We start from the raw sequence: 72,089 nt of genomic DNA on the forward strand, positions 1-72,089 counted from the left end.
GTTTGGGGAAAAAAACATAAGAGTTTGGCTCCTTTCACAGGTATTATCTATGAATATTTGCCAAAATAAGTATAGCATGTGAAGCTCTGACCTCTAGAAGGCTTTTTTTACTTAATTTTCAATCTTTCTGAATTCACTGTTTTCAAATTGAGACCAATTGCTGAGTAGTTTACATTTTAAAATGTGGCATTGTGTTTTAATGAATATTTATAAATAAATACAGATGCTGGACACCAGAAAGACAACTAGGTTAATAAGAAGTGAATAGAGCGAGAGTGAGAACCAGGTTAAAATCATAGATTCCTGTATAAATTCAGGGTGAAGTCTATTCTTTAATACCTGTCACAGTACAGATATCCTGACTCTCCCACTGATACAGTGAAGTATGATCTACCTCAACCTACAATAGAAATTAATTGAGATTGTATTCTGTTTTTGGTATAATGATTAGGATATATTTATGTTAATCTTTAATTTTTTCTCATATTTCTTAATGTATATTTCCTTTGAGAATACATCCGACTTAGGTATAAGTATTCTGCTTATGACCAGCTTTACACTGTTTCACACAATAAATGATAATAATAGAAAATTGGATTATTTAATCTCTCTAAACAAAGAAGTTTCTTATCCTAAGGAATGAATTTATAAGTTCATTCAAAATGGTACATATTGTTTTATAATGGAGTAGAACATTATAGAAAGGGTTTCTTAGCCATTTTTAACATAAGTCCATAATTCTTAGAGACTTTTTCAAGGATAAAATTTAAAAATTTACTGCAATAGAAGAAACACAGGACTATTGGGGCAGGAGAACCTTACTAACTATGGGCTCCTGAGAATTATCAAATGACTTTAATAAAGTATTTTGACTCTTTGTATTTTCAAATGAAATTAATAATAATATATGCATTAACATTATTATTCTTAGCATATCTCAGTTTATAATATCCTTTCTCATCATTTCTCAAGATGATGTACATTTATACCTTTGTTACACACACACAAGTGCACATACACACAAATATGTACACAATCCATAGAAAGAATGTGTGAATATACATATCTACTTTCTGCTATATCATCATCCCTTCCTCACCTATTGTTCATTTTATATATTTGTCTTTATTTTATAATATATAGGATGAATTCATGTTCCAGGTGTTCATCCCACCTGTCAGTTTTAAGCTGCTTTCCAGAGATCGTCATGCCTTGTATTTCTATCTAGATTCATGACAATCTCTCACACATCATATGTGCTCAGTATATGTTTGCTGACTGACTGATACAGAATACTTCCCAGTGTACTATTTTTCTTTGAGATTCAGTTTGCTGACGACCCTCATATGCGTGGACTGATTGGAAATGTGTAAAGTCCATAAAGAACTGGAAACTAAGGAAAGTGTGCTGTTGAAGTCTCAGAACCAGAGTAGTGGAGGACGGTTATGCCTAATGTGTTATTTATAAGGAGGCAGGCCATAGCCTAGGCGCTCTGATTTCTACAGAGAAGGATGTTCTCTGCTAGTTGTTGTTTATGATCACACATTTAGAGCTTAATCCCTTCCATTTAAAGTATTAGCATTGTTGAAAGCTAAACTAAATAAAGCCACTGTAAGAACTTGATTTTAACTGACACAACTGATAGTTGGAGAAATTAGAGGTATAATTTCACTGCAAAAAATAAACCACACTTCTACAGTTTCACTCACCTTTGTATCCAGGTTTTGCATTAAACATTTTTATTACCAGAATTTAGCAAATGTTTTCTATGATGGTTATGATGAGGTATCAAATATACTATGTTGTGATTAAAGAAAATCATGTATAATGTTATTGAGTTACTCGCAGTTAAGTCACTGTGTTGCCAGCCTGTCCAGATAATTCAGTAGGTAGCATGTTATGGAGGGAAAGGGCACTGGCTAGACATCAGGGAGCCCAGGCTCTACTGCCACCCTCCAGTTACTTCTTGTAAAATGTGGGGAAACTCAATCTGCCTGTCAAAGTATTTCTCATCAATGAAGCAAAAGGAATGAACTAGGTTTGGGCTCTTCACCTGGTATCATACAGTACAGAAATTTTATGCAAACTCATGTATGAGGTCTGCCCAGGAGGTTTACAGCCATGTGATGTGAAAAAGAGAGACATTTACTGAAGAAGATACAAGATACAAGAAACATTGTACATAAGACAATGATGCCTCAGTCCCCTTCAAAGTAGGCACCTTGGGACCACACACAGTTCTCCCAATTACCACCAGCTGCCCCCTTGAATTTTCCTTAATCTCATTGACAATCTGAAATGTCTTCCCTTTCAAAGCTGATTTTAGTTTTGGGAAAATCCAGAAGTCACAAGGTGCTAAATCTGGGTTATAAGGGGACTTGAGTCACCTGAGTGATTTGATGTTTTGCCAAAAGACTCTGCACGAGATGTGATGCATAAGTAGGTGTGTTGTCATGATGAAGCTGCCAATCACCAGTTGCCCATAGCTGTGGCCTTCAGAATCATCCAAGTAGTCATTTTGAATGTGACAGCCACACAGTACACATGCTCACTCAAGGGCATCTATGACCCCTCCACTGGCTACTACAGTGAAGTCATCATTGTTCACACATGCACATTCCAGTCCACTCTCTTTGGCTGCCAAGTTACACTGATGTTGCACGAACCATTATCATTATATTAACAATGGTCGGACTTCTTCCGGACAGACCTCATCACATACGTTTTCCAGAAAGAGGATCATAGCTTAGGATTTTCACAAGGATTTTCACTATGGATTTGAATGACTTCTAAGGACCTTTCGTATACATTAGGAGAAAATTATGTGGTTGTAGAAACTTCGTGTTTATAATTGGTAGATAACATAAAACTAAAGTGTATTTCTCTCAAATACCATCATTAGGAAGAATGACAAAAAATAAGAGAATTATTTACAACATATCTGAGAAAAAACCTGGTAAAAACTACATAAATAATTCTTACAAATGAAAAAAATGACCTTAACAAAAAAAAATCATCCAAGTACTAAAGAAAAAATTAATAAGAGAAAATATAAACAATAAGAAGAAAAGTTAAATCACAAGTAATTAAAGAAATGCAAATAAAAACACGTAATTAAAGAATGCAAATTAAAACAAGAATAACTTTTGTCATGTGAATAAAGTTGGTAAAATATTATGCACCTCATAGGATCAAGGTAACTATTAAATAAGTATATTAAAGGGTATCAGAAAAGAATGCAGAGAGAATCAGCTATATTACAAATGTATGAAACACTCTCGCCGAAAGGGTGGATGCCATGTCCTTACCCCTCTCACTTTGGAAATGAGTGGGGCTTGTAAAATTGAAGGCAGAAATGCACAGAGCACTGTTCTCTGGCTGATCATGTTGTTCCCAGAGGATACAGGCTATCAATTCTGATACTGCCCTACATGTGTACTAGAACTGAACAATTAAGTAAATGGATGGTGGTTGGTGGGGGCCAGATTTCTTACTGTCACAGGAACTGGTTCAAGATCAACAAGGGAGAAAACCAGAATGATCCATATGGTCACAGACTAGAGGTGGAACATGAGTAAGAACTCATGTTTAACTTAATACAGATTGAGACGCTTACATATAGAAATATTTATATGTATATGCATGTAGGAGACCATTCTGCATGCCATGGGCCCAGCTGCCACTCGGAGATGCACAGGACCCATGCCCATGGATAGGTTCTCCTTTGGGGAATCAGGCCTGCAATGTACCTAGCCCACTTTGGGTCTTGCTTTTTGCTAAAAATTCTCTCACCCTGAATTGAAGCAGCAAACATTTATTGCAAAGTAACTTCCTAAAATCCATGCTAAACCTTCCAAGGACAAGTGTAACCAGTTCAACCACTTTTCCCTTTTCATTTGCAAATATCCCTCTTCTGTGATGTGATTAACAGCATTCCTCCTTTATTTTCTGTAAAGGGTATCCACCTAAAGCCAACCTGTGCATAGTAAATGAGGACCATAATGTAATGTGCCGAGAAACCTAATAAAGGCCAGTCACGGCAAGGGCCATGGCTTTTTCTCCCCTTGAGAGAAAAGCCATGTCATCCCTTTTCCTCCACGGAACTCAGTAGTTCGTGTGAATTTGTCTCATGTCTCATCCACAATGTGGCGGACCTCATGAGCCGAGGTCCGCATCATATGCATGGGTTAGTATACACACATCTATTTCCTTGCTCCAAGCTCTCCAAGCACCCAGATCCTATTTCTAACATGATTCTCCAATAAAAAGGAAACAAGGCTCCTTAGAGAAATGGCTGGTTCTAGGACTGGGGCAGGGAACATCCAGAAAGTAAGGAAACAACTGAAAAACAAAAACAAAAACAAAACCCACCCCACATTGATAGAGTTATGTTAAAGGGGCAAACTGAAACAGTTCCCAATGGCCAAATCCAAGACATTTTGAGAAAAAAAAATGTGTGTGTGCATGTGTATCTGCAGCCTTGGGAGAAAAGGAAATGGCAGGAGTGGGGTGCCCTGTATTTGTGCACTGGGGGGTCTGGGCACACCACTCTGTGTACTTCTCCACCTACAACAGCAGGACTGGTGATTTAAGTCATGACTTCAGAAGGAAGAGACTGAGAGGAACAGGGAAGCAGCTGAAATTTTTGAATGTCAAAGAAACAGAATTAAGAGTAATTTTAATTTTCTCTGTTTTTCCCAAGTATTCAACAATTAACATGAACTATTTTTATAATCAAAAGAAAAGAGGAGACATTGCAAAGTAAAGCAAGTGGTAGTATTAACGGAAGCCAGTATTTTGGAGCAACTCTAGTCTGTGGCATCTGCACGTGGCAGCAGGGCAAGTCGCTTCTCAGCACACAGCCCTGGGTTTCTCAACAAATTGCTCTTCACCTTTTTGCCTAAGTTTGAAGGACTATTAAGATCAAGGAAAATATTTGAGTGTAACTTATTATTTTTTATTCAAAATAATCTATTCTAAATTTTTAAATGATCAGCTCCTTCATTTAAATGACTTGCTAGAAACATGTCTCCAAATGAAAACCCCATTATGCTTTCTCTTAACTTCTGCCTTGAGTGAGTTCAGCACTGGGCTCGGAAAGATATTAATTTAAAAGGGAAAAAAAAGATAGGATGTAATGAGCTGTGAAAAGACTTACGTCTGGAAAGAATAACACTGAAAGACACTTAATATAAGGCCAATTATTTGACTGGCACTTGGGTCTTGCCATTTGTAATAACCTCAACAGAAGAAAATTTCAACCTAGAGATTTTCTCTAAAATATATACAACATATATGAGCATATAGGACACTGATCTTCATGCTAAAGATAGCTCCAAGCACACATAGAATCTTTAGAGTCTTTAGGCAAGTTACAATCTCATTTGTTTCCTCCAAAAAATGGTGCTGCAGGAGCACAATTACATTTATGTGTCAGGGTCTTACAAACACTAAACTGGCTAACACATGCAAAGTACTTCAAACAGTAATTTCACCAATGAACATTAACTGCTATTATCATTAATGGTATTAATATAACAGTTATTACATTAGACATCAGAAAGATATTATCAGTGTTGTCTACTATATTAAATAAATCAAGAACTACATTATAACATTACCTATAATATACTTCTTTTACTTATAAAAAGGAGTTTTATATAGTTATATACAAAAGATATTATTTGAAGAATTTTAACTATACATAACAAAGAGAATGCCTCTTCTTAAGGGCAATCCTAAGGATGTAATACAGATATCCTAGGGATAATGACAAAATCTCTTGAAAGTACCTGAAAAAGAAAGGGTTATATTCTGTTTCAATGAAACTAGATGCATTATTATTGACAGAAAAAATACTGCCAACAAAAGCATGGAATGGCTAGGTGTGGCACTTACCAGCTAGAAGCAGGTGGATATGAGTATCATAATGTGGCAAGGTAGGGGTACCTGGTTGGCAGAGTTACAGAGCTGGTTAACTGGATATGGCATTCCTGGAGCAACACAGATGGACAGCTAATGAAGAGCAACTCCATTTGTACCAACAGAAGAAAGCAAGATGGATGGTGAGCAGCAGACGAAAAGCAGACACCCCAATTAAGTCTACATTCCTTACCCAGTTTTCTGGCCAGAGCCAGTTTTGAGACCAAGACCCCAGTGGTGGGGGAAGATCTCCTTTGAAATCTCATAGATCCTGGACAAACAGAGAGGGCAGATGGCTGCAAACTCAGACAATTGATCATCCAGATTGTTGTCCCATACTATCGGTGGTTCTGGATGGAGCTTATTTTTATGGTTTCTGTGACATGGTATATGGCTGTTGATCTGTCAAGCATCTTGTTTTTCATACTTTTCAGATAAGAGGATAAGAAACACTGAACATGAAACAGTGGAAGGTAAAATAGCAGACAACTTGTCTCAAGGTGACAGAATATCCTTGACCTTTTTCATAATATTGTTCAGGAGACCTGGGCCATCTGAATAGCCTTCCACATTATAACGACAACCCATGATATGGGTGACTTTACACAAATTGAACTGGATGATCAAGAAGGACCTAACACCTCAGAGCCCTTGATAGACTTGTGTGCTTCAGAGGTGGCCACTAAACCCCACTAAGATGCAGGGGATTGTCACATCAGTAAGATACTTAGAGGTCTAGTCATGAGGTACTTATGGGGATTCCCTGGCTAAATAAAGGGTAAATCATTGCATCACAAAGAAGGGACCGTGTGCCTATGAAGTCTCTTTTTTGGTCTGGAAGCAGCATATTTCACAGCTGGAAGCACTACTCAGAGTCACACTCTGGGTGACTCAAAAGGCTGCTGTCACCTTTGAGTGGGGCTCAGAGCAGGAAAAAGCACTGCAGCAGGTTTAGGCTGTTCCACACTACCCACACGACCCTCACACCCCATGGGTATCAGAATGGTATAGAAAGGAAAAATGTCATATGGGGGTTTTGGCAGAACTCAATGGCAGATAACAAAACAAATCCCTAGAGTTCTGGGGCTAAGCCATGCCAAGAGCAAAGAATTATACAACTCTCACAAAACAACTGATGGGATGCTAGCGGACCCTGAAAGAAATGGCACACACAGTGACCAGGATCCCAGAATTGCCTATCACAAGCTAAGAGCTAGCTGTCAACCCACCAGGTCAGGGGGTTGGTTGCACCCAGCACAAGCCATTATAAGACAGAAGATTTCACCAGAAAGCTGCACGTCCAGGCTCACAGACTCCACTGCTGTTGTTCCAGGGGTATTTCACCCTCAGCTTCCACCAGGTGCCATGAGGGGGAAAAATTTTGACCTTGGTTCATGGATATTTTACCCCCATATTTCTCTAGCATTGAACCTCAGCCTACCCTAATTTGTATCCAATTATTGCTTTATTTTGGGACTTGCATCTACTGTAATTCACCAAGGTATTCAAATGCCAAATGTGAATAGATACTCATAGAAAAGGAGGCTGAAATGGGAGCGCACACTAAATAGCAGGAACTGTGGCTTGCTTGTTTATAAAGCAACTTTATCTCTAAAACTTCCAGAGCTGAAAAGAAAATGACCACCCAAACAAAAAAACAAAAACGAAAAAAAAAAAAACCCTTCTTACATAAGATGCTGATCAATAGTGACTGCTGTGCAGAGGACAAGGATCACCGGAAAACTTTGCATTGAAAGCTCTTAATTTAGATAGCACCCTGTCTTTAAAACTGTCTTCACTTGACCTCAACACTATAATAGTTAAAAAAAAGTCAAACATGAAAGGAAAGTTCAGAATAACCCAGAGAGCATTTTAAATATAAAAAATATCCTGGCTGTCTTAACAGCTTTTCTCTTTCAAATGTCAGGAGCAAACATTCCTGTTCAGAAGACCAATTTCTAGTTAGCCTTCAGAATGGATGGAAAGATGATCACAAATTAAACTGAGGGCAAAAGAAAAAAGAGAGACCCTCAAATTCCCTTTGCATCAGCATGAGTAGAACAACAACAAAATTGTCCCCATGCTGTCAAACGAAGAACTGGAGACAAAATGTCTGTGAACTACAGCCAAGGCGAGCACACATTTTTCAGACTTTTCCCAGCAACTTCCAAGGAAAGATAAAAAGTGCAGTAACTCATCATAGAGAAGTAGGGATGATTTATCTACTCAATTACACTTGATGTCAAGAGGCACCAAAGCAGAAGATGGGTCTCAAGGAGTGACCACGTGTGACATGCAGTGCAGTTCAGAGCTGAGTACTGCATGGTCCAGCATAGCTCAAATTAGACAGTCTCTCTTCTGTGCTATGATTAGGGCTTCAGAAGTTCTGAAAAGGGCAAGCCAAGGGACAAAATTACTAGCTACCATCCACAATATCAGCAAATGGTCAGAATCATGTAGAGAATGGCTGCTGGGGCATATTTGGGGGGAGGAAGAAGTTATTTACTCTGACCTATGAGCAGTTTTCCTGTGGATCTGGTCACCTCCCAGTCCTCCTCATGAGACCTAATAACTGAACCAGGTATGCAAGTGAGAGATGGAGTGGTGGCTTCAGCACAAAGGTCTCAGCTCACCCAATGCTCTCTCACACCTCAGTCCTGTTCCATGTGTTCTTGAATATTAAAAAAATGATAACAAATGTGGGTGCAATATACACAATGAACACATTCAAATTTTAGTGTTTCTGCTGTTAAATGAACAGTCTTATCTGCTTCGGATAAGGGTTGGGGAAAATTTTGTGTCTTCCTTCATAACTTGCCTTTAGAAAGCTTTAAGATTATAAGGAAAATGCAAAGTATCAACTCCACAAACTCAGTTTCAGCCCCACAAAGACATCATCACCAGCCCTGCACAGTGTAATTAATCCCTTCACACTTTCCTATTTACACAGTACAGCATAACTACGGGTTGTCCATCACCTCCTGCCTCCCCAGGTGAGTAATTACTATAATAATGAACAGTTAGGGAAATTACCTGCACAGAACTATACTGCTACAAAAAGAAAAGTTGCTATTTTGCTTGTGAATTTAGTTTCATGTGTATATGTGTGCATACAAGTGCGTGTCCATGGATGTGTAGCATGTGACACATGTATGTATGTCACATATTAAAGAAACTGATTGTGGTTGCTTTCTTTCAAATCTGAGGTCCTCCTGAGCATCCTGTGTATTCAGAGAGGGGACTGTATCTATTTGAATCTCCGTCAGATAAACAAATATTTAAATATAAGCAATATTAGAGAGATTGCTTTAAGCACTGAAGCAGAGCTTGGCATTTAGAAGGAAAAACAACTGGGCCGCTTCCAGTGAGACTGGCTGCAGATTCCTGGAGCAGCAGGCTGGCTGGGGAGCATGCGGCAGACAAATCCCGAGACTTCCCTAGGCTGAGGCTCATTGACTTGGAGAACTCACCTGTAAAATAATTTAGGGAAGGTGATTTCCCAAGTACCCACCAGAGTGCAGGAGCTGATGATGCTAAAAGGCAAAAGTTTGGCCAGTTTGCAAACCATCCCATTGGATCTCCCAGGAGCACTTTCCTGCACAATCAACTTTGTTGGTGACGTGGGTTTATTTTCTGTTTAAAGTAGAAGTTGTTGGCCTACAACTTTTTCCACATTAATAGTTCCAGTTCATTTATTTTCAGACTTCATGACACAAAGATGAGATGAATAGTTGAAAAATAGGATAAATAGGACAGAATCTTATTTTTAAAGTTTTTAATGAGAACTCAAAGTAGATAAATGGAAACAATGTTGTGTCTTTATTCAGAAGATTAGTTTCACATTTGGCATAAGAGAGAGTTGCCTGAAACATGTTTCATGTCAAATAGACTAAAGGGTTATAGGTGACTGCCAAGGCATTAAAGCCTGAGGAAGCATCCACTGTATCCCAGTCTGTCACCTTATGAAGAAACTACTCCTCCCATAGGTTCCCCTGAATCCATGGCACCCACACTCCACTGAACAAATAGGTTTACAATTTTTGCTGTCTCCAGGACAACAGACAATGTCTGATCCATATGCCCCATGAAGAAGGAAAAGCCTCTCTCTCTCCATTGCTCCTCCTCATACTTTCCATCCCTGAACACTGTACCCACAGTGGGAATAACACAGGCTGGCCTTGCAGGTGAAGACAGGAAGTGACCCTTTATTCCACTACTCCAGCCCATAGACAGCCAAGCTCACACTTCAGTGGGGCATGCCATCGCCAGCAGTACCTGAGCAAGTACCTGAGCTGGACCACCTATGTAAATATCAGGAGTCCAGTGCAGAATGAAAATATGAGGCCTCCACTTTAAACATGATTAAGAATTTCAAGATGGTGACAATGGGGAGACTGAGATGTCTCAAAATATTTTCTATTTTTTTCTTGGGATTTCTTCTTTGACTCACTGTTTCCTTATGAGTGTGTTGTTTAGTTTTTACATGCTCTTTAAAATTTTCTAGTTTTCCATCTTCTGTTGATTTCTACTTTTATTCCATTGTGATTAAAAAGATATATAAAATGATTTGAAACCTTAAAAGTCTTTGTTAATGCTTGTTTTGTAACCTATTGTCATCAATCCTGGAGAAAGTTCCGTGAATGTGCACTTGAGAAAACATGTGTATCCCACTGTTGTTGGGAGGAAGGGTTAGGTATATTTTTGTTAGGTCCAAGTAGTCTGTAGTGTTGTTCAAGTTCTCTATTTCATTATTGATCTCCATCTGGTTGTTTTATCATTATTGAAAGTGGGGTATTAAAGTTTCTTATAATCATTGTAGAACTATATGCTTCTCCTTACGATTATTTCATTGTTGCTTCATATATTTTGAAACTTTGGTGCTTGGTGCATGTATGTTTATAATTATTATAATGTTGGTTGAATTTACTCTTTATCATTATATCTTTCTTTGTCTTTTGTAACAGTTTTGACTTAAAGTCTATTTTGCATGATATTAGTATAGCCACCTATGCTCTCTTTTTGTTACTATTTTCATAAAAATATCTGTTTTATTTTTCACTTTTAAACTATGTATGTTTTTAGACCTAAAGTGAGTCTCTTGTAGACAGCATAATGAAATCCTGGGTTTCTTAATCCACTTAATGAATTTATATCTTTTGAATGGGGAGTGTAATATACTTACATTTAAAGCAATTACTGATAAGAAAAGACTTACTTATGAAATGTTATTATTTATGTATTTTGTATAACTTTTTTGTCCTTATTTACTCCCTTACTGCCTTCTGTTTAGTTTTTTTAAAATAATGACAAGTTTTGTTTCATTTCTCACTTTCTTTTGTGTGTATCACAAAGAGAATGTGTATAGAGCAAATAATTCTGATTTTAGCTACCCAGGACAGAGTTAGTCTGAAGTCTATGAACTGCAATGTTAAAATAAATCAGAAGTAGCTGTGAAGAGGTTGACTATGGTGCTCTGTTAACCGTGTCTGGCAGGAAACCCACACATGCATTGACAGTGGGCTCTGTCTAATAGCACAGTGCCTTCACTCCTTATAAGCAAGCATTTCCAGTTTTTTGCTATTCTGGCTTTCACTGCCTTTGACTAGAAATTTTTCAGTCCTAGGAAACCCCCTTCCCAGGGTAGAGTTTTCTTTCCCTTGTAATTAACTAATCCAGGCTCCACTGGGGGCCATATGATGGGAAGTGACTATTAAACACCTGAATCTAACCGTAAACCTTCCACTCATCCTTCCTTAGTTCTGAATTCAGAACTGAATTTGTCACAGCCCATCTGTCACTCACTAGCTAGACCTTGCCTTAACTATTGAAAGAAAAAGTCATTTAGGGGAATTGCAGTTGTCTTGCAATTTAAAACAAGCAAATACTCTTTTGTTCTTGAAATCTAAAAGCCCTATTGTTGTAAAGAATGCTCTTCCCCTATGATCACATTTTTGGCTCAGTTACTCTGCTTAGGAAAAGATGAGTCTGTGTCATGCAAACTGGACACTGTAATCCCCCATCCACATTTTGGCCTAAGGCTACCAAGAACCACTCATCTGTGGTCAAAGATGTCCTAAACAACAATATTGCCCAAGGCAAAAATACTTACTGCCCAACACCTACAGTCTAACACCACAATTAGGAACCATGTAATATGTAAAATGCTGGTCACTGTGAACTAGAGTCAAAATGCCTTGGCCCTAAAAAAGCCGTAGTCTTAACATTTTAATTTGCTTCCCAAACATGTAATTCTCCATGTTTCATAATGTTCTTGTCCAATGTGTAAGGGAGAAAATATCAGGAATGGGGGAGAAGCTGTCCCTCCTAACACAGAGGGCATCACATAAGCTGGAATTTCCCAGGAGCAGGGAGGACATGGCAGTGGTAGTGACCTGGGGGACACCTGCACAAGTACAAGCTCTCAGAGTTCATCAGGAAATAAACAGAGTGTGCCTACCATTCAGAAGCCAGGTCTACCTAGTGGGAAAGACTAATCTATTTCTCAGCATATTGGTGGCACTCAATAATCATTTTCATTGCAATAACGAGCTTGGAGAAGCAATCTCGAAACAACCAGCTCCTGGAATGCCATGGCAGCTTCAGGAGTGATGGGGAGCTAAACTGAGTGGTATTTCTGAGTTGACAAAGGAAAAATTTAATTAAAACTCCAAGTGACCTTCAAATGTCAGAAGTAAATCAAAGGATAACAACCACGTTTTTGACAGCTGTCACCAACTAATAGGAATGCCATAAAAACTCCTGATCAGGGAGCATTGGTATATCCAGTGTGTACCAGACTCATCACCATAAATTTTGTCAGATAAGTGCTCAGCTTGATAATAATCTTACATCAGTGCCCTGAATTAGCTTCAGCTACACTGATGGAAAGACAGGTAAAGAATCATCTCCATAACAATGAGAACCTCCCCTGCTGACACACAGCTGAAAGATCGGACACTATTTGCATAAAAGGAAAATCAAAAAATTTCTAAGGAGATTATGGTAGAGCCTCCCCTCAGGTATAGTCTATGACCTACCTTCTTATTTAATTTGGGGTATTTGCCTCTGATGCCTTTGTATGATTTCACACATACACACACATATGTATGTGCATAAAATAAAAAGAAAATTGTATAGCTTCTCCCTCGAGAAGATGTGTTTGTCCCACTATGCACAAGTTAGTTCGTCTAAAAGGTGCTGGCATCTGGAGAGGCAGAAATTTTAACATTCAAGTAGATCCAGCTGGTCAGTGGCTGGCTTTGCTGAGGTGGCACTGAGAAATGCAACAGAGTTGAGGGCTGTCAACTGATTTTGATGTTTTGTTGAATGCAGCAAATCCTGCCTGCTAACAGTGTCTCTATTTCAAATATTTTCTGTACATAATAATGAAACAATACTATAATTAATGCTAAAAACATAATAATACACACTGCCCATAGTTGCACCTATTTTATAAATATTTTATAAGAATGGATGAAATGTTACATATTTTCTACCAATAGGGGAAGATTAATGTTTCCTAAATAATTCCTAAAATCATTGCAATTAAATAGAGTGCATTATTTTACATTGTTATTGATATTTTAAAGCTGATACTTAAAGAACATTGTACCAATATAAATAATGTGCATTATAATAATCTAGAGAGGTAACATTTCAAGGGCCAGATCCAATGTGCTGCCTATTTTTTTAAGACATGCAAGCTAAAAATGTATTTTTACAATTTCAAATAGTTCTATATCTTCCAGCATAGCATCCAAGCTTTTGCCCCTGGCCCTTAAAGCCTAAAATATTTGCCATCTAGCTCCTTACTGAATAATATTGCTGACACTACCCTAGTTAAGAACAGAGAATTGCATACAGACACAAATGAAATCTTATGTACAAATGACTTTAAATATCTGAAAATGTGTCTGTCCACTATGTATTGATGTATGTGATGGTTTCTGATGTCTGTGCACATACATTTCTTAGAAAACTGTCAACTCAGTCCTACTTCAATGCATAAAAGGTGTGAAGGGTCTCTTAGATATGTATAAATATCAGTTTTTGATGAAAAACTCTATTAATAGTAGAAATATGAAGTTAGCTTGTGATAAGTGCAATAAACAGGCAGTTACTTTTGTAATCATTACTATTGCTATTATCATTGGTATTATTTCCCACCATGGCATATAGTTTCTATAATCAAGATCTGCTATTCAATTCCTTTGGCATATCAAGAACAGAATTATATAGAAGTGAAACAGTATGCAGCCAAGAGGGGGGCCCCAAATAGGGACTTGGAATGGGGTCCAGAACTCAAGGTTATTATTATCCAGGAAATATTAGACAGATATGAAGGATGTCCTCACCCATTCCCCACACAGGTGTGAGTTGGGGGAAGGAACACATGGGGCAGGAACATGCAGAGCTATTTTGTACAGCAACAGCTTTGCAGCTAACTTCTGGCATGGTCATTTAACATATTTATAACTTTTAACTACTTGTATAGATATGTTAAATAGCTGTGGCCATGCTCTGAGCCGGGGGATGGAAGGGACTTCCACCCAAGATGTAATTGGGGGGCAGGTCCCCCAGGTTACAGTGCCTGCATGAGAACTTGGACAAGATTGGCTCTATGACATGGGGCCACACCTGCCCAGACTCACCATGGCAGCCCAGTAAACTTGGAATAACACAGAAATGCTGGCAGGTGTAACTGATTGTAGGAGGAGTCAGAAATGGGGGTACAGAGGAAGATTGGTGTGGGGATTTAAACCCAGACATGGCAGTCATTGGGAGGAGAACCATGTGGCTTTGCCAGAGTGCGGATCCCTGCGGCTTTGGTAGAAGAGGACCATGCGCTCTCTTCTTTGGGGTGCTCTCTTTGGCCATGTGGTCTAGGGAACAGGAGAGACTTCTTTTCCTGAGATATGGTACCCCACTTTAGGGCAGAGGGAGAAAGAAGCATTGTGTGCATCTGTGGCTATACTAAAGGACTTTGATATTTTAATGAAGATATTAGGTCACTACTTTAAGTCTGTATAGCTTTAAATAAACATTTCCTTTCCTTTTCACATATCTTTGGCATTGAGAGATGTCTTTCCTCTGGTGGCAGACAAGCGAACCTAGTAGGGGGTCCTTTTGGTAATAGTATATAGTACCCCCCTTGGCCCTGTGTTCTGTAACAGAAGCAAAGACATATTTTAGCTTGCTTTAAGACAAGAGAAAGGAAGGATGATTCTTCTGTGCATGTCTCCAAGGCAAAAAATATCCAAGCTCAAAATTTTCTAAGAAGCCATTGTGGACAAGAAACCTTGCTATAAGTCCAATTTGATTAGAGCTGACACTAGCCAGAGGTAAGAACAAGGTGTCACTAGAGAGTGTAATACACATTTGGTTAAGTCATATCCAGTCAGTAGTTAGGCTCTGTGAAAATCATTAAGGAAGGCTTAGCTAAAAATACTTTCAGATAGCCATTTTCTTGCACTAAGGAGACAAAAAAAGATAACAGCAAAATAACAAAAAAAAAACCTTTAGTTTTATTGCAGATAGGTTCTACTAACTCCAAGACAGTGTATGTGACTGGATTCACTTGGAAATTTAATCTTGGATGATGTATAATAAAACAAGTGGAAAACCTAGATTTATGCTCAACTTAGAAAGAGTGAACACTGTTTGTTAGAATTAGAGTATAAGCCCAGTAATCTTTTTTTAATTTAAAACATGGAAATGAGCAAGCTGTTCCTATTGGGTGCCAAATGTACCTGCAAGAAGATACTAAGTAGTTATAAAATTGGAAGAAAGGAAGTTAAAAAATAGCACATTTTATATAATCCATGCATAAACAAGTGCTTTATTGTAACTCCAGGATGAAACTGGTGACTAAGACATTAGTTTAACTGTACTGATTAGATGCAGAAGTCCAGCTAAAGTTCCCTCTGGCTCTACCTGTGCATTCCATATTTCCAAAAAGAACCTTCATCTGGACAATTCAATGAATCAGACCATTCATGGCTGTGCTACTTAACACCTAGCCTAACATATGTTTTATAAGACACATAGAGGCTCAGAGGAGTTAAGTAACTAACCTAAGATCATACAGCTAATGGGTGACAAAGCCTGAATTCATGTCTCACATGGTCTTGTCACACACCCTAAACAGATAACTTCATGAAAATGACATTGAAGTTGGTTGCATGGATAACTGAATGGGTAATTTTTAAAAAGTGTCTTCTCATAGTTTGTGGCTGAGTCTCACTCAATTTTGAGCTGAGATAAAAAATCAACCAATTTTCTAAAGAGCCCTGAAGCATTTATAGCTCTCAGCAAAACTAAGGGTATCAAGAATTTTTGTGTTGGAAGATCTTTTCTCAACCTAATAAGGTAGATTTATACAGTTAATGTATAGTAACCACTTGCCATTTTATTTACCTCTTCCTGCCCTTCAAACTGCTGTTTTATAAATGAAGAGGATTGTCTTCCTAATGTTATCCCCGTGATAGGCACCAATATCAGCAAACTTTATTGCTGTGATAGCCACCAATAGCTGTACATCTGAGAGAGTAAGACTAAGAGAGAAAGCTGGGATGCCATTCAGTTGTTTAGAATAGATGATTGCTTTACATTTGAATGTTTTCATGCTCTTTTCACACACGTCTACAAGGTGGCATATATTTTTTTATTTCAGAGTTTTATTTTATTTTGCTCTGTGAGTACTTAGAGGAATTGGGCATGGAATACATGTTTTGTTGGTGATACTAAAAGAAGGATATTGTAAATAGAAATTGGCAGATTTGAGTTAACCCATATCTGTTGGGCAGCTGAGTTCTTACATGTAGGCATCACATGATATGGAGATACAGCAAATGACATACTTCCCTGCTCTCAAAATGCATACAATACAGTGAAGTTAGAAGTACTTTGACAGATACCTTCACTATAATATTGCAAGCGCTCTGTTATATGTCTACACACAGTGCTATTTATACATAGAGTTACACCTGCATCCAATGAAGGATGGGGGTTCTGAGTGAGAGGTGGGTCAGGTAAAGACTGATATGAGGTGGGGCATGGAGTAGAGCCAATTAAACTCTTTTATTTCAGTTTGTTCTGGTGCACTGTCATTCTCAGGCCATAGGATTACCAAACCAATGGCAATGAACAGATTACTAGGACACCTGTCTCAAAAAAATTGCAGAGCAACTGTCAATAAATCAGTTAATTAGCACCATAAAGCAGGGTTGAGAAAAAGGAAAAGTATATTTGTTGTACAGTCCTATTATGCATCCAGATGGGGTCCTTGATAGCATGAATTCTACGTCCATGAGGCAGAACTAGAACTCAGCACCAGGGTCCCTGACTCAATATCCTATGATGACTCATCCACACCATATTATTATACACACATGAGACTGCACTGAATGTGTATGGTATCAAAAAAATTCTCCAGAAACTACTTTCTGACTTGCTAATTCATGCAACAATAGGCTTACTCTATGTCAGCAGCTGACATAGAACTTGGAGATGTGGTGGTAAGCAAACAAACAAGGCTCCCTCCTTTCCAGAGTTCCTATGCCATGGGGGAAGCAGAAAACCAGTCAGAGACATAAGCAATGCCTGAGTCATGTTAGATATTGTACCTGCTGAGGAAACAGTGTGATGCTGGGGTTTCTATAGTCATGTGTAGCTTTGCCCTAGTCATGCAGAGTGTGCCTGTGAATGTGTTCTGTAGACAAATGTGTACACATATTGGGGTACTGCACACACTCCAGTAACCCAGGGATCCTGACCAAGGGAATTTTAGTTCAGGAAATTTTGTGGTATTTTAAATACTAGTGTACTACAGAGTTGACATAAAAACCAACAACTTAGACACATCTGAACAACTATTTTCTGAAGATTTTCTACCCTGCAAGAAGAAGCACATGTAAAGTTTAGGTTGTTTTTGATGTAACCATGGCCAGTACTCAGTTAAGATAGGCCCATCATTAAATATTCATCAGCATGAAGTACTTATTTCCTACAAAACCCTCTGCAATCAAGCCAACCACTTACTGATATGTTTCTATTTCCACTTGAATAGGCTAAAAAGGGAGTCCTTCTACAGGATCTAGACAAAGTTTGGCAATTCAAATTCTTATGAAAAGCTGTATTACTGAGAAGCAACCAAATGTCTCTATAGCAGAGCAGCTAAATCATTCATAAAACATAGCAAGCACCTGTAACCTCAAAAACAAAAAGGCAGAGACCATCCAGAAATTCTGTTGTGGGCAGAAAGAATTTCGGTTAAGTCAACCTTATCTTTCCTTTTTTTCTTTTTTTTTTCTTTTCTTTTTAGTTAGGTGTTTATGGTGCTGAATTTATTAAGAGTATTGAGCATTTTCAAGAGACAGCATTCTGTGTTTACTCTGCATAAAATACCAATTCTGAACCTGGACTACACTTGAGAACAATTTGGGCAGGCTTTAAAACTGCCAGGTGGCTAGGCTTGGGCCCGCAGGCTCTGGCTGAGAATGAAGTGAGAGTATGAGTCTTACATGTGCTCCAGGACATCCTAACTCTCAGGCAGGGTTGGGAAACCCTGACTTGCACTAGGAGAAATAACAACTATGTTCAGTGGCACAAAACAGTTGGCATTGGCCACAAGGTGAGCAAATGATCCAGATTTTTTGCATTCTTACTCTTAAGTGTATTCAGTTCTAATTCTCCCAAAGGAACAGAATTTGTGAGGCTGGAATTTGCTAGAGTAGCTAGAATAGAACATCTTTAATAACCTTGGTAACCCCAGGGGTAAAGTGAAATATGTTGTAGGTACATAGAATATTTATATCTAATGTTCATAAAAGGTTCCCTATATGTATCATTTTCTAAAACAGCTTTGAATTTAATATTATGCTCCATTAGCCCCTTAGACAACCATTTCTCTGTATTTAACATTTATTTCTAGGTTATTTGAGAGATTATATTGAGAGATCTGGAGATGTTTAGCCTAGAAAAGAAAAGTCAAATATTTGCAACTGTGTTATATTTTAAATATATATATATTCTAAGCAATGCTAAAAGATACTAGGATTAACTGGCAGGAGTTAAAGAATTAGAGTTGGACCCATAAAAACACAAAGCATTTTGAAAATACCAGCTTTGACACATTTCTAAAGGAGCAGGATGCTGTCCCATCAGTAGTTCCTGAGGTGGTGTCCTTGCAGGGAAGGAGGAGGGACAGACAGATGCATCTGAGGGTCCTCCCAGTTTTAAGGTTTTTAACTGGACTTTACCACAAATATTAAGAGGACCTCATGGGCATAGATCTCTCCTCTTAGCAAGTTAATCTTTCTACAAACTGACAGCACACCTATCAGCACAACCTTCCTGAGCTGAGGAAGTTCCCTTCCTCAGTGTTGTTTCTCCAAAGCAGCCAATGTTACAGCGGATGCCAGGGGACTTCTTTTCCTAGGGTTTTAATCATATGACAGATGAGGATGAATTTGCATCTACACAGCATTGTGTGACGTCTGCTTCTTAACACTCTGCACTCTGGCACCACAGAGAATTGTGTTATCCCTAAGGGCTCATCAGGTCTGAAACTTAGGATTTGATCCTGTTTTATCATTTTCTCCAGCTATATTCTATACCTAATTTTCCCCTGAAAGGAACATTATTGATTTCCTTATTAAATATTGTGTGCCTACTGTGAATTTTTCACATGAGCCATATGACGAATCCTTCTTTAAAAATAATGATTATCTACGACACAATGCCTGAGATACTGGTTTTATAAGGAGAGTTTGAATGGAACTGAACTAAATACTAACTATTAGAACTGCCCTGGACTTTCTTGGATAAAAGCTTACACACTGATTCTATCTCCTTGAGAGAAAGAGTAATCAATAAGTGATTATATTCTTAAAGTAAATTACATTTCAGGTTTTGTTCTGTCCAGAGCAGTTAAGAAGTAATGATCACAGCAAGTTAAATCTAAAGGGGCGGGGGAAGGAACTTGTTACGTTGTCTGCAATGGCTGAGGAAACACATCAGAACAACTTTTAAAGTTAATAGTAGAATTAGCATACCTTTATGAAACAGTATGTTCCTTTCTAAAATATACCTCTAGCTGAATCAAACTCTGTGTGGAACTGGAAAGGAGACTGTTTCAGTACTCTGCCTTCTCCACATGGCACAGTTTCTTCCAGTTTGGGCCCTCCAGGGGTCTCACGCTATCCCCCAGGTCTCATGCTGAAGCCCTATCCCATTCTCAGCCCAAGATACACCTGCCTCCTCCTTCCATCTGTCCCCTCCAACTGCTGGTGCCCAGTAGCTGTTTCAGCCTCGAAGACCACTCTCAAATGAAGACCATCACTATTTCCTGTTCTCATGAGTCTGTATGCTGGCTGCTGCGGGATTGCACGACTTAAATTTCAGGTGCTTCCTTGACCTCTTTGACATTTCCAGAAAATAGAAAAGCCAAGCTCATTTTAGAACAGTCATAGAAGCTTGATATTAATTCCTGGAAAATGGAATAAAAAAGAAAACCATGCATGTGTGTTTACCGCTCTCACTACTGACTAACTACATGCCCCAGAAGGAATGCAGAGAATGCCTAGGGCTGTGGGAGATATTGTTGCATATACTTCTGACCCCATTTGAAATGGAGTGCAGAGCGAGGGATCCCCAAAGTCCCCACAACCCTTGGTTGGAGGAGGGGAAAGTGGGTAATATGGCTTCAGATACTTTTTATAACAATGGCAAGGGAATAGCTGTGTCCTTCCTGAAGGGAAGTGTACCGCCACCTAGATTAAAGGTCTACAAGACTTTTAGAAAGTATAGTGCCAAATACGAGGGCATGTGGGAAACTCTGGGTCAGCATTTTAAAATAAGGGTGGGCAGCCATAAGGGAGTGACCATACAGCTTGAACGGGTGTAGAAGGGCCTCCGCTGGTCTGCCACGAGGCCTGGTATGTGAGGAGGTGCCACGTGCTTTTGGATTAAGGGCTGAAGTAAGAGGAGACCTGCTGGGAAACCCGCCTGGAGAACATGGCAGGGCTGGGAATTGCAGGGACCTGCCTAACCAAGTACAGGTTAGTGGGAGATGCCTGGAATGCTGAACTGTGATGGGAAAAGCTGAGCCACAGTCTTCTGCTTTTCTAAGAGATGTTACCTTTGACTGGGGTATTCTTAACCTGGCCTGGGTTGGCAAAGGAGGGCAAGATTATGTGTTTTGGGGTGTTTTAAAGGGAGTGAGATTTAATGGTAAAAATCTGCCATCATTCTGAATTTGTATAACCTTTAAATAAACAACCCCTTTCCTTTTTCACCAGACTCTTGCATTGGGAGTCACACTTCTTGGCGGTGAGCAGTCAAACCCCACAGCTGTTCCAGAAGAGCATAGGTGGGGTTCTGTAACACTATTGCTAGTTCATTCCGGGTAAAGTTTGTATTTACAGCAGTGTGTGTGTGTGTGTGTGTGTGTGTGTGTGTGTGTGTTACAGGGTACAGCCAAGAGGGGGGACCCCAAGTGGGCATTTGAAATGGGGTCCAGAACTTAAGGTATCCAGGAGATTTTAAGATGTCTTCACCCCCATCCCTCAGGTGTGGGTTGGGGGAAGGGACAAATGGAGCAGGGCCTTTGAGAGCTGTTTCACATAGCAATAGCCTTGTAGCTAACCTCTGGTATGGTCATTTAACATGTCTATAACCTTTGGCTGGTCACTTAGATATGCTAAATAGCTATGGCCATGCTCTAGGCCAGGGGGATGGAAAGGGACCTCCCCGAAAGATGGCACTGGGAGGCAGGTCCCCCAAGTTACAGCACCTGCATGGGAGCTTGGAGAAGATTGGCTCCATGACATGGGGTCACACCTACCCAGACTCATGATGGCAGCCCAGTAAAGCTGGAAGGATATGAGTTCTGGCATGTGAAGCCAAGTGTGGGAGGAGTTGGAAATGGGGCTGCAAAGGAAGATTGGTGCGGGGATTTAAACCCAGAGGCAGCAGCCATGGAGAGAGAACCACGCAGCTTTAGCAGAGTGAGGACTCCCACAGCCCTGCAAGAGAGAATCACCGTTTGGCTTTAGCAGAGAATCGCCATTCGGCTTTGTTCAAGTGGCGAGCCCCCCACAACCCTTGCAGCCATTGTGCAGGGGGAGAAGCACGCAGTTTTGGCTGAGTGGGGACTTGCATGGCCCTGGAAGAGAGGACCATATGCCTTTGCCAGAGTGGGGACTCTGACATGAGCAGCTTTAGAAGGGGGAACCACCACCCGGTTTTAGCAGAGACCCCGACGACACAGCTGAGGGTGCCAGGAACCCAGGGAGGTCTCCCAGTTGAGATAGAGTGCTAACTGGGAATAACCAGAGGGCTGCCTGAGCCATGGACTTCTATTTCCTTTTCTGAAATATGGTACTCTGTACTGGGCAAAGGGGGAAGGAAGGACTGTATCTGTTTGTGGGTGTTTTTAGGGACTTTAGGATTTTTGATAAAGACATTAGGTCACTACTTTAAGTTTGTATAGCATTAAATAAACATTTCCTTTCCTTTTCACGAATCTCTGGCATTGAGACGCGTCTTTCCTCTGGTGACAGACATAATGGACCTGGGGGCTTCTTTCAATAATAGTATATTGTCCCAGGCCCTCCTTGTTTGTTCTGTAACATGTGTATGTTCCCACCAATTAGAAACCAAACTAAGGTGCTACAATTTTATTAACAATAACAAAAAGCAAACTGAGAGGCAAGTAACACAGATTGGGAGAGATGATTTGCAGCAAATCCGTACAAAAAGCAGTAATAATCAGAATATTTAAAGAGCTCCCACAAAAGGAAAGGAAAAGTGACAAAAGGAGAAAGAAAAATAGTCAAAGGCTACTAGAATAAACACAATTAGAAGAAGAAATACAAATGTCCAGTAAACGTGTGAATGGTGAGCAACTTCACAGTACAAAGAGAAATGCAAAATACAAGTAAAATAAAGTCTTTGGGTTCTTGTCGGAAATTGTAAAGATTAATATATTTTGGTCACATAGAAGTTGAAAACAGGCAAAGGATATCATGATGAAGTTTTTGTGAGAGGCAATTTAAAAATATTTGTCAATGTTTGGTAATTGTATATTTTCCCTGTACAATTCTATGTCAGTGGATCTATCTAGTAGAACTGTGACTGTTCAAAAAATGTCTTCACTGCAGCATTTTTTATAATACTCAAAGAATAAAAACCATTCAATGTCCACCAGTGCTGGATGAAATGACCCAAACCTCTGGTCCCCGTGCATTTACATTCTCACATCTGAATATTATACAAGAACGGAACTGAATAAATTGCTAACAGCACTAAGAAGGGGAGGAGGAACTTACATACTTCTGAAGCAGAGAAATCACATGAGATGAATCGGAGCAGAGCAGGCTACGCACTGCCCTTGAGGAGGCAGGAGCAAAGAAATCTGCATAAGTGGAGGTGTTGCCCTAGACAGCCCCTGGATAGTGGTCTGGACAGTGCTCACAGAATCACAGAGGGAAATCAGAGAGTAGGGGCTGAAATGCAGGGACTTGCTGAGGCCTGATGCCAGGAGCTTGAGAGATTTCTTCCCTTCTGAGTGTCGGTTTTCCCAGTGAAACAGGAACAAATTATCTGAAAAGGGGAGGTGAGGGCAGTCTCCTGGGAAAGTGGGGAGGTGCCTGAGGGTGGGTCGGGAAGTAACTCTGGTGGATGGGGCCTTTGGCCTCAGCACTCAAGATTTTAATGACACCTGTGTGCTCAGGTGAGCATTCTTCTCCAGGCTCATCCACTGAAGGTGGGGATGTGCGCACAGGTGTGATGTCGGTGTTGGCCTGGTACAGAAGGGAGGAAAACGTGATTGTTGCGTGGGATGCTGAAAGGGTAAATGAACTGATGGCGTTTAGAAGTCAGTACATTAGAGAAAGCAAGCGAGGGGCGTGATTGTTGCGTGGGATGCTGAAAGGGTAAATGAACTGATGGCGTTTAGAAGTCAGTACATTAGAGAAAGCAAGCGAGGGGCGCTAATGCTGAGGACCTTCAGTTACTGCTCAGAACATGAGAACAGAACCATAGGGCTGTTCTGAGATGATATAGTCAATATCATAGGCAAAACCAACTGATTCCTTTGGGTACTTTTCTCAGCAACATCCTACCGCATATCCCTATTATCATTCAGGATTGCTGGGTTATGCATTAGAAACAAATTAAACCTGACTTAGTGATTTGCATGAAAGACTATTTCCTGTTCACAGGCATCTGCAGCATCAGGTGTCCATCCCTGGGGAGGGCTCTGCTCCACAGGGTCTCTGGGCCCCAGGCTGACAGAGGCTCTATTTCCTGCTTTCCATTCCAGGGGAGGGGTGCAGAGAGTCCTTTTTTTACCCTTCTGCTCATCACCCACTGCCCAGACTTGGACGCAGAGTTCTGCCTAAGTACAAGATGCCCGGGAAGTCAGTTTGGGGAAGAACTGGGCATTTGTGAGCATTGAGTATCTCCTTCATCTGAACCTCTCCTGACTCTCAGCAGGCTGCCAAACTCACCACTGGTGGGAAATAAGATACTATTAAGAAAATTAAGTGTTAGTGGGTAAATACAACCCTCTTAAGAGTGATTTGCGTGCTAATAGTGAACTTCTGAGGAAGAAAAAACCCTGAAGCTTGAAAAAGCAAGATGCCTTAATGGAGAAATGTGACAGGATGCGGGCTTGCAAATTTGGGTGACCAGACTTCTTCTTTGTAAGTGGTGCCACCCACTCAGATTGCATTCTGCTCCTGCTGATAAATCACACCATTTACATAAATGTGAGACAATTAGTGTGGTCGAAATGTAAATCAAGTTGTGATGCAAATGCTAAATAAAAACCCCATTTTATACGGCCTTGTATGTGAGGACCACATTCTTTAGTGAACATTAGCCAATTAATTTACCCCGTGCCTCCTTAAGATATCAATTATTAAGAGCTAGGCATTAGTGTGCAGGAGAAGGAAGGCATTCAGCAAGAGACCAGGCAGCGTGAAATTAGGGACCAGGGCAGAAGAGAAATGCAAGTCTTAATCCTTTACAGAGTGTTCTGAGCAAAAGCACCCTCATCATCAAAGACTCACAAGTGATGCAGCTAATCTCCAGCCACTCTGTTACATGCAAGCGCATTTTAAATTGAGGGATCACAAAAAAGACTATCTTTTTAAGAGCAGGTGGGCTGCTTTTTCTGCACCCCAGGGGAGCATGATGGCATGCCAGGAGGTCTAGCCTTGGAGGAAACCACAAATCAAGGGAAACTGAATTCTCCCCCTGTCCCTTTTAAAACCTTCCCCCCTTCCATCCCCTCATCTTCTCACGTTTTGTGGGGGCCTGCGACTTCCTGAATCTTCCTGGTAGCATGCCAGCCTCCACATAATTCCCTCCTTGAGGACAGCAAAATTCAGGATAGACAGGCACACTCACCAAAGGGCAGGAAAGGTTATAGGATGCAGTGAAAGGTATGCTTACACATGTACACACCTGTGCACACACACACCTGTATGCGTAAATGTACACACATACCACACACACAGAAATGCTCACACAGAGATACCAGTTATATCCGGCTTGAGAGCTGACCAGCAGAGAAGGGGCTTGACTTTTATTCTGTAAGGAAAGGGGAGTCATTGAAGGCCTCAGGTCTGGAAGTGATAAGGTCATTTTTACATTTCAAGGGTCACATTCAGAAGGCAGGGGACAAAAGTATATAAGATTGATGAGGGCCACTGCACCAGCCCGGGGGGATATGTGGAGAGTGGACTACAATGGGGATGGAGGGGACTGGAGAGAACCAGGCACTGCTGAGAGGGCAGCTGAGAGGGCAGCTGGAGTGACGTATTTGTGGTGTGTGTGTGTGCATGTAAGTGTGCAGGGGCCACTAAGGAAAAACAAGGCTTTGTAAAAAAAAAAACAAAACAAAACAAAAAAAAAACCCTAGGATATTTCCTGGGCAAATAGATACAGAGATACAGAGAGGAGCTCCTTGAGAAACTACTCAGATCAATTACCACTTCCTATCGCAAATCTTCACAGGTGTTCTCGTCAGATTTAATTACACCTTCTTTCCCTTTACCTCTATATGCTGGTGTTTATCTCATTTCCTTGGAATTATGGTTTGTTTTCACAGATTCCACTCTAGTGGAATGTTATAATTCAACCTGTCATTTTTGTTTTCTGCTCCCACAGCCACACCCAGCTCGAGTCCGCGGACAGTGGACAGTGCTCAGTAAGAAATGAGGCAAAGAAGAGCTGTCAATATGTGGACAGTTCCAGCATTTGACTGCCTTGGTCGGAGACGCCCATGTGCAATTATTGGTTATCAGAAACCGTTCAGAAATCATCCCCGATATACTCATTTACATAATATCCATCATGCGTATCATTTGTAACTATGAATAACTGTTGCCCATTTATCCTATTAGCTTACATTGTATTCCCTGGCCCCTAAGAAACTGGAAGCACAGACGGTGATTGATGTTTGGGTTCAGAATTTCGATGGATAAGAATGTAATTTTCCAATTAGGATAGAACACTGCAGACAGAGCTATCTTCCTTCCACCACTCATTCTACCGCGCAGAAATGCATGTTTTCAATTCTATTGTGGATTTAAAATAAGAATGGCAAACTATATTTTGAAAATTCCAAACACTGAAATCCTCCATACAGGTTTCTGTATATACTGTATATGTAATCTAAATATTTTCCTCAAGTTACTTTGAATGTCTCCACAGTTTTTTTTTCTGGACACAATATTCAAAATTACTGCATTATTGTTATGGCTCATGTTGAAAATGAGTCATTTATTTAAATAATCCAGGAAAATCTTTATGGCTTACAGCCCCCGACCCAAAAATGCTACTCAGTGATGTGTGCAGTGGGGGCCTCATTAGGTAATCAAAGGAGAAATGAGAGGTGTGTTGAAGCTGTAAATAGAACTGAAGCTGTTGCCACATTGTGAAGGTCTTGCATTCAAGAAATGCCTCCTTCTGCAGGAGGCAGAACTACCCCCACCCCCATACTTCTCCTTACAGGGAATTGTCCCAAGGACATTTTTTCTCCCAGGTGAAACATATGACAGTCCTTGTGTCTGACCCAGAGTCGCAGTGAGTAATTTTTAAAATGCTTATTATTATCCTGACAAAGTGCTACAGAGGTGTGCGTGATCCGTTTTTTAATGCAGGGTCAGGAAAGACAGAGAGAGGCCTGGGGGCGGGGGACGGTGGTGGCGCTGGGGCGTCCCTGTGATGGTAATTACTGCAGACACGTGCAGGACACGCTGCTGTTTGTTCCCGGCGGCCAGGGATCTTATCTGGCCCAGGACCGCTGACGAGCGCGGGCAACCTCCAGACAGCCTTCGATCCCGCATTGTTTACTGCACTGACGGGAGATCTCAGAGACTGCCTTCCCCGCTGCAGCCTGCATTCTAAAATCACACATGTGCTCCCTTGCCCTTGTTTTTTTTCTCCCTCTGCTCTTCTTTTCCCTGTGCAGTTTTACAAATGCCCTCAGTGGAACCCCAGGACACGCGTGATCTTCGGAAGACCTGTTCCTTCAGAATTTCCTCTTGCTGTAAGATAGCCTCCAAAATAGGGGGATGGGCTGGGATGGGAGTAAAAGGCAGAAAACTATACTTGACCAACAACTAAAATTAAAAAATAAAAATTAAAAAAAAATAGCCTCCAAAGAATTGCATAAGATCCCACTACGTGTAACACTGAAAATCAGTTTTAAAAGATAATTTTGAGACTTCATTTGCTTTTGCATAAGAACCATGATACCTTTCTAAGGATTGAAAATAATGTATAACACCCATCACATTACTGTAGTATAGGTATGCAGGAGTTAATACTAGCTATTATTATCTAAAATCATCTGATTATGTGAAAATATATTCACTCAAATGCTTTATTTGTAATATCATCAAGTCACCTCTCTTGGGTAAGATGATCAATTTAACTAGATGACTTGTTGGAAGCTCAGCTCTGTTGTGAAACAGAAGTTAATTGGTTGTGGAATGCTGTAATAAATGGAGTAAAACATCTATCTGCCTCAATATTTTTGATAAGCCTCAGACAATGTACAACACAGTTGGGTGAAGAAGCATGGCTCACACAGGCACCAAGTGGCTTGGATTCAAACCCTAGATCACCCTCTGAACTTCGGGAGAACAATCATTTTATACTCAATTTCTCACCTACAAAACAAAGACCACAATAGTACCAAACTTTGTACGATTGTTAGGGGGATATGATAGCTTAATATCATATGTGTAAGGTGCTGGGTGCAGAGCCTGACACCTAAAAGGTACATATGTGTTTCCCTTATTATTATTTCTGCTCAAAAGAAGCCCCAAGCAATGGTGGCCCCATTACTGAGAATCCCAAGTCCTATATATAGCTCACAACCCCTCTCTGTTGATACAATCCTCTCTTTTTTTTAAATAGTCATAACAGTTTGTTCATAATAGTCCAAGCTGAAAATAACCCAGTTGCCCATCAGCAAGAGAACAAGCAAACAAATTGTGAACATTCACACAATGGAATACTATACAGAAATAAAAATAAACCACTTGCTACAAGCAAAAATGTGGATGAATTTGGACATTATGTTCAATGAAAGAAGACAGACACAGAAGAATATACACTGTATTATTCTATTTACATGAAATTCAAAAACAGGCAAAACCAACCAATGGTGATAGAAGTCCTAATGGTGGTTACCTCTCAGTGGGTATTGGCTTCCAAAGCAGAGGAAAGAACCTGCCAGGTGCTGTAGAAATCCTGATCTGGGTGGTGGTTACAGAGGAGCATATATGTATAAAAATTATCAAGTTGTATATGTAGAATTAGTGCACTTTACCTATACTTTATTTTTTAACTAGAGTTACCTCTTTTTTAAAGATTTTATTTATTTATTTTTAGAGAGGGGAAGGGAGGGAGGAAGAGAGAGAAAGAGACATCAATATGCGGTTGCCTCTCAGCGTGGCCCCCACTGTGGACCTGGCCTGCTACCCAGGCATGTGCCCTGACTAGGAATCGAACCTGCGACTCTTCAGTTTGCAGCCCACACTCAATCCACTGAGCTACGCCAGCCAGGGTTATACTTTACTCTTTAACCTTTTATTCTTTTTCACACTATTACATATGTCCCCATTTTTCCTTCCTTTACTCACTTCCACCTAGCCCCCACCCCATTCCCTCTGGCCTTCACCACACTTTTGCCTGTGTATGTGGGTTATGCATGTATGTTCTTTGGCTTCTGCCTTTCCCTTCTTTCATCCACTTGCACCAACCCCAAGCCCCTTCTCCTCTGACAGTTGTCTGGGAGTATTATGTTAAGTGAAGTAAGCCATTCAGAGAAAGACAAATACCATGTGATCTCACTTATATGTAGAATTAAATGAACAAAATAAACTGATGAATGAAAGTGACACAGAGGCATGGACACATGGAACAGACTGACACAATTTCTCTTAATTCACATGAAATAAAAAATGGCAGTGTGGCTGCATATTTATAACTGTCTTTTATCTTCCTTTCTAGAGTTATATAGCAACCAAGGAAGCAAGCTAAATGAAAGAAAAAAGCTGTAATCCTAAGATTTGATACAGATTCTAAACTTCATAAATTGGTCAGGGACTCGATATCTCTGGTTGTTGTATTGTTATTTGAACATTCAAGAAGTTTAGCACCTACAAGGTCACTTGTGTACAGTTGCCGCCACTGTGTAGCACAGATCTGTGGCTGCAAGGAAGAAGCAATGCCTGAGGGAATGGGAACATGCAGGTAAACCTATATGAGGTAAGGAAGAGAGTGAAGCTCTAACCAACCTATACAGTTGTATACTTAAGTGACTGAATAGGATCCAGGATTTGTAAAAGGTATAACAAGTGCAATAAGATCCAGGATTTGTAAAAGGTATAACAAGTGCAATAAGTTAGGCAAAGATATTTGAATGCATGATTATATTAAAAGAGAGATTCTGGGATTTAAGAGGAAGAGGAGAAAAGCAGAGGGAGGGAAGGGAAGAGAAAAGAAAAGAAAATAATTAACTCATCAAAAATGAGGAGAGAGAAGGAATTGGAATGAAGAATTTGAACCCTTCAAAGAACATACATTATTTTTATTGAGGTCCATGAAATAGTTATAAAAATAAATTATCTGAAACAATTTGTATTAATGTTAGAAAATATAAAATTATTTATTAGATCTAATGTAGTCTATACTTAGAAACTCTATGGTTACTAGGAGAAAAATGCAAAATTACTTGTTGGGAGGGATAGGGAACTCAAAAGCTATAAAAGAAATATAGATGTTTTTCTAACAAAATATGATTAAAGACAAATGCAACACATCGAAAAAGAACTTGGAATACATAAAACAGGCAGAGGATTGAACAAAGTTTTCTATAAACTAATAAACATGAACAAACACCACAATAGGAGAAAAAGACATTAAGAATTTCTGAAAGAGAGAAATAAAATGACTGATAAACAAATGAAAACATAGTGATAACCCACTATTTATCTAATGACCAAAAAATAAAGTTAATAACTGGACATAATTTTTCACATGAGTTCACAAAAGTTTTTTTAAATATCATAATATCCAGTAGATAAGATAATGAACAAAATGCTGCTAACATACTTGACATCGAGAAAATGAGAATTGTTACCTTTTAGAAAATAACCTGGAGGTAAGTATTAAATTGAAATGACACCAATTTCTTGACCTAGCCAACAATCTAGCCTGTGGTAAGCTTTTTCCAAAACATACCTGCCAGTACTTGGTAATTCTGACCTGTTAACTTTCTTTGATTGGATTAATGCTTCTTCACAAAGACTGAGCATACCAGTATGTCTTCACAAGTTAATTTAGATACAATTCTTTCCCAGTATTATCAATTTCATTACATTTGTACTTCAGAATTAAAATGTTGTTTTTATTAGGACTTTTATTCAGATGTGTTGTTGAGAGACCACAACTTGGAGAAAAGAATTCAAGTAAGACCTGGAGACAGCCCCTATTTAGCATGCTCAGATGTCTTACAAAATAAAGGCAGTGATTTCCATGTTTACAGAGCAAACCTAAATTTCTGGCTTCTTTTTAAATGACAAGTGTGACCACAGGGAACCCCTATCTCCTGGTAGCTAAAGTCTGAGGGGGATTCCCTGTTCCAAACCGGGTGTGCCTGGCCGTGCCTGACGACTCGGGAGGACCTGTTTTCAGTACGCCTCCTCCCGGTTACCGCTGAGCTCCTGCACGTGCCCCGGCAGGGAGCTCTGCTGAACACAGACTGAGTTTCAGAAGAGTTAAATGTGACTTTTATGCTATGCTTACCTCTCAAAATAGCTTCTATACATGCCTTTGACATATACCATAGTTCTTGAAAACAGTTGTGTTAAATAATTTCATACCATTATAAACTTTTCATCTTTGAATGTGAATAGTGAGTTTAGAAGTTCATTATCAGCCTGGTGTAGATCTAAGTGGCTACTTAATAAAATGGTAGAAGTCCATCAAAGATTGTGATAGAATTACAACCGTAATTTAGTCCAAACTCATAACCTCCTGTGATTTTCAGTGATATTTCCAAAGTATTATAGTGCAGTAGATGGCATTACATTGCAATACAATTTGCAATTTAAGACTTCAGGCAAAATAAGAATTCTGCCTGGAAGATCTACGCATATTCTTTAGAAGAGTCATCTCTTAACTTTCAGAAGAAAAACACATGTCTTAGAAGCCACTGACTTACAATAATCAACCAATATATTCCCAGGGTTTTTTACTTCATTTTTCTTAAATATCTATACCTTTTTAACCTAAGAAGTAAAAAATAAAATAAAATAAATGATTAAATAGTTTTCTATGACAACAAAGCCCCATTATCCTGCAAGCACTCGCTCACATTTTTATGTAAGAGAGAAAAAAAGATAATGTTTACTGCTGGTTTTAAGGAAAGAAACAACACCGAGTAACTATTAGCATCTGACAGTTTGCCTTCCATTGGAGAAATAGATCATAAGTTAAAATAGCCATGACAATAATTGATAATCCTATTTCTGAACCCACACATCTCCCAGGATGCTTGTAAGACTAGCATGAAGGAATGTTTGTGATGCATAATCATTATTCATGTACCTAATCATTAGAGAAATATTTCTGAAAAATGGATGGAAAAGGCCGGCACATTGCCTCTGGCCACAATATTTATTAGGAGCTAGGTAAAAGAGAAAGTATAATATAATGTGTCCAAAGCCATTTAGCATACAAAAAAAGCAAGAATATTTTTTTCAGTTATTGATTCACATACATCCAGTTTTAAAAATGACTCTTATAAATGTCATTCTTTTATTTCTAGAAATGTGATCCCTTTAAACTGACTAAAAATTTAATGTCAGCTAATTAATATAAACAAGGAATATTTGTCATAAAATTATAAATTAGGTTTATGTGTAGATAATCACTTATAATCTGATCAATTCTTCACGTATAGTCATTAGTGAGAAATAAAACCAAGAGCATAAATCAGCAGAAATAAGGATACTGCTTCTTAAGTTTTCTCATAATTTTGAAGGGTAAAATAATAGCTCAATAGTTACAAGTGTGGTGTGGGCGGGAAGAAGGCTGAGGACCTACCAGGGCATTCATGGAAAGGCCACAGGGTGGAGGGACTGGAATCTAAGGCCTGAGAAGCTGCTGTTCTCTTTCTCCACCACACACACCACCACCCTGTTATCTGCACCCCTCTAATAGTTGTTGGCATGCAATGGCCCAAAATAGCCCTAGTTCCATGGGACCTTCTCTACTTGTGCTAATAAGCATCTTAATACATGTTTGAAAGTTCCAGTTCTCAAAAAAGAAAAGATGTATGACCCAGCCCTGCTTCCATTGGCTTGTTTCCATGCACCATGTCACTGGGAGTGGTCACAATAGCTATGACCTGGCCACCTGGGCTCAAAGCTAGAAGTGGGGACAATTTACTAAAACTGTGTTTGAGAAGGTTCTATCCTCCAGATGTAGACAGAGAGCAGATGTATATTATTCTTTGTGAATATCGGTTGGATTCAAGTATAGAAGGAGTGTGGTAAAGGGGCAGGCTTGCCTCATGGTTTGGGGACTAAAAGTTGCTTTTTCAGGAGTCCAGGCAGTTACCATCTGAATTGTAAAGTGATATTATAACTGAAGCTCTAAAAGAACTTTAATAACTATGTGTTATTTAAAGTATACATTAATTAAAGTTCTGTGATCATTACCTACTTAGTATCTGGGCTATAAAAGCCTTCTCCCTAGCAAAAATTTACTATTTGATAAGTAAAAGTTGCAAATAATTTAGAATTATTTTTATCTGTCATCTCAATTAAAGAATATAAAAAGGTGATGATAAATAACAAAAGTTTTTACTAAATCACTCCTGTTTTGGTGTAGGATATTTGACACACAAAAAAAATGTCATTATTAAGAATAAAGCCAGCCTAAAATTTGAAGGAAAAATTGGCATATTATCTATAATTTTGGAGAAGAGAAGGGAAGCATAATTACAATTTATGTATTCCTTGGAAAAATACCTCCATGAATTTTGAGAAAACACTTCCTATTCAGAGTGCAAATTGAATAGTTTCCCATCAAAAAGCATTTTCTGAGGTCTTTTCAGCAATGTGATTTAATCATGGACTAAAATGAGGTTACTGAATCCAGGGAGCTTTTTGAGGCCTTTAACTGAATTTCAAAGCCTGTTAGATTTGAGACAGATCACCCCGTCATTGAGGCTCTGTAACTCCTTCATTGAAATCTTGCTATGTCCAATTCACCAAATTTTTAAAGTATTATTGTGCATAATGGAAGGTAGAACTAGGGCATTTTACTCTGATAGCTAATTATTTTAAAAGGGCTTGTAAAATATTTTATAGATTTAGAGGTTTCAAGGGTGTGTAAATGGTTATCCATGCCAGAAATAGTTGGCTGAATTGAATTAATGATTTCTTTCTCAGAGCATCTAATCTACTCATCAGACTTCAAATTCAAGTTTTGTTCATAATGTATCTGTTACATACACATGTGTCGTGAAGTCAGCCTTGAGTGAAAACACTCTCCATAACCACATAAACCATGTTCTATGCAGTCATTTTTTAATATATTTTATTGATTATGCTATTACAGTTGTCCCATTTTCCCCCTTCACTCCCTCCACCCTGTACACCCTCTCCTACCCATATCCCCCCCTTTAGTCATGTCCATGTGTCATACTTATAAGTTCTTTAGCTTCTACATTTCCCATACTATTCTTATCCTCCCCCTGTCTATTTTCTACCTACAATCTATGCTACTTATTCTATGTACCTTTTCCCCCTCTCTTCTCCTCCCACTCCCCTGTTGCTAACCCTCCATGTGATCTCCATTTCTGTGGTTCTGTTCCTGTTCTAGTTGTTTGCTTAGTTTCTTTTGATTTTGCTTTAGGTGTGGTTATTAATAATTGTGAGTTTGCTGTCCTTTTACTATACATGTTTTTTCTTTATCTGCTTTTCTTAGATAAGTCCCTTTAACATTTCATAAAATAAGGGCTTGGTGATGATGAACTCCTTTAACTTGACCTTATCTGGGAAGCACTTTATCTGCCCTTCCATTCTAAATGAAAGCTTTGCTGGATAGAGTAATCTGGGATATAGGTCCTTGTCTTTCATGACTTGGAATATTTCTTTCCAGCCGCTTCTTGCCTGTAAGGTCTCTTTTGAGAAGTCAGCTGACAGTCTGATGGGAACTCCTTTGTAGGTTACTGTCCCCTTATCTCTTGCTGCTTCTAGGATTCTCTCCTTCATTTTTACCTTGGCTAATGTAATCATGATGTGCCTTGGTGTATTTCTTCTTGGGTCCAACTTCTTTGGGGCTCTCTGAGCTTCCTGGATTTCCTGGAAGTCTATTTCCTTTGCCAGAATGGGGAAGTTCTCCTTTATTATTTGTTCAGATATGTGCTCAATCTGTTGCTCTTCCTCTTCCCCTTCTAGTACCCCTATAATTCAGATGTTGGAACGTTTAAAGATGTCCTGGATGTTTCTAAGCTTCTCCTCATTTTTTTTGAATTCTTATTTCTTCATTCTTTCCTGTTTGTTTTTTTTTCTTCCTTCTGGTCCACTCTATTGTTTTGAGTCCCAGTTTCCTTCCCATCACTATTGGTTCTCCATGCATCTTCCTTCATCTCTTTTATGGTAACCTGCATTTTTTCATGTAATTTGTGCCTAAAATCAATCAATTCTGTGAGCTTCCTGGTCACCAGTGTTTTGAACTGTGCATTCTGATAGGTTAGCTATTTCTTGGTCTCTCAAAAGGATGAGTTCTGGGGCACTGATTTGTTCTTCTATTTGAGCCATCTCTCTCTCTCTCTCTCTTTTTTTTTTTTTTGGTCTGGTCGTTCCTGTTATGGTGAGGGGTGGAGCCTTAGGTGTTCACCGGGGTGGGGCACCCCAGTCGCTAGATTGTGACAATGTATGTGGGGGCGGGGGCGGAACAATGGTGGTAGCTCTGTTCTCCTGGGACCTCAGTCCCTTCTCTGGGATCCTGGGCTGTGCACTCTGCCCTGGTCCACAATCACAGCTTCACTGGGTCCGCCAGTTGCCGCTTGTGTACTCAGGGTCTACCCGCTGCGATCTTGTGTGCCCCAGATGGCTTACGCACTCTCGGTTGCCTTAGGCGCCCAGCTCTCCCAGCACTCTTTGTGCTGCAACCTGTGCTCATCTCCGCCCCTCCTACCGGTCTGGATGAATGGGTCTACTTCAACTTCTTGGCTGTATGACTTCCATTCAGATAAATTCTCTATCAGTTCTGGGTGTTATTCTGCCTCTAAATTGTTGTTGTTCTAATCTTGGTTGTGCGTGGAGGTACGGTGCGTCCACCTATGCCTCCATCTTGCCGGAAGTCACAGTCATTTTTTATTTATTTTTTTAAAGATTTTTATTTATTTATTTTTAGAGAGGGAAGGGAGGGAGATGGAGAGAGAGAGAGAAACATCAATATGCGGTTGCTGGGGGTTATGGCCTGCAACCCAGGAATGTACCCTGGCTGGGAATCGAACCTGGGACACTTTGGTTCCCAGCCTGCACTCAATCCACTGAGCTACACCAGCCAGGCAGTCATTTTTTAAATGAATAATTTATTAAAATTCTTCCTCCTTTGTTTTTTGTTCAGAATTATTTATTGGTCAGAAAATAAGTGCCTGACAGAGAGTCGGTAGTTAGGTAAGAGTTGGTTGACTGAATGAGTGTAAGCACCAGTGTTTTCAAGTCCAGAGAAAAGCACCAACAGCATTTTGTTTTCCCCAAACCATAAACATCAGGAGACAGGGCCATTCTCCAAAGACGCAGAAGAGTGGTGAGAAGATGGTGGCCTCGCAGAGGGGTGGCAGCAGCCCCTTCGGTTCCCCCGGTTCTGAAAACCTAGGAGATAATTTCCATTTATCAGATGTGTATAAAAATCTCACAAGATGTTGTAGTTTCAAGTTCTTGCCAGGGAATCCATGTTCACATGTATGGAACGACAAAGAACCATGGGTTTAAAAACAACCTACTAAACCTGATGTGAACTTTCTTTATATTAAGTACAGAGTTTTTCTCACAGACCCTGTAAGAAATATCCCACTCTGAAATTTGCTGCTTACATTTTTTTAAGAAAACCCAAACCAGGAAATTCAAAATGGAACATTTGTTTATAAGTTGTCAATACTCTGGAATCTTTGTATTAAGAAGAAATAGAGATTTCTGCCTCACTTGTTTTCCTGACAAACACTGTGCAAAAAAAACAACCACAAAATCTTTGACAACCTCATAATGTCACTTAGAATTCTTTTTCTTTAAATGTGACAGCTTGTCCCTAATATGTCAACATGCATGTATTGAAGTTAGTTCCCTTTGGCCAGAAATGAGCATAACGTGCAGCTGCCTGGTGATTTTTCATAGACAGTTATTTGAAATTGTTTAAGATGCTACAAGCTCATTGAGAATTTAATATACTTCCTGAGGCAGAGAATTGAACTCCCTAGATGCACTTCATTCTTGGCATGAAAAACGTGGCTTTCTATCAACAGCAGGACTGTCTCCCCTTATTTTTCTTTTTATTCATTTTCTACTTAGCCCTTTAAAGAACACTTCTTCCTGGAGTTATTTAATTACAATAGAGATGTCAGCTCACAAGATCAAACTCTGCTAATGCCTGTGCCATGGTACAACAAGTGGGAAATTCATTATGTTTCAGGTGATTGTATCTTTAAGAGAAAATATTAATTTATGTAACATTAGTTGCTTTTTATTATACTTACTTGTAATGGTGATATTGCTAATTTTGCTATGCCGGCATTGTTCCCAGAACTTCATATAAATTAATTAGCACATGGAATCCTCACAATTACTCTCTGAAGTGAGTGACACAACCATCCCCATTTTACATTTGAAGAAACTCAAACATATTTGATTTCCACAAATCCTTTGTTTCATACCCAGTCCCAAGGTTCTGACTTTCAGCTAGGAGGAGTAGGCTGGATTCCTGGGAGACTGGTAGGCATTCCACTTGCAGGACCAAGCTTAGGGCTCTGTTCCCATTGCAGTCACTAGGCCCAAAGGAAAGAATCTCTATAGCACGGCCTCTCTCAGTCTCGTGAAAACTTTAGTTTGCGTTCTTCGATCTTCCAGGGTGACTCCTAAGCACATTTTCTTGTGCAAATATCATTCTCACCTAATTTAGATAGTGGATCTTACTAGGATATTTGTGGTCTCCATTCTTTCTGTAATTTCTGTTCAGTTTAATTATATTGTCTTCTTTTAATTCTGCCTTTATACAGTTTATTTTTTATTTTCTTTAAAATTCAGCACGCTGGGACTAGTGTTTCTAAAATGCAGGTCTGAGCAGGCCATTCTGCTGAGTTTGGTCTATAAGTGCCTTCATGCCTCTCTACCCCACTCCTCACCCTCCCTGCATGGGCTCCCTGCTCCGGGGTCAGGTCCCACCATTCACCTAGGACTCTCAATTTCTCTGAGAGAGATTTCTCTGAGAGAAGAGTCACGTTCCCCCACATCTCCATGACTTTGAATACATTTTCTCCTTCACTGGAAGCACTCAGTTCCCCTCTTTACCTAGGTCACACCTTCATTTGTCCACACTTAGATGACTCATCCGCTTCCCTTGGAAAGTCTTTTCTGACACCTCTGAGTGGGGTGATGTTTTCTATTACCATTGCAAGATGTGTTTGTTTCTAGTCTAATGGTCCCTGCCCCCACTAGACAGAAATTTTTGAGAGCAAGGATTCTCTTTTCCACTTCTGCTATCCTAAGCATACACCATCATTAGGAAAACTCAATAAAAATCTGTCGAATTGAATGAAACACCAGCTTAAAGAGAAGCAACCCTCTTAACATTCAAATGTCTAAAATAAAGAGGTTAAATACAGTGTTTCCCTAGCCAAGTGAATCCAAGGATTTTGGACAGAATTAACAGTCTCCATCTAAAACCATAGCCTGAAGTAATGCTGAAATGTCAGAACTAACATGAGTGGTAAACACATGCCTTCAAGAAAGATCTAGAAGGAAGGTCATGCCCACATACCTCTTGTATATTATGAAGATATTAAGGAATTAAAGACATCATATAATGCACATGCCTTTGAACCTTGGTAAATCCTTCCAATCTGAGATGGAGTAACACATAAATTTCCATTTGCAATGCCATCATCTTCTACTATTAAAACACTATTGTTATATGCATGTATATTTTGTATATTATATAGATTGCCCTAAGGCTTCTGAGAAGGAAATATAAGACAAAAACTCTCTACTTTGCTCTGTTTCTGAAATAAATCATTTCTATCTGTCTCTCTGGGTCTATATCTCCACCTAGGCACCGCTTTTAGAGTTCTCCTGTTGCAAAATACTTTTCAATTGATTTCACTTAACAGAAAAACTATGGAGAATTTGACCATGGTCAACTTCATTTCCAACATTTTATATCAAAAAGCAATGTTTCCTATTCAGAACTGTTTAGGGGTAGGAGGAAGAGCTGAGAATGTCAGGATATATCTCCAAGTAGCCTCTCCTACGGGGATGCATCCAATTTGAGTGCAAACACATAAATAGGATTTAGCCATGAGAAAATCACCTGATCTCAAAACTTTTGAGCTGTTAATTTTCCATTTAAACTAAAGAGAGCAATTGAATTAGTGCTTAGTGTTCTATAAAAGGCCAAGGACTAGGGCAAATAGGATCTTCTGGACCCTAACCACATTTCTGAAATTGGCTGATCATATTTTCCAAAATAGTGGTGTATATTCTCTATTCAAGTGTTAGGAAAATAATTTTACATTTCCTTTACTGCCAAACTTTTCAGTAACTTTAATGATATATTAACATACGTTATAAACCTACAACATTAAGGCATGATGCATTTTTCCAATTCTTACTGATCACAGAACATTTCTCACAAGTCACATCTGTTAGCTAATTAAGGAAAAGGATAACCCAGTTTAGGAAGTTTGAGGGTTTGATGAGGAAGAGTTTTGATTTTCAAAAACACAGGAGGAAATGAAATGAAAGCAATTTAATAATAATTGATTGGGAAAAATTATGAAATGTAAAAAGTGTTCTTGACTCTGCATTTTTATAATTTTCCTATATGTGATATTTTTGAAAGCTCAGTTTATTTTCCAGTGGATAGGGAAGTTCTCACAGGCTCTGACTGAATACTGTCCTTAGAAAAGTTAGAAAACATCCAGGATAGCCTGTATTTCACCCATTGCTTCATTTGTAGAAAGGCATAAATCAAGTTAGAAAAAGAAAGAAAGCCAGGCATCCGTAGGCACACGTCCTACACAGGGATCCCTGACCTATGAGCATAGTCAGCAGATCGTTTAAGTGAAATAGCCTTCCATCCCTAATCTGTGGAATTGCCGTGTCTACCTTCACCTCATTTTCCCATCAAAATGAATTAGGAAATAATGCAGAGAAATTGTTACTTCTTTAAGTAATGTTTGAAACCCCTTGGTACTAAGAGGGAAATGAAAAGTGTGATGTAAAGGCTCACAGATGTTTTCATGAATGAGTATCAGTTGGAGCTAAAGAACAATTTCCCCCAACTATAGATTTTTCCACAGCAAAGCACTTTGTTTGGGCCGATTCAAGACATTACAGATACACACAGGTATTCTTTAATTCAGTCTGCTAGGACTGCTGTGAAGTTGTTAATCTTCACTTAACCTATTTGTGAAATGAGCAACGTGTAAATTCCATTCCATTCTGTGCAATTAATATTTATGGAGAACCCATAGGGTGCCCAGCACTGCACAGAGCGCCGTAAGGTCAGGCGATGAATCAGACACAGACTCTCTGACAAGCTTTATGTCTTTCCTCTCTAGGGAACATTTACTCTGGCTTAGAACAATATGAACAAGCGAAATTAGGGTCATGTCAGAAAAGAACACCACTGCTTAAAATCAGGGTGGAATGACCTCAAGCCATTTATGTGGAATGGGATCCACCCCAGGAGAGTTCGGGCTGATCCTGAGTGCTGGCTACATCAGACGTGTGCCGAGGTGACCGCAAACTCTGATCAAAAGTTATTCTGTGCCTTTTCCAACTGACTATCATGTGATCAGAAACCCAAGAATTCCTGTGAACCTTGCTGGTCTTTTGTCTTCAAAGTCACCCCTTAAAATCCAAGCAGTCAGCTTAATATAAGAAAATAATATCGGCTACCTAGTTCCTGTATCTCCCCATTTCTCCCCATTAAATGAGAGAGAAACTAAAATGCCAAATTTTATTTCAGCTCTCACCTGCTTTTCTAAACCCACCTGTGACATTTGTGCCAGTTTTTCTATATTTTCCACCTTATTTCGCTCTGGCTCCTGCCTACAATATTTACCTACCTATCTGCCCCTCATCTGAATCCATTCACAGCTCAGGGCCTGGTTCATGGCTGCTCCCTGAATGCTTGCTTCTTTTCCCATATATCAATAGACAACTTTCCTCTTATACTATGTATTAGGTATCCTTCTTCCCTTATTATATATAAGTCCTCCAATTATGAGCTTTATGTTAGTCTTTATTAGGTCTAGGATATCTTGTGCACTGCCTTACACAGAGCAGTCCTTTAGTGATTATTTGCTGTATCATAATAAGTCCCAAAGAAAGGCAGAATCAAAATAGTGGTGAATCTTCATTTTAAGTCAGTCATGAACTCCTATAGACTTCATGAAAGTTGTGCCCCTCTCCTCAGGAAACACACAGTAATTTCCACACTGCTATAGGTGGCCTCTCTTTTTTGTATATCTATGCAGATACTGCCTTTTAGGTAGATCCAGTTTACCTCTAAACTTCTCTAAAGGAGCAGCCAGTGCAGCCCCCATTCTCCTTCCCTCAGAAGATAGCCCTGGCCCCATAAACTGCAAGAAAGGGACCAATCCCCTCCTAGCACTTGGTGGGGAGAAAAGTTTTTGCACTAACTTTTCATCTATGTCCCTCCCTCTCATATCATCAATCACCCAGTCCAAACTACGGAAGAGAAAATAGCCTAAATATGAGAGCACATTGGATTTCTCCAGGTAGGCAGCATTGTTTTCAACTTCCATTATTCTCCCATTTTATCTCATTTTTTAAAAATCAATAATTGTATTTTAGAGACCCAGAAAATTCTAGTGTGTGTTACTTACACACAGGAGCTGTGTGGTGCAATTCCTAGATGTGGCATGAGAAGGCATCAAGGCTTCTAGACACAGCATCTTCATTTGTAAGAATGAACTGTTTGGTCTCTTTAAAAATACTGGAGAATGGAATGAAATGGTATAAGATGTTTTATGTTCAGTATTGTACCAAATGTAAATGCTGAAACTAGATACCTTCACACAGGAAGTAAACTGAGTATATTCTCTGTCATCCCATCCAGTCTATAAGCTTTCATGTGCACAGGTTGTTCAAGAGATGACATGGAGAAGGACACATGTCCCCTTACTTGTGCATGGAGATCACATCCGTTTCCAGTTTGGGTATGGGGATTAGAACTGGAATTGTCCAGATGGTGGGTCTTCTCTTTTACCTTCTTCAGAGAGAGGGCCTGCACATTAATTCTCCAGTAACAGGAATGTCCCTGGTTGTTTCTGCGTGAAGACCTTGATCTCCCACTTTATGATGTGAAAATATTCTGGATGCCCAGTTTTCTACATGTCCAGTCTTACCAAGCAACAGTCTTGGCTATTGAGTTGTGATTTCATGGTGACAGAGCATTTGGCAGAATGATGACAAGCCCAGGCCTAATGGATGAACCACCTTGATGGGCTAGATGACCTCTCCAAGATAATAATCAGAAACAAGCACATTTATTCAAAGTCTTAGGAGTTTTTTGCAAATGGTGAGGTCATCACAACCAAGTAATCGTCAATGATAGAACCAGCTATCTGGGTTAGGATTGTTCCTATTAGAACTATTTTCTCCCAGTATGCAAATACCTTTTCAGAGACATTTTCCCACTGATTTTAAAAATGATGCCACTAATTTTATTTAATTTGAAAAATAATAAAACTGGAAACAATAAAATAAAAATTTACTTTTTATTGGGCCACAAAAAATAATTATGGTATTTTGCCGTCAAAATCAAAATCATTCATGCTCATTCTTTGGTAAAATATATGTTATTTTAAAAAATGAAATTATGTAAATTTTACACACCCAATTTCTTCATTCAATATATCATTTTTAAATGTCTTCAAAGAATTGTATGCTTTATTATTATTTTATAATTGTTGAGGAATTTGGGTTATACATAATGTTTTATTGTTATAAGCAACACTGCTCAGAATAGTATTTCTCATCCTCGAGTCTAAAATTATGAGCCTCATAGTCTTGGTTCACAGATCCTCTATTAGCTGCTATGCCTCCAATACAAGAAGAGAGAGAAATTTGGTTACAATAGATTAAACAAAGGTTATGTTTATTAACCCTTATTTAATCATCACAGCCAAGCAAACAACTTTAATCAGAGGAATAGAGCTGAAGCTCAATATTTAAACTGTGCATAAAAATACAGCATTTAATCTAATCGAGTCGGCCAACTATGAGCACACCACATTTAATGTTTGCTCTTCAAACCTGGAATTCATTCCTTCTGTCACTCTAATTCCTGAACCCAATTTGGAAATAGTTTACATTATATGCTATCTCACAGTATTTTATGTTTGCTAACCAAATAGAATGTGTTTAAAGACTTTGTCTTACTGAATATGACATTGTTAAAAATCAAAGGCGTTTAACAGTTACAGCTGCTAGTGGCGTAAGGGACATGTTTTTTTCAATGTAACATAAAATTATACATATGCACATACACACAAATGAGTATAGTCCTAATTCTCTCTCTACTACAGTAGGTTTTTCATAATAGAAGTAAAAATGAAATATATATTTATATACATAATGTAAAAGTATGTATATATTTTATATACATAATCTCAAGGAGGCTAAATGTTACATCAATCAGTTATTTTACCATCTATATTCTGTCCAAAGCAAGTATTTCCAGGGAGAGAAAATGCGTGTGTGTAAAAGGAGTATAGATAAAAATAACATGGTCCCCCAGCAATTTCCTGGTGAATAGAGAAAAATGGACATGTGGCTCTCAGGACTTTTCTCTTTGGTTTTCCCAACACATTATGAACAATTTTTTAGTAAATCCCATAAAACAAGACTCAGCTGGAAACTCTCTCACCTAGGGTAGGGATGGCATCTGAGCAGATTAATGACAGGACTGGACAGGACGCCTCAGTGGTGTGAGTGGGGGGCAGTCAGTGTTCTCATAGCTTCCAAGAAGCTGAGACACAGTTTTCTGGCCTCCAAACACATAAACTTTGGCTCATGGGATGATTGACTCTGTTCATTTTGTAATTTACTTTCAACAAGCAAACCTGATTTCAGCCTGGTGTAGTTCCAGGCTCCAGAATATAGCAGTCAGCCAAATAGGCACACAGGAAGTCCCCACCCTCATGGAGCTCCAGTTCTAGTGGGAAAGACTCGAGAGAGAATTTCAATAGTACGTGTCGTGGTCAATGCCATGAGAAAAACACACCAAGGAAAAAGATACAGAATCCTGGGAGCTTTAAGTCAGTTGGCTGAACAAAGCCTCCTTGACACAATTGACAATTGAGTGAAGACCTGAAGAAGACGAGTCAGCAGCCAGGGGTGTTATCAGAATGAGCACTGTGGGAAGAAGCCCCGTGAGTGTCACAACCCCACTCAGGATGTGGGAATGCTTCCAGTGCATCTGAATGCTGGTCATTTTGAAAGCTCTCAGGTTTTACATTAGTTTCATGTATACAACACTGTGAATAGATATTTATATACCTTACGAAGTGATCCCCACAATAAGTCTAGTACCCATCTCACACCATACTTAGTTATTACAATGTCATTAACTATATTCCCTTTGCTCTACTTTACATTCCCCATGACTATTTTGTAACTACCCATTTGTACTGCTTATTCCCTCATCCTTTTCATCTAACTCCACAAGTCCCTCTCATCTGGCAACCATCAGTCTATTCTCTGTGTCTATGAGTCTGTTTCTGTTTTTGTTTGCTCATTTATAATGTTCTTTAGATTCCACATATAAGTGAAATCATATGGTATTTGTCTTTCTCAGTCTGACTTATTTCAATCAGCACAATACCCTCTAGGTCTATCTACATTGTTGCAAAAGGTAAGATTTTGTTTTTTTTATAGCTGAGTAATATTTCATTGTATGTATGAATCACTTCTTTATTCATTCATCTATTGATGGACACTTAGGTTGATTCCAAATCTCGGCTATCGTAAATAATGTTTCAGTGAACATAGAGGTGTATATGTCTTCAAAACAATATTGGATGTCAACTGTAATTGAATAATACATTTTAAAAAATAAAATTAAATGCAAAAGCTCCTACTTATTCCTAATTTATAGCCAAGTTGAGAAACATGGGTTTTTAACAAAAGGAGAGAAAATAGAGCACCTTGCAGGGCTTGCTAAGGGGTAGGGCGGCTTAGGAGGATGGAGCCCCTGTGATTCCTTCCCTTGCCACACAAAAGGGGAGGAGCAGTGAGCTGAGTGAGAGTCCGCATGATCTGTGAGCTTGTGGAGGCTGTGAAGACAACACATGAAAAATATCTTTGAGGACAATGAGAGATGTTTCATTATTGGGTTTGGGGTTATGAATCTAGAGTTAGATCATTCCTAGTGTATGTGGGATTCTTATTCTACATTTTGTCATACACATGTGGGGATGGGATGAGCAGTTAGATGTAACTGAGGATGTGGTCTTACTCTAACCCTCTGGCACTCCTAAGAGGGGGTCTGGGGTGTCGTGTCCTAATTCCCAATTCGTCTGCCCTTACAAGAACCCCATCTTTTCTAACTCCTAAGCAGGGAGAGAACTAAATGGAAACAAAGACGTTTTTCACAAAGACATCTGCATTCTTCCCTAACCCTTCTTTGTTCTTTCTAATTACTTGGTACAACCTTCCTTCTCTCTTGTTACTTCATATTCTGGATGAAGAGATGGACAAAACGAAATTAACTGGTTCCTCGATGCTCATAGAACATAGTTATCACTCTCAGAAAGCATCCTCCAATACCACACGACTTCCTGAACTGGACTGTGGCTCAGTGCCTCAGCTTCTGGGAGGGCCTCCCCGCTGGCCATTTCAGCTGTGGGGGACAACAGTGGCAATTGCACAGTGAATTCTATATGAACTCTTGGAAGCTGTGTCTTCCAGGAAATTACACGGTAAATAATGACATTTGCAAGGAACAAATAATTCAACTATTCGTTACCATGTCAAATGCAATTGTAGGATCTGATGAGGCAAATCTTGTTTAGGAGATGAAAACAGAAGATATAAACCAGATAATTGCGAAGTGATTAAACAGGAAGTGCCATGCATGTATAATTAATGCAAAATGTGCAGATAGTCCCAGAGGAGGGTGAGCCTCGGAATGAGGTGGAATATCCCAGTGGTATGTACATGTGTCCATGTACACATGCCTGGTGATCCCTAAATCAACAGCAGAACATACCTCACCCTGAGGAATGGGTCCAATTTCCTGTGAGCACAGCAGGACACTTGGGGTAATTTTGTTTATGTGTCTCCTTATTTCCTAAAGAATTCCCCATTCTTACTACATCACTCTTTCTGCTTCTTAAATCCCCATGATGCCCTTCTTCTTCCCACTATTCTCTGCTTCTACTACCCTTTCTTATCTGCTCCTTCTGAGGGGTTTTCCTACTTGGAGCTCCTACCTTGTCATATATTTTAAAAAGGAAAGATTTTCTGCTACTGTCCTATGATGAACACTTGAACTCTGTCCATAAATCGTCTTTCCTTACATGTTTCCTATGTCAGCAAATTGGTTGTGGCCTCCTGTTTGTAAGGTGAATGCTGGGTCTAAGAATGCTTTTGCAGGTTTGAGACAGTCACAGCCCCCCAAATCTCAGGTTCTCTGCCCCCTGCTGTCACTCCCTGTCCTCTAAACTTCTCTGGTTTGCAGTAGAAATGGGAACAATGAAAACATGTATCTTTCCTCTTGACTCTTGCCCCTTGGTCCCCAGTATTCTGTATGTCCAGCCATTTTCCAAGACCAGTCAGACCCAGTCCTTATACGAGGGAGCAGATGGTGGACCCAGAGGCACTATTTCCCCCACGTATCTGTAAGAAGCAAACAGTAGATAGAAATAATGGAAACTGGGTCCCTAGAGGATAGAGAAAGATTAATTAATCATCCAGAGGAATCAATATTGGATAATATCTTCCCCCACACAGAAGCCTCAGGACACAACTGTCAAATGGCTGAAAAATATGGGCCCCATTCCTGGAGAATGCAGCTAACGGGCTTGTAGGATTGAAGAAGACAGCTTGTGTGTACATAAGACATCATCAATGGGAAGGTGAGATGAAGAGGGGTGTAAATTAGGGGCTAGGGATGAGTGGGTTCTTGAAGAAGACAACCTTATAACAAGGTACAAAGGGATCTATTTGAGGCCCTGCTAAATGCTTATCCTTTACAGCCCCATTACACATGCCATTTCATTCTCCCCTAACAGTGATTATTCAAAGAGGGTAAAGAAGTGCTTGCTGAAGCTCAGGCATGTGGGGGAGCTAGCCAAAATAAGGCAACAGTCCATGAGGTGGTTAATTTTGTGTCAATCTGACTGGACCAGAGGTGCCCAGATCTTCGGTAAAACATTATTCTGTATGTGTTTGGGAGGGTGTTTCTGGGTGAGATTAACATAAAAATCAGTAAACTGCAAATCAGATTGCCCTCTCTAACGTGAGTGATCCTTGTCCAATCAGATGAAAGCCTGAATAGAACAAAAGGCTATTATTCCCTCAAGTAAGAAAAAATTCTTCTGCCTGATGACCTTTGGACTGAGATATCAGCTTTTTTCCTGCTTTCAGACTCAAGCTGAAATGTTGACTCTTCCTATATTTTGAGCCTTCTAGACTAGGACTGAAGATAAACCATCAGCCCGTCCTGAGTCTCCAGCTTGCCAACTCACTGGCTGATCTTAGGACAGACCTGCCTCCACAATCACATGAGACAATTCCCTGACTAATACCATATTTATAGTATACATATATAGTATATATATTAATCATTTTGACTCAGGCCCTTAGTCTTTCTTTACCTCATTACTGTCTCAGTATAAAATATGAATTATATTACATTATCACAATATCATACTGCATGATATTATAGCATTGCCTCACTATAAAATATGGATTATATTAATTTATTTTAATATCATATTACATGATATTGCAGCATTGCCTCAGTATAAGAGATGGATTATATTGCATTAGCTGTCTCAAGCTGGACTTAGAGGAAAGAGTGCCATGATGTGCTCAGACTTGTGGGTTTCTGACGTGCAAACCAATCTCATGTTGCCCATGGTCCGTCACCCTTCCAGGGCAGAAAGTCCGGCTTCGTGTTTAGACAGAGCCACGTCTAGACACACACAGGCCAGCAACGTTCCTTTATCACCACAGCCCTTTCTGGACAGTGTTTCAGCTCTACCCACTACAGGATACTTGAACTCTGTCACTGTGGAGCCTGTTAAGATGGATGAATGATGGGCTGCAGGTGGATGTGAGAGGAGATGGGGTCTGAGAGCCTTTAAGTGGTTAGGGAGCCACCCGAGCGTGGCCTCGGGCTGGGAGAGCCGTCCCTGATGGGTTGTAAGCAGTACCCCGACTCTTTCCCAGACAATAATATTGACTTCCCATTAGATAAACATGAATCTTCTAAACAGGCAGTGAGCACACAGGAGCCAGCTCCTCCTGTGTCGTGCAGGTAACAGGCAATAGGACACAGTCCATAGATTTAATTTTCCCTGTAATTACCTCTCCTGGTGGAGTGAGCTCCAGTAACAGAGGAAGCCGCTCCTGCGCATGCAGCTCTGAGAGGAGGATAAACGAGGTCATCCCCTTTGCAGGACCAATTTCTGTTTTGAGCAAAACCCATTATTAACAAATCAGAGCCATTAGAGGTGTCTCTTTATGCCTTTTCTTTATTGAAAAAAATCAAAAGGAAAGAGAGGTGGGTCCCTTATGAGAAAATTAAAGTGATTCCAGTAATGAGCTGAACCAGTGCTGGCTCAGGGTTAAGGTCACCAGAAAACACAGCAAAGCCCTAACTCGGTGTGCCCCTGTGGCCATCACTGTGGGAGAGAGACAAAATCACGTGTGGTCAAGGGTAACCCTAATCTTCCCTGTTTACTTCTAACCACCAATGTCACTTTTTAAAGCTCATTTGCTAAAATAAATCAGAAGTAACTAACAGTAGCAATAGTCTGTCTAATGTTTCCCGCCTGCGCCTATCCAAACCAAACAAATCCATAACAAGAATCAGGTTAGTGTTTTATGATAGTTTATTTTAGAGAAGCACTTACTTTAAATAGTGAGGCTTCTATGGGGAACTACAATTGATAGAAACTTGACTTATATACAATTTATCAGGGTCTCCAGATACAAAATAAACTTTTCTAGTAAAAAGTTAATCTTAATAATGGGAATGGATTCCAAAAATGGTAATAATAATGAAAATCCTCATAGAAGACAAACTTTCTAATTAAATCTATCCATGTTGTGCCCCTTCTCAGTATATAAAATCTTACAGATTCGGGAAGAAAAATGCCCACTCAAAAGCCCACAATAGTACATGGCTTGCTTCAAAAATTTCCCTGCATGGTATTTAGTTGCCACAAAATGTATTAAGTTTATGCAGCATGACCTGCCACATGGAAGGATGCAGAGATCTCAGTGCAGTAGAAAATGCATGGGTGAGGGGGGTTTTCTTAAGAGAACACTTCTCTGAATTCCCTTTTGAAAGGTCTTTAGAGAAAATCATTTAAAGCTGCCTTTTGGAATAGTAATTAATATAATCATAATTACATGAAAAATTAATTGAAAATTAGTCACAACTTGTCTAAGAGCATGTTACTAAAAAGATTTAAGAACTTATTAGAGCATTATATGTATTTATTCTATATCTCTGTGTATAAATTTGTATTTATGCACATGTATCTATGAAATGCACGCACCTATGTGTCAAAGAGTTATCCCCTGAAGATAATCTAACCAGTGGAGGACTTGAATATAACAAAAAGGCAGAGGAAGGGCTGGTTCTCTTTCTGCTTAAGCTGGGACATCCACTTTCTTCGGCCCTCTGATATCAGTGCTCCTGCTTCTTGGATCTTCAGACAGAGTTTGGGACCTATACCGTCACCCCCACCAATTCTCAGGCCTTTGGGTTTGATCTGGAACTCCACTACTGCTTTCCCAGGCATTCAGCCTGAAGGTGGCAGATTATGGGATTTCTCAGTCTCTGTAATCATGAACCAACTTCTCATAATAAATCTTTTTCTATAAATCTATGTATCCTATGGGTTTAGTTTCTCTGGAGACCCCTAAGGACTGCAGATTTGGGTATTTATAACTTTGGGGGGTTGGCAGAATTTTATGATTTTATTAACATACATACAATATGCACACCAGCTTTCTGCTCATTTTCTTCTCTGTGCAGCTTGGCCTTGGGACTGGTGACTCTGATGGCCAGCTGGGCAGCTCTTTACATAACAGCTTTGCAGTTTTTCGAGGAGACGTCGTGAGCAATCTCAGCACATCAGCAGCACTTCAAGCTCCTTGATGCTGTGGACCAGGAACTTTCCAAAAGCCACTGTGCTTTGTGCATGTGCTTTGTTTTCGTGTTGTTCCCATAACCAGTGTTGGGCATCGAGGTCTAGCCTTGAGTCCTCTGCACACCCTATGTAAATGTTTGTGGATTTCTGCCCTTTAACATTAAATTTTGACATATTGGTCTGACTTGTGCCAGATGAACTTCTTGGTCCTCTTTTTGATGATCTTGGTGCTGAACAGGAGTTGGTTGCCATCTTGGTAGGTAGTGCTGAGGAAGCAGTATTTGTATACTTTGATACATAAGGTATGCAAATGATAAAGCTGAATCTCTCTCCAAAAAGAAAAGAACAATATTCTGTTCTATTGACTATTAAATGTAGTTTTACTGAGAACCCCAGAAGGAAGTGATGAGGTAAAAATTAAAGTTGGATGTACAATGTGTAGGACCTTGAACAAGAAAGAGGAAGGGCATCATAGCAAGTGTGGTTCCTGCACAGGAGGGTTAACTGAGTTCTTGATGATGCTAACTACAGTGTGTGCACCATGGCCTGGGGTCCAGAGGAAACACATATACTCATTATCAATATGTGATGCTGGAGAGGTGCCTCCTGACCTCCATAGGGCAGAGACTTGTCTAGGCTATGAATGCAGAGAACAGTGTTAGAGAAATAACAGAGGTTGAAGGAACCTATTAGGTTATGGCAGCCTGAATAACATTTGTTTATACAGTAGACAAAACAATAGTGACCCATAGATGTCTGTCCTTTCCCCAGAATCAGTGATTGTGTTAGGAGGAATTAAAGGTACAGAGGAAATTAAAATCGCCAGTCAGCTGGCCTGAACATGAGGAGATTATCCTGCAATACCCAGACAGACCAGCATAATCACAGGGTCCTTAAAATTGGATGAGCAAGCCAAAGAGGAATTCCCAGTGATGTGAGGACTCCACCAATGCCACTGGCCTCAGAGATGGAAGAAAAAATCATGAGTCTCTATAAGCTAAAGCCACCAGGAAACAAATTCTCCCCAGACCCTCAAGAAGACACCATCCCTGAGAACAACTTGATTTTAACCTGGCGAGACCCATGTTGGACTTCCGATCTACAGAACTGTAAAATAAAAAAGTGTATATGTTTCAAACCACTGAATTTGTGATCACTTGTTAGAACAGCAAAAGGAAACAAGTACAGTTCACTAAGCATTTCCACAGGCTAAAGAAATCATCTATGGAGAGTTCTGTGGACATGGGCAAATGGGAAAGATAAGTGAGCCTGGAAACCTTACTGCCTTAAAATATAAATTCCAGATGAAATAAAGTTTAAAAAATTTATTAGGTAGACTTCCAGCTTCCAGGAAGACCAAATAGCTTTGGTTTGACTAAACTTTCTCCTGCAGGTGGTAAATATCATTTGTAGTCATTTTTTTTAGTTTATTTGAAGACAAAAGAAAGCAGGGGCAAGCATAAACCTGGGGAGAATCTGTGCTTGGAGGACAGACACTGTAACCAAGAGATGTGTGAGGCCTGGTACCTTCTCTGAGAGTAACTTCCACCCCACCTGCGACTCAAGGCAACAGATGTCTAACTGGCAAAGTGTCAGAGCATAGAGTTAGCTTCTTGTAGAGCTGCCAGAAATTTAACAGGAATTCTGGAAGGAAGACAGACAGAGGGGTGAGGCCCAGAACCACCATGTAAAGTCCATCCTGACTCCTGGTTGACAATTAAACTTCACATGCAGGGCCTCACCGGGAGCCCAGAGCAAAGGCAACAGCTGGCAATTAAAGAGACAGAATGGGGATTCCATCCATGTGTTTATGTGTATAAATTTTACATACCCCCCAAATAAATAAATACATAAAGCTGGTAATAAAGGCAATAAACCATCAGTCATGTTGGAAGAACACTAGTAATCTTTGAAGCAGCATGCTAAGTATGCAAGAAATCAGTATACAGTTCTGTTTATTTTCTTTACAAGGAAAATATTTTGAACATTTGTTAATATTGCATAGCTCCCTGGTTTGAGCAGGGGCCTGGGTGCATGATCATGAAGGACTTCCAGGCACCTTACCACCCACCCCCATCCACAAACACTATGGAAGTCCCCAAACTCTGTCCATTCTGCTCTTTCAAACTGTGTCTTCATCATCCTCCTGCCATGGCATCGTATGAGGTCATCTTTAACTACTTGGAAACCATAATGAGTTATTTTTTATAACTGTTTTCATGGCTATATTTGAGAGCTACTGCCAACATCATGGTAACCTAAAATAGCCATAGTATTAAAGTCACCAAACTGTGGAAAGCCATTGAAACTGATAATTTAGTTCCTCAGTAACCACTGAGCCCAACACAGAGATACCAGGATGTGTTTTCTGCCAAAATAGAACAAATTATTCCCCGGTGCACATCATCCCCAAGTCACCATGAGGAAGTTCACAGTAACACTTAGGAAGCAAGCATACCATGTCCACTAGATATAGCCTTTGCACACGCAGTGCCAGCTGTGGGTTTTACCTGGTGTTCTCATTCTTTTTCTTCTCCATCTTCTCCCTCCTAGATTGAGAGTTTCAGAAGAGTTTGTGGAAAGAGTTCATGGCAGCAGCTCCTTTTTACTCACAAAGTATTTGGGGTTTTTAAGGTTCAGCATCTAACCATGAATGTATTAGAAAGAAAGCCGTACTTGACCAGTGTTTCTCAAAGTAAAGGTACTTGAAAATATTATCTCAAGACCTGTCTTAGCTCTCTTAAACCCATGATGATTAAAATATCCTGATAAGCAGGGAAAAGCAAGAGTGAATGATGATAATACCAGCTTTCTGAACATCTGGCCCTTAGACCAGTAGAAGCTCCAGTTCTGGCCATGCTTTCTGCCAGAGCTGTTTGCAGGAGCCACCAGGCAAGGAGTGAAGGACAACCTGGTGGCTCCTGCATTTGTCATGCTCCTGCACGACAGCCTTTGTGGACCAGACATTTTTGTCCCAAAACAATTATTTAGGCATCTTTTATATGCATAATAAATATGCAAGTCCTGAAACAATCCTTGGGGGAGTAGGAGAGGGGTGTGTAGGAGGGATATGAAGAAGGGTGCATATAGGGGAGGAAGGCAGGAGAGGGTGGACGACACACTCCCTGCCTCCAAGAGGCTTACAAGACAGACCTAAAGATAGTAAACCAGCACAGGAAAAGGCAAAGAGAATAAAACAGTTAAATTACAGCACAAGACAACAAGAGAAGTGACATTTGACACTCTGCCCCTAAGATGACAATTTAGTTGTGCAGATAAAAAGTTCTATAAGTATAGAGACATATCTTCTGGGATATCAGAGAAGATTCAATAGCAAAAATATGATTCAAGTCATAAAGTGGGAGTGATCATTTCAGTGGGCAGGATGATGCCAACACATTTCATGCAGATCAGAAAGTTGCCTGGTATGAAAGGGTGGAGAATGACTCAATTTGGATGGAGCCATGAAACACACTACTTTGAGGGTGAACCCTGTATAGGCACTATTGTGCACATTATTACTATGTTAGAATACTGATAGTAAAGAAAAGGGGTCTGCTCCATTTATTTGGCTTTTGTGGCTCACTTCTTGTCATATAAGACATGTGATTGCTGAATATTTTTTCTATCTTCCAAGCAATCCTAATGGCATAAAAGTATCAGAATTGACAAAGTGGTTAGGGCCTCCTATTGCTCTGACAATAGCAAGGACACAGGGAGAAAAGCCGAGGAAGGTCATGATTGTTATTGGCATTTACTTCAGTGTCTTAATTTCCTGTAATTTCCCTATTACAGATCTGCTATCTATGAACTTATTTTTATTAGACTATATTTTATTATTACCATCAAAATAACACACTCCTGTTTGGAAAAAATCACATAATATTAAAAGATGTGATGAAGATTACCAACACTACCCATTTCCCACCTTTCTTTCTTCTGGGGCCTACAAAACATTAAACAACCTGTTGCCCTGTGGTTTGGAGGGGTTGCGCCACAGTTTCGGATCAGTGAACTGCTGTGTTGTTTCCAGTCTGAGGTGAGGTGGTTAAAAGCCCCCACGGGACTCTTTCGTTCTTCCCTCCCATCATGGCAGCATGGTGCGCCTTGAAGCACCATTGTTGGGGCCTACTGGGCCTCTGAGTCTCCACTTTGAGGGGAACTTCCCCAAAGAACTGCTATGTCTATAAAGTAATTGAGTGAGAAATAAGCCCAAATGTGTTCAATCTCTAAGATTTCAGGGTTTAGCTGTTAATCTTACTTGACTAATTTACTGTTTATATCACTATAAACAGCAGCCCTCCACCCCAGGCCACCCATTACTACAGATAATATCACAGGGAAGAATTATTTTAACCTTAATTTGTTCTTGTATTTATCTCATTTGTTTTAAGTAAGATACTTATATTGTTATTTCTTGATTTATCCATTTTAAACATTACTGATTAATTTTCCCTAATGGCATATGAAAATGCAGATCTTGTATACCCACATTTTCCATTCTTTCTACAGTTATATGACAACTTTTGCTTAAATCAATTGCAAGTGTTTGCATTACTTTAATCGGGTAAATGTCAATCATTGTGACACAAGTAGTGATCTATGCCTGCACATGAGATTTTATAACATTTGTTTTTCTGGAAGTTAATAATCACCTATTTTTTATTTGCTTGGTGTTCTATATACCTATTCTTAATTTTTTCCATCAGATTAGCCCATGCTTCTCACTATTTTCCCCAATACTCAGACACATCAGACAATCAATCAGTTCCACTCAGTTTCTCCCTCCCCTCTGAGGATGGAACAGGTTACTCCTCAGGCCTGCCCTCTGCTCTCCCCCCAGGAATGACTCCTGCTGCTTTCCTGAGCCAAAAACACAGTCTCCAAGTCTTTCTTGAATTAAGAATTATTATTTCTGATAATAACAAATACTGTAGTAGCTTCTTAAGAAAATGTGAATGGAAAGAAAATTGATTAGTCTTTGCAAGAGGAAAATACCTTTATTTCTCATGCTTGAGTGAGAAACGTGTGAGTATAGGATTCTCAGTGATGAGTCATTTATTTACACCATCTGGAATTAATTTTGAGCAAATTCCATGCTGATTTCTACCTATCTTTGACTTGTTTTCCAAAACTACAGTCTCCCACCCTGGCTGGTGTGGCTCCGTGGATTGAATATCAGTCTGAGAACCAAAGGGCCACTGGTTCAATTCCCAGTTGGGGCGTATACCTGGATTGCAGGCTAGGTGCCCAGTTGGGAGTGCAAGAGACAACCACAAGTTGATGTTTTTCTCCCTGTCTTTCTCCCTCTCTTCCCTGCTTTCTAAAATTAAATAAATAAAATCTTAAAAAAATAAACTACAGTCTCCCTAGAAGTTTTGAGGGTATTCAATTCATCCTTGGAGCTCTAAAACTTTATAATTATGCACCCTCATTAGGATTCTTCTTCTTTCAATGTGCTGATCACCTACTGAGCCCTGAGGTTCTTGATACTCAAGTTTAATTAAACTTTACTAATTTTCTTTCTATCCCTTTTCTTGCTTCACTATTTCTGGAATTGCCATTGGTTAGACCATGGACCTCTGCATTGCCACTCTAACTTTCTTTTCATCTCTTTCATATACTAGGTGAAAGATATCCTAGCTTTTATCTTCCAAATCTTATATTGATTTTGTATTATTTTTTATCATGTTTTAAATTTCTAAGATCTGCCCATGAATTTCCAATATCATTCTTTCTTTTTTTAAGATTCTATTTATTTATATTTTTATTAGAGAGAGGAAAAGGGAGGGAGAAAGATAAAGAGAGAAACACTGATGTGCAAGAGAAAGATCAATCAGTTGCCTCTTGCACATAGCCCAAGCATGCACCCTGAGCAGGAATTGAACTGGCAAACTTTTGCTTTGCAGTATGGTGCCCAACAAATTGAGCCATACCAGTCAGTGCCCAAGACCTTTCTTATGTTCTGATTTTTTAAAAGATTTTATTTATTTATTTTTTTTTAGAGAGGGAAGGGACGGAGAAAGAGAGAGAGAGAGAGAGAGAGAAACATCAATGTGCGGTTGCTGGGGGTCATGGCCTGCAACCCAGGCATGTGCCCTGACTGGGAATCGAACCTGTGATACTTTGGTTCTCAGCCCGAGCTCAATCCACTGAGCTATGCCACACAGGTGATTTTTTTAATTTAATATTCTCTTGTTCACCTTATTTCTCCAATCATAAAAATTATAGAGACTTCCTTCCCTTTTATTACCTGTTTCCTGTTGGTTTCTTTCTTTGTTTAATTTGGTCCTTTCTCTTTCACGTTTGGAAACTCTTTCAAGTTTGATTATCTTCAATTGTCTACTCACTATTTGAGGTTTGGGGGTTCTTCAAAACAGAGTACCTGGCATTATCCCTGGCGTGATTCCAGTTTCTCTAGACTTTAGTCCAGAGAGAGATCTCTGCCTCCTCCTGCTTGGGGACCATTGCTTGGCTGATAGGATTGTGGAATTAGGGTGGGAAGGGAGCTGGAGGTCACACCACCCATCACACCCTCCTTCATGGACCCCCTCACCCCCCTCTCTTTCCAGTGACTCCAGCCTCCTGAACAACTCAGGGGTTCTGCTGGTGAGGTGTCCCTATTTCTCCAGCATTCTGACCCTGCAGGAGCTGTGGTTTGACTACCTTCTGTCTGTGGGTACAGGTGCCTTCCCACATCAGCCTAGTTGAGCTCCCTTACTGCTCTCACTCATGCATTCTGTTGGGCCCTGTGCATTTGAGCTTTCTTATTATTCACTATCACTTTAGTGAGTATCTTGGGAAACAGAGAGAATGTGTGATCCCATGTGGGAAAAAATGAGCTCTCAAAGGTCATTACTTACTTTGTAAAATACTATGATTATTTTTTAGCTTTAATTCATATCTTTCACACTTAATAATGTGACTTTAAGATTAACAACCCTGAATTCAGTAAGCTAGTCTTATAAATTTAGACAACATTATTGTTTATTTTCTTGGAAATATAACAAGAAACTAGAAAGAGTCTTAAATACCATTCAATCTAACCTATTTATTTTGTAAGAGGGGGAGAAAAAGAGGCTCAAGGAAGTTAAACATCAACTTTAATCAAAGTTGTTGTTTGCAGACTCTAGACTTGAATATATAACTGTTTCACTGATAATCCAGTGTACCATCCCTTATATCTTTAATTACTGTAAGCTTCAATCATATTTCTTTCAAGACTTTATTTTTTAATCTAAGCCTATTACCCAAGTGTCATTGATTAGAAAAAGAGAGATTTTTTTTTCAGTTTTCAAATAAAAGTGACAGTGATATCATAAGACTTAATCCAACCTATTTATTTTATCTGAAAGATCAGTATCTCAAAGTGAAGTTATTGGTTAAATAAAACACATTAGCTCCATTAAAGTCATGAAAAGTATAACTACAAGATAAAGCTTGTAGAGTTTCTCTATTTAGCTGTTACTAAATTGGTTATTAAACATTGATCTGGGCATTTTAAAGAATTCCCGATGACCCCTAATAGACCTTCATGCAAGCATCTTTACATTTGCATTTTTCCCCCAAAGCAGTTATTTAGATAGCTTCAGTACACAGTGCAGAAAAAATATAAGGGGCATAATAAGAAAGTCCATTTTCATAATAAATATAGCAGGAAAATAGTCAAACTTGTTTGTGATGCCATTATAAACTTCAAGATGGAAGTCTGCTTTGAGATGGAAGTCTGGCCTCTATGTAAAGATGTAAAAATAACTCTAAAATTGTGTTTGTGAAGGGCCAGTAGGACTTTGCCAACGGAGTGTAGTGAGCCTGAGGCCATGTCAGCAGCAATCCCCACAGATTCGGATCCTTAAGATGACCCTGAATTCCCCACCTGGTCTGTGCAATCTATCTCCCATGGCCTCTCCTAGCTCACCTTCCCCTTAAATGTCATTGTTCCAGCAGAGTCAACCATCAACCCTCTTTTTTGCACCCTAAGTTTTGTCATTCTCTCCCACTGTTGCAAACACCACCTACAAACTGAGGACACTACAATATGTATCAGTGTCAGCAGTAATTAGTATTTTTCAGCACATGCTACTGCCAGACATTATGCTAAATAAATCTTTTGTATACATCATCCTTTCCAATGCCTAGTTTTTCTTGGGAAAGAGGTTCTATTATTATGTCCATTACACAGAAGAGGAAACTAAGGCTTAAAGTAGTTAACTTGGGAAGGTCACACAGCTAGAAAGAGGTAGAGACACAAAACAAACACAACATTTAATATTTGCCTCCTGGCTGGTTGCTTAGCACCATGTCTCCTGAACTTCCTTTCTGCTCAGAATGCCCCTCTTTCATTAGCCTCGTGTCTTCAGATCTCAGCCTACACATGCCAGCAGTTTCCCTATGACTTCTCATCTCATGACCCTCATCTCACTGAATGATGTCTCTCTCCTCAATGCCCTCACCCCAGCCAGAAGGTGAGAGTCACTGTGTATTTCTTCTCTATTTCAACTCCTGCATCCTGTTGACTACTGCACCTTCTGAATTCTTCTTAAATGTCTTCAAAATCTCCCTATTTTCACTGCTATTTGCAGAGCCTCACCTTCGTACAGGTGATCTTATAACAGTCTGTAAACTGTTCTCTTTGGTCCTGAGTCCTTGTGCTCATATACATCTTCACAAGGCTTCTGGGAGGATACTTATAAAGTGAAAAATACACTCATGTTATTCTTTTCCATTTATCCTGCTAAATTCAACTATAGGGAAGCTGGGAACATATAGAGAGATGTTGATTTGGGTCAGATTAGTCTTCCTAGAAAAATAATCGACATCCTCAGAAAGAAGAGTAGAAGGGAGAGATTGTGTGGTGGAAATTGTTCTGGATATAGGGACAGAATAAGCAAAGGCCTGGATACCTGAAAATGCGTGTGACCATCAAAAGTCATCAAGAGCTTTGGCAGCTGAGGCCCAGACTGTCCTCAGAGTACAAGGAGGAGAGGCAGATGAGGTTCCATAGTAGAAGCATCAACACCAGCCTTCTAGTCCATGCTGATGAGTTGGATGAGATACTTGAATAGGAGAAGCCTGTAAAGGGTTTGAGCTGAAGGGTATGTGTTCAGATTCACCTTTAGCAAAATTAGATGACCTGAGTTGACTGTGTGGTGAAAGAAGATAGGAAGGAAGCTGTGGCAAGATGAGATTCAGAAAATCCAGTGTGGGTGAAAAGAGGTGAGTGGATATGAGATAAACACCTCAGACCTGAAACTAGAGGATGAAGAACAGAAGACGTATTGAGTGTAATGTTCTGAGTCAAAATCCTCAGTTGGAATCCCTGATGCCCAGTGCATTCCCTGTGCTCCCTGAACACACACAGCATGTCAGCTGGGAGCTGAGCTAACACCTCCACTCTGTCGTATAACCAGAGAGGGACTACCATGGGCTCTGTGCATAAATACTGTGAAAAATAAGCTAAAACAAATAAAGTGGAGGGTGAGAAAATAGCAAGCAAAAGACAGGTGATGAGTATTTAAGGAAAAACAAACAAATGACAAATCTAAATAAATGCAAGTCCATAACCTGAAATAAATTAGAGAGAAGTTGGAACCCCTGGGGTGGGGATAAAACAGAGGGTTGAGAAATAAATGACGATGAGTGAATAATCAATGTTAATATGAACTGGAGGTAAAGTGTGCACCTGTCCTACGATGAGCAACAGTTGGAAGTTGGCCCTCATGGGGTTCAATGACTGGTAGAAGACAGGATAATAGAAAGAAGAAACCAGGTATTTGCATGCAATGCTCCTGCATTCAGGACTGAAGAGAAAAGTCACACTTCCAGATCCAGAAGCATTTTAATTTTGATCCACTCTTAAAAAGTGGTGGGAGTAAATGCAGACACCTGTAATTGAAGAGCAATAAAATAATTTTAAAAAATTCAAATGGACTAAAATACACAGGAAGAATATGGGACCCAGTCTCCACAGACATAAAATGAGAGGGCTAAAATATTTTTGCATAAAAATGCTGTTTATTAATTACAAACGTATACTTCTGGATATGGCCTTAAATTCAAAGAAGAAAAGATAGAATGGAAAAAGAAAAACCAAAGGGAGGGATAGAGATAAAAAGCTCTTATCCTTCTCTCATCAAACTATGAAATTCATTTGGAAATTATGACATAAAGACGGCCACTGTGCCCCATGGAAGAAAGGGGAGCACACATTAACTTTCATTAGCATACCAATGAGAACACTCACCTCAGGTTGGAAAAGCCACTTGCCAAAGTTGTTCCAGGGCTGCTTTCACCTGTCTGTCAAGAGTTGAAGGGAATTGATTAGCTAAAGTGGTGAGCTGATGTTGTCAAAAATGACCAATTTTCAGGCTTGAGCTTCTTTTAGAGGAATTTTCACTCTCTATTTCTACATATCAAATATATGAGAAACGGAATGTTACCAGAAATGTTCCACCTCTCATTACTTGTCGTAGGAATCATGTAGCTTTGCATTAGTCGTGAAAGAGGAAATATTGGATTAGGGCTGTATGAAGGGGTACAGAATGAGATGAGTTCAGCATGCCTTTAGCCTCTACTATAAAGTAGACCCTCCCTTATCTGACTGAGCTTTGGCTTTGTGTGGTTTCAGTTACCTGCAGTCAATTGCCATTGGAAAATAATAAATAAAAAATTTCAGAAATAAATGATTCATAAGTTTTAAATTGCACACTCTTCTGAGTAAGGTGATGAATTCTCTGGCTACCCACCCCTTCCCACCAGGGACGTGGATCATTCCTACCTGTGTCCATCGTCTTCCACCATCTACACTTCTCACCCATTAGTCACTAAGCAGCCATCTGGGTTATGAGATCAACTGTGGTGCCATCATAGTGCCTGTGTTCAAGTAACCTTATTTTTCTTAACAATGCCACACTCACGTAACTTTTATTGCAGCATGTTTTTATGATCATTCTATTTTATTACCAGTTATTGTTGTTAATCTCTTACTGTGCTTATTTATAAGTTAAACTTTATTATAGGTATGTATGTATAGGAAAATATATAGCATGCATAGCATGGGGATATTGGAATGTACCCCTTACTGATAAGGTGTATGACTGTAATTACAAGAGAATGTAAAATATCTGTCCACGTGGAGAGCACAGAGATGCACACTCTGAAAGGCCTGATGTGGGGTGGAGAAGCCAGGGCTCTACCTACACACTGCGCGTAGCCCACCACAGGCCGCCCCGAAACTGCTCACCTTTCTGTGTCTCCATTCATCTGAGTCACAAGGAGAGAGAGTGATAATAAACGGCTCTTACTGAGCTTCTGTTATTTGTCTCAAAATGTCTGTTTCACAATAAAAATAATAGAAAGGAAAAACACTAAAAATTAACATAAAAGATTTGCTAATAAGGGAAGAGAGAAAAGAGTAAAAACTGCAAGGGAAAATGGATTTGTCTGTATGCATCTCATTTTATTATTTTAAGTATGGGAACATGTTCACATAATACATAATTTAAAAAATCAAATGAAATCAAATAAAGGTAAAAAGCAGCTAAGCAATATCTAAAACAATCAAACGCAAATTGAAGCCAATTAATCAATTTCAAACTGGGGGCTTCATCACAAAGAGAAGAATCACTGTGACTGAAGGAGGAGCGGGGATGGATGGAAAGACAGAAAGGGATTAGCCAAAGGACATGCCTGCATAATCCACAGACACAGACAGCAGTGAGGCAACAGAGGGAAAGGGGAATGCGGGTGGGGTGGAGAAGAGCAAAGGGGGGAATGGGGACATCTGTAATAGTGTCAACAATAAAAATAAGGAAAAAATTAAAGGGCACATGTTCCCCTCTCTCATGGCCAGAAAAGTGGCCAGGAGCAGAGATTGGTAAACTTTGGTAATAAATAATAAATGAAATAAATATAAATATAAATAAATATTATTTTTCATGACACACAAAAACTAAATAAAATAAAATGCAGTACTTTGACTGTGCATCTCTAGTGTTAGGAAAACACAAAAAGAACCACAAAGAAATCACTAAGTGCGTTCAGTGCCCTGGTCAGTAATAACAGTAGTAATGTTATTCTGAGACTAGCTCAAATGCTATTTGAAACTATTAAAATAAACAAATAAGCAGTTACATCCATGCCATGAGAATGGAAGATTTTCAAGTTAAGAGAAAAAAAGCTATACACAAAGTCAAATAAATTAGGTAAAAGCCTTCTTGTCTTTCGCTTGAGTCAGCTAAGCCTATAGGAGCTCATGGCTATGACCAGGTAGAAAGTGGGCAGGCTGCCAGGCATGCAGGGACCATCCCACTCAGGATCCGGTTCAGGAAAGGGCTCAATCTTGGCAAGCCATTGCTGTGGGAAGAAAATCAGAAAAAGAAATGTGGTAAGTCTATGTTGATAATGGTGTTTTTGTTTTTGTTTTTGCTTTTGTTTTTGTTTTTGTTTTTTTGCCAAATCCAGAACACTGACACCACCCAATGCTGGTGAGGATGTGGAGCAATAGGGACTCTCGTTCCTTGCTGGTCGGAATGCAAAATGGCGCAGCCACTTTAGAAGACAGTTTGGCAGTTCCTTACAAAGCTCAACATTCTCACTATACCTGCCAGCCATCATGCTCCTTAATATTTACCTGAAGGAGCTGAAAACATGTCTACACAAAAACCTGCACACAGATGCAGCTTTATTAACAATTTCCAAACCAACCAAGATGTCCTTCAGAAGGTAAGTAGATAAATTTTGGTACAACACATAATGGAATATTATTCAGTATACAAAGAAACTTTCTCTCAAGACATGAAAAGACATGAAGGAAACTTAAATGCATATTACTAAGTGAAAAAAAGCCTATCTGAAAAATAGGCTTTTGCATACTGTGTGATTCCAACTATATGCTATTCTAGAAAAAGCAAAAGCAAAGACACAGTAAAAGATCAGTGTTTGCCTGGTGTTAGTGAGAAGAGAGGGATGAACAGGTGGAGCACAGGGATTTTCAGGGCTGTGGAACTGCTTTGTACAATACTATAAATGGAGACATGTCATGTTACAATTGTTCAAACCCTTAGAACACACAACACAAGCCTGATCATAATGTGAACTATGAACTTTAGGTGCTCATGACCTGCCAATGTCTGTTCATCAATTGTGACAAACGTACCCTCTGATAAGGGTGTTGATGGTGGGGAGGTTGTGTATATATAGCGGTGGGGAGTGTATTGGGGAACATATGCTGTCCCTTCAGTGTTGGTGTGAACCTGAAACTGCTCTGAAAACATTAGTCTTAAAAAAGTTTGTGTTTACAACACAGGAACCCCAGTAGGAGCTGACGGGCACAGTGTTCTCGGGTGGACTAGGCTTGAGTTTTAGGGCTCCCAGGGGCAGGTAGCTGAGCTCGGGAAAGCCACACCTGCTCAGTGCAGGGTGCAGCCTCCCATGGGGTGTGTTCCGGGGTGTGTCCTGCATGTGCCCCTGACTGCTTCTCCTTGGGAAAACAGTGGTGATGACAACCCATGTTCTGGGATGCATGGTGAACTTTTCCTGCAAAGCCTTCATGCAGACCAAGCACCTTGTTTTCTTCACATAAAAACAAACTGGATTTTCTATCTCAGAAGGAACTTTTTTGTGTCAGGATAAAATGAAAGTTTCCTCTTTCCATCAAAAGAGCTTTCCATTTACTACACAAAATGCAGAAGGGGAACATTTTTAAATTTGAAAAACTTAAACTTGCTCTTTTCACTTTCACAGATAAAAATCCATTATTTCCTAATAACTTATTGGCTGGAGTGAAGTCAAACAAGACGTGATTGGAACTGAAAGCCATCCAGTTTTATTTTCCACTGCATCTCTGATGTAAAGTGAAGCCTCGCTATGTCCAGATGATCGCACCAAGCAAAGGTTGGCACCCATTGCAGCTCTGGAGGGCGAGCACAATACCCTCCTTTTAGGAGATGTGAGTAGCACAGACAAAACAGACCATACAGTGCTGCTCAGAGCCATAGAACTAGTTGCCACACAGTCATCAGTGAACAGTTGCCTCCATAGACCAGAGCTTCATTATTTGAACATATCATAGCGTTGGTGATAGCCGGGCTGCATTTGCAGCCTGATTTGCATTTTTACAGTATGTGACATTTGAAAGCTTGAGGTAATTTTCAGTATCTTATTAGGTGTTTGAAATTCAGTTTGTAGCATTTGCTTTGAACAGCAGCCTTTTCATTTAGCAACTATTGAGACAAGTGGGCTTGGGGAGCAACAGACTCTCCAGAAAGTTTCAAGAGTAATTGTCCAACAACTTCCATCAAAAAGAGCACAATCCTACAGGGTCAGTATGTCATGTCACCTTGATAGGCATCAACAGGGAGCCCCACACAGGTTGTTCTGTAACCTCTGAATGTTTTGGGAGACTAACCCTCCCAGAAGTAATGACACTGGGAACCGGTCCATGAGCGCATAGCTCAGCTGTACTCTTTGGGGTATGGCCTGCTTCCCAGTGGCTGTGCCCTTGAGATGTCCAGTTCATCAGCAAGGAGTTCCCTTTGGGAACCAGAAGAAATCAGGCAAAACTCATGTCTCTGGAAGGAAAAAGAAAACATCAGGACCACTGGAAAAGTTTGCCTGCTCCAAGCAAAGCCTAATGGAAAGGTAAGAGTTACAGCACATGTCAGATTGCCAAAATCGGAACACATCCTGAATGCCTCATGAACACCTGGAAAGAGAAAGACATGCATAAGGCTGGTTCTTCAGACACCTACTGAACCTGGATTCTGTACCACCACACCTATGTTAACACGCACATGTACACCCACCCCCCCCCCGGCCATCTGATCCCTCTTGTCCACTGCAGGCTCTCTGGTGCCTTCACACAGCCTTTGGCCTTGGCCAAGAAGGGGCAAAGAGAAGTTTTCCCATGCCTTTGGGTTCTTTTCACTACTATCTAATCTGCTAAAGGAATCAAACCCCACATTACTAGTAAATAGATTCTTCCCTCTTAGGTAGTATTTGCAGTTTACTCACAATCTTTATCGATTATATAAATTATTGTGGCCCATTGTAGTGATGCTAATGATAGAGGTTTTAGGCAATCTGCTCACAGAGGCATTTGGGATAAATGGAAATATAGGACCCTTGCTTATCAAGTCCCTCAAATAGATACAAATTGGAACAGGACCTAAATCCATCTTGAAAATTGGTAACAGAGGAAATGGTATTTATTTTCTAACATAACCAAATAGGTTTAGTTGTAGATTCTTGGCATGGTCCCACCCAATCTGAAAATCAAGGGCTGATAGCAGAAATGTGTGTGTGCATATGTATGTGTGTGTGTGTGTGTAATGTATATACATACATACATATATGTTTTATATATATATGTATATATGTATGTATGTATGTATAATCCCTGTGGATTATTTTTTGTGTTTGTTGTTAATATTATTGTTTTGCATGTGGATAAAACTATAATAAGAAATAAATAATTTACTTAAATACCTTGAGCTTTGGAAATTCTGATCAAATTAGGACATATTTGGTCAATCAAGGGCGTTGTTAGGCACGTTTTTGGCTGAGCTGGCAGCTGGACCATGTGAACCACCAAGGTGGACAGCTGTGTGATCAGTCCAGCAGATAAGCAGAATTTACCCCCATGCAGGGTGTCATCACACTTCCCCATTTTCCCCACTGAATGTGACATTCACATGTTTGCATTGTCTGGTTAGAAGCTATCTAGCCAAGCTATTCCCCATGAATAAATTCTATTTATTTCTTCTTTTTAATGGAACCAACACAGTTTTTTTTAAAGAGCAGTTTTGTCCAAAAGAATATGCTACCAAACCACCCCATGGATTTCCAGTCTGTGCCCTTTTGTATTCCATATTTTGTATTTTGCACTTTCATTTTGTGTGTGGTCTGTATTTTGTTCCTTCCTTGGGCATAAGTGTTAAACTACTTTGTCATTACGTGTCTGTCATTATTTCTTCATAACTTTGCCTGTCTCAGATGGACTGAAAATGCTCCATAAGCTTGATATATATTCGACAGGATATGGCAGGCTGAGTTTATAAGCATTTTAGGGCAAACACTGAAAATACTTCATCCCCAAAAAGAGAAGTGATGCTCATGACACAGAGAGAAACAATGACAAGAGTATGTGGATCAAATTAACAGGATAATTAACAAATATCTACTTCATTTTGTGCTGTGACATGGGGATCTAATCTCTTTGCTGTCCTAATGATCAATACTATCTGCTACAGCCAAATCAATCCTGACACAATCCTTAAGGCATCTGAATCATTAAGGTGGCCAAAATGACCAAATCAATGTAATGACTCAGTGTAGTCTTCCTTTCTCTTTTAATATTTGTGTGTGACCTATACCTATTTCACACTTGTTGCATATATTACAGAGTTTCTGGAAACATACACTGTGCTGTTCCAGAAACTGGAGCTCAGTTTAAACAGCACACCCATCCCCTCCAGTCATCGCCATCCACTGCTCAGATGCTTCACTGCAACAAACACTGACATTCACATTTACAAAGGCCTTGGTTTAAGGCTGAAAGCACTCAGGAAAAAATGTGTTACTAAACCTTGATTATTTTCTCAACATTCACAGGTGTTATGCAGAGGTCAAAGGCTGCTTTAAATTGAATAGATAGAAGAATACAGAGAACATGAGGAAGGAAGGAAGGAAGGAAGGAAGGAAGGAAGGAAGGAAGGAAGGAAGGAAGGAAGGAAGGGAGGGAGGGAGGGAGGGAGGGAGGGAGGGAAGGGAGGGAGAAAGGAAATGGAATTTAGCTCTGGCCAAATTTATGTAAGGTATTTCAGAAATGACTGTGACCCTTGCCATTTAAGCATTTTCTCGTGCAAGAAACAAGGAAGTTTAAGGGATGGCTTTCTCCCTGAGAGTGGGATAAGGATGTGGAGGAGGCATGTTTAGCCAGCTTCCCCCTGAGTTCCTTTGCCCTGAACAGCTGGAGCTGAGCCAGAACAGTCTGGATGGCAGGAGCCACAGAGGGTGAGCCTGCAACTGATCAGAACGGATCAATCCCACAGCAGGCGTTTCTATGGTGATGGCGATAAGCTATGGATTAAAGGATTATGGGAAGAGAATCTGGACTGCTAAAGAAGAAAAGAGGGCAGAAAGAAAGGTGCCAAGCATCGGAGTCTCTGTGACTGAAAAATATTGATTTCTAAATGATAATAATCTTCACATTTTCTGAGAAGGGACATCTCAGCCAAATGAAGCCAAACTGAGTTGTTCCTTTATAGGTGTTAAGTTACTATTCTAATGAAAAGAGTGCATGATGGCTCTTAATGTTAAACACACACAGTGGTTTGTAAACCACCAACCACCAGCTTTATAGATTCTTTATGAAAGCTTTCTGTTTAGCATTGCTTGCTTATAAAGTTATGGCCAAGTATAGGCAGAGAATCATTCCTAGTTTCTACTTTTTAAAATTTGACTTTAGCCCTAAAAACATCCTTTGCTGTTAAAATTTTACTTGTTTCTTTTCAACTTTGCCTCTTGGATAGATGTCACAGGCAGGACCAAAAATTGAAGCAACACATTGATTAAACTTTTCATTCAAACAAGGATTCTGAACCAATATTCAGAACTTACAAGTGTCCTTGTAACAATTATATTGGACTTCAAAACACAATTGAACAAGACATTTGGAGAGCCACTTGTATGTTTTTCCTGAAAAACTAATTTTAAAATATCTCTATGACATGTCATTTCTCGGGGAATGAAAGCATACTCATATGTTTTAAATTATTTTCCAAACATCCAGGCAGCCATGAAAATTTCAAAAAGACCAACACATAGTTGTAAGTCATTTCCAGTGTATGTGTGATTCACATCCCTTTCATTACACAGATTTCTCAAAGCATATTTTTATTCTTTCCAATTTCCTCTGCACCCTAGAATTTTCTAAGAAGGTGGCAAACCTTCATAATGGTAGAAAAATTTACTCTGCAATTTTTCTTTTGAATTTGTAATATGTTTAAGTAGCAGAAGAAATGTCACAGAATAACAAAAAGGGCAGCAGACATTTTCTCAGAGGTATGTTCTTTGGTCCCGCTCCTCATCCCCCATGCGATCAGTATTCTTTCCTCCCCCTTCCTTCTTCATTGAGCCAAGGGAACCTTGATTCAACGCACTCAGGGTGGGCACTCGCGGTTCCAGCCTTGCGCTGGGTGTCAGAAGTAGAGGTGAGTAAGCCACCATCTGCTTTGGGCTGCCCACAGACCAGGAGACAAAGGTCTGCTTCTTCAGAAGAGTCTATAACTACTTGCACATTTCTTCATGACTCTTCTCAGCAAACAATTACTTTTTGACTCAGATAACATTTGGTTGCATATTTGTTTTTTCTGTTCTTCATGTCTCCACATTGAAATGTTGACTCACCATTTCCTACTCCAGTGACTGACTCAAAATGGGAAAGTGGTAAATATTAGTTGATGGAGTGATGCTATGGACTGAATGTTTGTATCCTCCCAAAATTCATAGGTTGAAACTTAACCCTTGCTGTGATGTATTAAGAGTGGAGCTCTGGGGGGGTGATGAGGTCATGAGGGTGGAACCCCCAAGAATGGATTAGTTTCCTTATCGACAGTACCCTCACCCCTCGCACCACATAGGGTCACAGTTAGAAGACACCAGCTATGAACCAGAAGGCAACTTCTCAGCAGGCACTGAATCTGCTGGCACCTTGATCTTGGACTTCCAGCCTCCAGACTGTGAGAAATAAACTAGAAATTCTACTTCTGGAAACCCTTCTTAAAGAAAAATCAAGAAATTTATAAGAAATTAATTGTGAGATATTTGTTATGAAAACAACCTTATAAAATTACTTATGGGTGGGCTGGAATGGGAGTAAAAGAGAGAAAACTGTACTTGAACAATAATTAAAATTAAAAAATTACTTATAAAAATTGTTTAACAATAGAAAAACTGGTTACATAAATGAGGTTTCATCCATGCACTGAAATATATGTAGCCTTTCCAAATGAAATTTTATAATCCTATTTAATGATGTGAGAAATTCTCATTAAATATTTTAAGTCAAAATAGCAGTTTAAAAATCAGAGATAATAACTGTTAAAGTTTTTCTTTGATTTTTCTCCACCTATATCTGTATACTTTAAAGATATATTTTGGTTCCTACTTTATTGCTGCAGAGTGTGGGTAGGAACTAATATTATTATTTTTATACTTGTACTAATGGTCATAAGAGCTGTAAAAAATATTAAATAACTCTTCCATTCTCTGGGTCAGTACACTTGGGAGGAAGGTGGACCTTAGTGTTCAAGAGATTTTTTCCTTAGTCTTCCCATCCATGGAAAGATGGAAAAAGGAGAAACAGAAGAAGGACCCTTCTGTTCTCTCCAGCCATTTAGGTTTTAATGTCCCAGGTCAGCTTCCTTGGTCACCTTCCTTCTCCCTCTGTAGATTATCCCTAGGAGATTACCTATAGCCCTGATATCAAGTCTATGTGTAAACTGGTGACTCATAGATCTATATGTCTGGCCTATAACTCTTGATGAGTGTCAGACTACGTCAAGTTAAAATTCCAAACTCCCTAAATTACCTACAAAACCTTCTATGATCCTGTCACTGGATCTGTCTTCTACATCTTGGCTTGCCACACACACATCCTGAAAGCTCCTGCAGCACTAATACACATTCATTTCTCCTGATGAACACTATTTTATGTTCTATTTCAGGATGCATACCTAAGAGACAGACACATAAATGTTCATAAAGACCAGTGTTTAAAAGAGTCAAAAAAAACTATATAAGACAATAAATATTCATTAACTGCAGAATGAACAAATAAGTTATAGGATAACCATGCAATAGAATAGACTAGAGTAATGAAAATAAATAAATTGTAACTACATATGTGAATATGGATGCATCTCAAAAAAATAAAACATGTGACTCGTATTTTTCATGTTGCACGAAAAACATGAGTCACAGAATAACACAGTATATTCCCTTTCCTTAAAGGTCAAAAACAGACAGTCTACGGCTTAGGACTGTATTGTGTATGCATGTGTGAGCATTGAGAAGGTGTAGAGATGAAGGGAATGATTTATACTGATGTCAGGAGAGTTGTCAACTAAATAAATGGCAGAGAGGGGTGGTACATCAGGCCATCCCAGCAGGACCTTTTAGAAGCTGGCAGAGTCCACTCTTAAACTGATGAGTAATGTTACAAGTGTTTACTTAATAACTTTCTTTCATATATCCTGCTGTAGGTATATTATATTAAACATTTTAAAATGCTTTCTCCCACTTTTCACTAAATAAAAAGATGGAGGAAGAAGAAGAATATTTCAGAGAAAGGAAGTTTGGATGTACAGATAGAGAGACCCACGGTGTGGTTTCGAACAAAGTAGGTTTAATATGCCCATAACCAACCCACTCAAGCACCAGGCACATGGGTTTGGATCAGAGGAAGCACTAGGGCTGAGATACAAATTCGTTTGGAAGAACTGGTAAGTAGGTATTTTTAAATACAAACTACATTACCTGACTATAGTACAATTAATTTAGGGATAGGTCACAAAATATCTAAAAACAAACCAAACTATTTCAAAATTTTAAAAAACACAGATATTTCATTACTCATAGAGGAAATCAAGTCAATGAGAAATACTTAAGACTGGAGTGCAATAAAAACCATTAAAAATTGTAGATGCTGCTGAAGCACATCTTAGAGGAGATTTACACTTAAATGCTCACATAGAAAGGGAGAATGGCAGGAAATTGATGAGTTAAGCTTTCAACTTCAGGATACACCAAAGAGGAGGCAAAAAAGCCCAAAGAAAATAGAGAATAGGAAATAACAAAGAAAAGGGCAGAAATCGATAAAATAAATAACAACACAAGGACACAATAGAAAGCAATAAATGGGTAGAAAATTGTTTGAAAGTATATATTCCAAACTATTAACAGAAGTTGTCTCTCATCAGAAGGGAGAGTGATTGTGGGCAGAGTGTTAGGGTCGGAAAAAATTGGAGTACTTTTATATTATATCATATATATAATTTGATATAATTATATCATATTAGCATATGTAATTTGCATTTTATAACAAAAACACATAAATTTATTTTCATATTAAAACATGTATAAAGTGAATAATGTATTCTGTGTTGCAAAAAAATTTTCCAAAAGTTGTAAAGAGAGAGAGCAATAGTAAGAATGTATAATTATGCCTACACATAGTTTTAATGAAAGTAACCTCAGTCTCTGGCAGAAGAAAAAAGCCCGATTGAATGAAGTCACAATACAGCCATAAAGGTATTTGAACATCCTCATGATATTTGCCTTTTAAAATTGTGTTTCTGCAGCCAAATAAATCTCTAATAATGTAATATCATGCATGTGGAATAAAGTGCAAATAACTATGCCATTCCACAGAAATTTACTGAGTAGGTACTCTATCCCAGGCACTGTACACAGTCTTAGACTTACAAAGATGAAAAGCACTGCAAGTAAAAAGACATTTCCTCACACATTTTGCATTGTAGTTAAAAATAAGCAAGTAAAGGTTATAAAATAATGACAGGTTGTGACGTTCTCTGAATGGTGTGAGAGGATATTGGAGGACAGGAAATATCTCTCCTGGCAGATAAATTGAAGATGTATTTTCAAGGGAAGAAGTGAACCCTTGAAAGAGTGAAAGCAAAGAGCCCTGAAGGCATGTAAAAAGCATGTGCAAAGGTCCGGAAGCAGGGAGACACCTAACACATCTGAGAAAAAGAGCAGATGCGGCTGCCACATGCTGAACGGGAGGCAGAGGGCCAGGAGATTAACCAGAGATGAGGCATCAGCTACATCCCAGGAGCACTTTAGGCTATAAGATGCTGTTTACATTTTATTCTTATGTAGCACAGAATATATATTTAGGGGTCAGAGGAATTTTTCTTGATGATAAATCCTACCCAGTTCATATTTTGTTTTTTTTCTAGCT

Source organism: Phyllostomus hastatus, unplaced genomic scaffold (genome assembly GCF_019186645.2).
Source record: "Phyllostomus hastatus isolate PE091 unplaced genomic scaffold, TTU_PhHast_1.1 phas_scaffold_39, whole genome shotgun sequence".
Classification (NCBI taxonomy): Eukaryota; Metazoa; Chordata; class Mammalia; order Chiroptera; family Phyllostomidae; genus Phyllostomus; species Phyllostomus hastatus.